This window comes from Mirounga leonina, unplaced genomic scaffold (assembly GCF_011800145.1).
Source record: "Mirounga leonina isolate KUSES-001 unplaced genomic scaffold, KU_Mleo_1.0 Mir_173, whole genome shotgun sequence".
In the NCBI taxonomy this organism is placed as follows: Eukaryota; Metazoa; Chordata; class Mammalia; order Carnivora; family Phocidae; genus Mirounga; species Mirounga leonina.
In genome coordinates, this window is record NW_023270447.1 from 23,891,424 (window position 1) to 23,958,715 (window position 67,292).

At 37.6% G+C, this 67,292-nt stretch overlaps 1 protein-coding gene across 5 annotated transcripts; it reads left to right on the top strand.

Moving 5' to 3' along the window:
* Nucleotides 1-1,760: 1,760 nt before the first annotated feature.
* On the top strand, nt 1,761-49,694 carry SYDE2 (synapse defective Rho GTPase homolog 2). Of its 5 annotated transcripts, none has more exons than XR_004681622.1 (8): nt 1,761-2,959; nt 11,979-12,650; nt 20,153-21,255; nt 25,545-25,671; nt 39,483-39,664; nt 42,428-42,659; nt 47,344-47,722; nt 48,280-48,366. XR_004681622.1 is itself a non-coding variant. In XM_035018144.1 (8 exons), the coding sequence occupies exons 1-7, from the start codon at nt 2,212-2,214 to the stop codon at nt 47,683-47,685; spliced, it is 3,075 nt and encodes a 1,024-aa protein (XP_034874035.1). In that variant the 5' UTR covers nt 1,761-2,211; the 3' UTR covers nt 47,686-47,722; nt 48,280-48,366. The 5 variants fall into 5 exon arrangements, 4 of the variants coding, with proteins under 4 accessions (XP_034874035.1, XP_034874033.1, XP_034874032.1 ...); XM_035018144.1 differs by having other exon boundaries at nt 47,675-47,722; XM_035018142.1 differs by lacking the exons at nt 47,344-47,722; nt 48,280-48,366 and adding an exon at nt 49,099-49,694.
* The last annotated feature ends 17,598 nt before the right edge of the window (nt 49,695-67,292 follow it).

The window sequence follows — 67,292 nt, forward strand, 5'->3', positions numbered from 1 at the left end:
CTCTCCCACTCCCCCTGCTTGTGTTCCTGCTCTCGCTGTGTCTCTCTCTGTCAAATAAATATATAAAATCTTTAAAAAAAAAAAAAAACTTCCATAAATATATTTGGAAATTGGATGTTAGGACCAAAAAAAAATTTTTTTTAAGTAATTTCTGTCCAAGGTGGGGCGTGTGGGGTTCCAACCTATCACCCCGAGGTCGAGTGGCATGCTCTACCGACTGGGCCAGCCAGATGCCCCAGGACTAAATTCTTTTATTTAGTTATGCAAGCATTCATTTATGCAACAAGTATTTCTCGAATTCTTATTACGTGCGAGTACTGTGCTGGGAGTTAGGAGTACATTCATAAGCTACGCAGACAAAGGCCCTTCCTAATATGTAAACATTAAAAAAATATATAACTGGGGGCATCTAGGTGGCTCAGTCAGTGAAGTGTCTGACTTGGGCTCAGGTCAGGATCTCAGGGTCCTGGGATGGAGTCCTGCGGGGCATGGGACTGCGGGCTCAGTGGGAAATCGGCTTCTCCCTCTCCCTCTGCCCCACACCACCTCGTGCTCTTCTAATTAATAAATAAATAAAATCTTTAAAAAAATGTAACTGAAATCAGAGGTGACAGTGACGATGATTCTTACCAATCAGGGATAGGTCCATTCACCTGTGGCAACTGTTAACACAGAATACGGGATTTCATGTTTTTGAGAGAGCTGATATTTCCAAAGAACACCGTTTCCCAATTTTAACCCAATTGTTTCTCAACCAAGTTTTCATTAAAATGACGTGTAAGCGGGGTGATGGGGGGCACTATTTCTGCGGCTCCATTTTACAAGGTTGATAATCAGAATTTTGTGGTAGCATGCATTCATTTAAAAAAGAAAAATAGACTTAGGGGGACAAGGTGGTGATTTTTTGGGCAAAAGGATTCCTCCTAACTGAAAAGGAATCGTTGCAAATTTCCTTTAAATAGCTAGCTCCCCGTGTCATTAAAATGATTAGGAACGTTGCTAGAACACATTGCACTAAGTGAGATACACCTGTACGCACACTGTGTCCGTCAAAAGGATCTTTGTTTTCTCTCAAGCTAGGACTTGTTAGACACGCCTCGTGCAATGGTGGCAACGGGGAGGGGGTGAAGGTGACGGGTGGCAGCCAGGAGGGCACTTTCCCTTTCTCCAAAACTTCGCAGCCTTCCAGCCGAGACACCTTCCCGCTCATTCTTTTCTCTGCCTCAACTCTCACTGTCCGCCTATTCCCCCGGCCCCCAGTCCTCACCACGCTCTGGGCGCTCCCTCTCGCGTCCCGGTGCCCACTTCAGCTCACTCGCCCTCCTCCCTCCCCGACCCTCCGCCGCGCTGCGCGCCCACCCGGGAAACGCAGCTCAGCCGCCGGCACCCTGCGCGCCCCGTCGCGGCCCGAGGCTCCGGGGCATGCGCTCTGCGGCGCCGCCGCCCTCCCCCACCCCTTCCCGCGGCAGAGTTATGCCAAGTATGTGAGGAGCCCGCGAGGGCCAGCGCCGGTCATGGGGAGCCGCCGCCGCCGCCGTCGCCGCCGCCTCCGCGAGCGCAGATTTCTCCCGAACTGGGCGCCGTCCTCTTCCCGCAGCAGGGGCGAGCCTGGCTGTTGAGGCGGAGGGGATGGCGGACCCTCTGAGGAGGACGCTGTCCAGGCTCCGGGGGAGGCGGGGTCCCCGCGCCGCCGGGGGGCTCGGGCTCCGGGCGGCGGCTGCAGCTACCGTGACGGCCTCCGCGGTTGCCGAGGGAGACGCTGGCCGTGCCCCGGACGCCTGCCCATGCGAGCACGCCCGCGGAGCCCGGCCGAGCGGGGAGCAGCCCCCTCCGTCGCCGCAGGCGTGGGGTCCCGAGGCGCGGGTCCCGGGAGGGCGCCCGGAGCAGTGGGGAGCGCTCGGGCCTCGTCAGCGCGGCGGGAAGGAGGCCCTCTCCTCGGGTCGCGGGCTCACTCGCCCCTGTCTGCACGCCCCGCCGGGCTCCGAAGGCAGCGGAGACGAGGAGGACGACCGGGAGGACGACGACGACGACTACTACGAGAACCTGCCCGGCGGCTCCCAGTCGGCGCCCAAGCCTGAGGGGGCGGAGGCGGAGCGGTGGCCCCCGCCTCCCCCGGCGGCGGGCTCCTCCCCGGGGGCGGAGGGCGGCCGCCTGGAGACAGGCAGGCTGCAGACCCAGTTGCGAGAGGCCTATTATCTGCTGATCCAGGCCATGCACGACCTGCCCCCTGACTCGGGCGCGCGGCGGGGCGACAGGGGTTGGGCGGATCGCGGCTGCCTTGTGGGAGCCCGGGCTCTGGGCCAGCCGCCTTCCCCCTGCGGCGCTGCGGACCGCCGAGCCTGCCCCCAAGACTGGCAGCGGGGAGGCGGTGGCCGCCCTCGGCAGCAGGTGTCCCCGCCCCGGTCGCCTCCAAGGGAGCCGGGGGGAGGTCGCCTGCGGACTCCTCGGATGCGGCTGTCCTGCAGCAGAAGCCTCGAGAGCCTCCGGGTGGGTGCCAAGCCTCCTCCCTTCCAGCGGTGGCCGAGCGACAGCTGGATCAGGTGCGGCGCGCGCGGAGACCTGGGCGAGCCCCCGCCACGTGGAGGCGGGATGGACGGCTGGAGCGGAGGCAGCGCTCCGGCCGCCGCGCCCTCCGGCCTCCTGACTCGGGGCTCCAAGGACCCCGGCCGCTCCTCGGGAAGCCCTTTCAGGGATCCTGCGGGGTCCGCTGTGGTACGCAGCGGCAAAGGAGACGGCCAGGAGGGGCTCCCCTTCCTCAAGCCTCCCGCGGTGACAGTCAAGAAGCTGCAAAAGTGGATGTACAAAGGACGTCTGCTGTCCTTGGGAATGAAGGGTCGCTCCCGGGGGACACCCCCCAAAGTCACGGGAGCGCAGGCAACCTCTCCAAATCTGGGCCCTTTGAAAGTGCGCGAGAGCCAACTCCTCTCCGTGCCTCCAGATCAAAGAATTACTCTAACAGGTAGGTTCCTTTGCAGTCAAAATGCTAACACTTTGCGTCTTAATGTTTACCAACTGGGCTTCGCTTAAGAGCCAAGAATAAGGTCTGTTTCTGCAGACAGGTACGTGCCGGTGCCAGGGTCACGTGAGGGGCAGCCGAAAGCACCCGGTCACTTAGTATAACGCATTCACTTGCTTTGCCTTTTTCTTTTCTTTCTCTTCTTTCCTTTCCTTTCCGACAGTGGCATGAGGAACTTGGGGTTTTTGTTTTTTCTTCTCCAAGAACCAGTGTGCCTACTCTTCAGCACAACAGTGAGTAAAGGTTAAGCTCACCACACGCTTTTGGTATAGAGTTGGGCGGTGCTGCCTTGGTTTTTATTCTTTGTGGCTCTAGGCAAGTCCGTAGACTTTGTGGGGTTTGTGAATTTGAATTTGATCCAAAGAAGACTTTATGGGCTTCATAAACTCATTTTACTCATTACACGTTTTTTTTTCCCCTCTCTCCCAGGCGCGCGTGCACACAACACAGACACACACAACCAAAACCCCAAAACAAACCAAACAAAAAAAACCACTGTCAACTAAAATTTCTTTTTAGTCACTTAGGATTTCACATACTTCTCTTCACCTTTCCTCCCTCCTCCCTCCCATAAAAAACTAACGAAGTGAGTAATCTTTTTATTGTGGAAAATCAAGGGCACTAGTATTTTAATCAAAAAAAGATGTCACATGTACTTCTAAGAAAGTGCAGACTTTTAAAGTCGTTTGTAAACTTAACTATATTTGCCCTTATAAATAGGATTTTCCTCCCAATTTTGTATGTACATGATTTTTAATTTTCACTGAAGGTTTAGAGTACCAATTCTAGAAATCTTTTAATTATGTTGTAAATAGTAATTCTTTCCTGAAAGAAGTAAAATACCTTCAAACTGAGTCCAAAACAACATGATCCTTTGAGCTACAATCTTAAATACAAAGACTTTTAATGAACATAAAGACTTACATGTCATTAATTGTTTAAAAAATATTAGATGGTGAAATGTAAAAAGTATTCAGAGTACTTGGCATTTTCTCTGCCTTCGGCTCAAGTCATGATCCCAGGGTGCTGGGATCGAGCCCCGCATCTGGCTCCTTGCTCAGCGGGAAGCCTGCTTCTCTCTCTCTCCCACTCCCCCTGCTTGTGTTCCCTCTCTCGCTGTGTCTCTCTCTGTCAAACAGATAAATAAAAAAATCTTAAAAAAAAAAAAGAATTACAAATCCTCTAGGACTGGGTTTATACACATTAACTTTGTTTAATCAATAAATGCAAAACAGTGGGGAGAAACAAAGTTCACAAAACTTCTAATCACACAGTGAAGACAAATCAAATGATTCATTTAAAGCTTATACAGACTTGGAAAGTTTTTTTGAATCTATAAATCTCTAATCCATACCTGTCAATTTTTTCCCTCAAATTTATTCCATTTCACTTGAATAAAAGGATGTAAATTTTTTTGTAAAGAGAGGTGTGCTTTATTAAGCTAAATTCATATTAAAATATGCATTTGCAGGGGTAAAGTATTTGTAATCATATTTTATTGCCACTATAGCTTTATTTCCCATGATCTTGCTTCAGTTAACTCTTTGTAAGATTGTTAAACTTCAGCCATAGCAAAAATCTGCATAAAACTTTAGTTAAATATTTTTTACCCTTTCGTGGCAAAGGTTAAACATTTACCATCTGATGGCTTTTAAGGCCCTCAGTTATAGAGTAAATAAACATTCAAGGATTTTAAAAGTAATAATAAATGTAGCAATGCTTAAGAATGAATTCATTGATTTTTTTTTCATTGAGAAACTAATTAAATGGAAGTAACTTTAAAAGAAATTAAAATGAAACATTAGAATTACTGTGTGGTAGTATTTTAGATATTTTACAAGAAATCTAAGCAAAAGCTTGGATAATTTCTGGTTTAAACACCTTTCTCAGATGTTATTTAATGTTTTGTAATCAGATGTTATTTCCTTTCAAATTTTTTAGGAAAGATAAAAATAGTTTGTGTAATGTTTACATATCTAGTATAGATTTGGGGAGTTAATCTTGTTTTTTAACTATTTTTCATGAAGTTAGTTTAACTCATTAAAACAATTCTGGATACTTTATGTGGTTCTCATATTTACCCCCCATGACACTTGTCATTTAACAACAACAACAAAATAAACGGGTTAAGTAGTTTGCCCAAGGTCACTCAAACTAGTATATGGTGTGTATATACTGGTATATGGATTCAAACAATTACACCGATTTAGACTTAGATCTCTATGACTCCAAAACCTATATTTATTTAAGGTTAAGCAGATGCTAAAGTTCTTTAGAGGTCTGATCCAACAAATTCTATTATGTTGCTTGGATTGAGGAGATGAATGGAATTTCAGCAAGGTTTAGAAGGGTAGGTAACAACCTCAAAGTTGCAAAGATGAAGGAGTTCTCATAGATTTTAAGACAATTTTTTAATCAATATGTTTTAAACCTTTACCTTTAAATAACTTTAGTTCAGATTGATGTTACTTGGATTCTACTTTTTTTTTTTTTAACATCTTTTCCGGATTCTACTTTACAGTCATGTTTTCTAAAAATTAATTGGGCAGTCCAAATGAAGCAGTACATTCTAGATTGTATAAAGATGTTAAATAGACTAAAAGGTTAATATCACACTTTTCTATACAGTATTATTTATGAGGATATTTTGTTTTAAAAAATGATACGGAATTTATAATATAGAATATATAATGGGATAGAGATACCTAATTTACCTAATATTTAGGTATTTTGGAAATTTTTGAGACTATATAACAAATGGATTTTCTATTTTGACTTCTGGCTCCTACTAAGAACCTCTAAAACTTGAGATAGTTTAATAGTGCCAGTGATTTGGTGCATTGGGTATGTAGTGTTCACAGATTGGCCAATTTGTTCTTAATTGAGATGATTATTTAAGAAATCTAAAGTCATTACACATGGTAAATATTGTCAAGTTTCTGCAAGCCTTAAGATTACAAAGGAATTTTAATCTATTTGCCAACTATACTTCATTAAAAGTCTTTATAAATAAGTTTAATTAGCATATAGTACTCAGAAGGAAATTCAAAAGCACTAGGTTGAGCTGTTTCAGCCTTTTATTGCTTTAAAAATAGCCTTTTTAAAAAGATTTTATTTATTCATTGAGACAAGAGATACAGAAAGAGAGCACGGGACCCGATGTGGGACTCTATCCCAGGACCCTGACATAATGACCTGAGCAGAAGACAGAGGCTTAACCATTTGAACCACCCAGGCGCCCCTAAAAATAGCCTATTTTGACTCTACTTTTGCTGCTACACTATCTGTGAAAGGAAAACTTTAGGGCATGTAACTTGTTAATATTTTTGTCTAAAAATATTATACAAAAGAATTGTAGGCAATTCTTTTAAAATAGTATAATTAACTGGTATAATCTTGTGTAATATACCTTAAAGTGAAGTTGACATTTATAATGTGGAGTCCCATCTGTTTCTTCTCTTTTCTCAAGTATTTGTAGCTCTGATTTCCTATCTTTATGAGCTACATGATCTTTATAGATTTTTTTCAACAAAATCTTTTATGCATTAGCCCTCTTCACAATTAGTAACAATATGCATATAATTTTTTTATTGTCTTCTAGCTTTATTTTTATTTATTTTATCTATTTTTTTAAAAAAGATTTTATTCATTAGAGAGAGAGAGTGGGCATGCTCAAGCAGGGGGAGGGGCAGAGGGAGAGGAAGAAGCAGGCTCCCAGCTGAGCAGGGAGCCCAATGTGGGGCTCAATCCCAGGAACCTGGGATCTTGACCTGAGCTGAAGCCAGATGCTTAACCGACTGAGCCACCCAGACGCTCCTGTCTTCTAGTTTTAAATCCTCCTCTGAGAAATTCTGCCATTGTGGCCCTAGAGGCAAGTCCAGTTGCTTTTTTTGGGGGGGGAGGGGGGACAATGCCGTAGAACACTAGAGTTGCTGGTGGCAGGAAAACTCTGAGAATTACAAATTCAGCAGAAAATAGTGTGTTGATTTGAAAGTCCTACATTTCTAAGTGGAGTTTATTTTTTGAGAATCTCCAAGGCTATTTTCTACACCATTGCCACTCAAAGTGTGGTTATGGAGCAGTGCTTTTTAAAGTAAATGTGCATATGAATTCCCTGAAAATCTTGTTAAAATGCAGATTTATAGGTGGGACCTGAGATTCTGCGTTTTAACAAACTCCCAGTGTAGATGCTACTGTTTGGTACATACTTTGAGTAGTTAGCTTCTAGAGTTCCCAGTACCCCCATCACCTATCTTGATACATTTGTTAAAGTTTTGAAAAAGCATTCTACTTTATTCTGATACCTGATTCTTAAACTAATCCCTATTAGAACAAAGCAGTTGAGCTCTTTCTGCTTCAATTTTGTTATGTATACATTTATATTTACTACTTGCCTGTGACAGGTTTAAGCAGTTCCCTCTATATGGGTCTCATCTTGCACCAATAAATGTGAGATTTTGGAATCTGCCAGAGAGGGGGCCATATAGTATACTGGTTAACAGAATAGGGCCTCTGGGTTTCTGATTAGACCCCACCACTTACCTTACCAGGCTTGTGACCTTGAACAGGTTATTCAACACTGCAGAGCCTCAGTCCTCAGGTTGCTGTGAGGATGAAAAAAGATAATCCATTTGGTACCATGCTTGATGCTTAGTTAGCTGTTATCAAGAGAAAGGCAAGCAGGCTTTGTGAGAGTACTACCTTGCCCAGATCATTAGGATTCTGGATGGAGAGTGAAATGATCAGAAGTTGAGGAGTACTGCCTTGAAGAACACTGGGAGTTGAGCTGGAACACACCCCTTTAGCGGCACTTACTTATTCTGCTCATCTTTTCTTTTGTGCATCTTTGTCTTGCTCCTCCCCCTTACTTTTGTGGAACTGAAAATAGTCTCAGGGTTTTCTTTTCTACTGTCCCAAAAGCTAGCACACAGCTTTTTTCTTAAGGGTTTTGTTGCTAGTCACAAGGGAGGAAACATAAAAGATAGAAAAATAACTTTCTTCCTTTCCATTGTACCCATTTCCTCATTTAGATTTATCTGGAAAAGAGAAAGACACTTATAAGTACACTCATGCATAAACCTAAGGTTTCAGTTTATTCTAGTCATTTCTTCTGGGCTGCCAGGTTTGACTCTAAGCAGGGCTGTTTGTATTTATTTAAACTCTAATACAGTATTTGTAAGAATACTTTTATTTAGGATTTTTAAAAGAGAAGTAAGCAAAAGCAACAGAGTTTGTTTCTGCAGTAGGACTTTTTTATTTTATTTATTTTTTTAAAGATTGTTTTTATTTATTTGACAGAGAGCACAAGCAGGGGGAGCAGCAGAGGGAGAGGGAGAAGCAGGCTCCCCCCTGAGCAGGGAGCCCGATGTGGGGCTCAATCCCAGGACCCTGGGATCATGACCTGAGCCGAAGACAGATGCTTAACTGACTGAGCCACCCAGGCACCCCTGCAGTAGGACTTTTTTAAATGATGAAAAGATGTCTTATATAGGTACATTTTCATTGAGGGTTGAAATACGTAATTTCTCAGAAAGTTTGCTGATGATTTTGAGCTGGGACACTAAATGTTTAGTAAGTCATTTTAATTTATTATGAAACCATTGAGAACACAAAATTGGCTTGAGTAGTTCACTACTATGTAGAATATTTTTCTGAGTGAAAAACTTAATTGCCACTTCTACATTCTCTTACAGATTTTCAAAGTAAAATGACTTTAATTAGTCATTTAATTAATTATATCACAATGTGTATAATTATAAGGGAATAAAGACTTTTTTGCCTTGCCACTTTGCATACTATTTTGAGATCTTTTTTACTTGTTTCTTCTTTCAGTGTGTGTGTGTGTGTGTGTTTATATATGAATATAGCTGTAGGTAAAGCTAACAGAAGCTAAAGGTAGTTCAAACTTATGCCAGTAGGGTTTAACATTGATTTTAGCATAAAAGGGAGTAAATAGAAGATTGCAAATAGTTTTCCATTTCTGTGTAATTAACATTCATATTCATCCCTTTAGTTAATGAAAATAAAAATGAAATGTTTTAGATTCTTTATAAATAATTGCTCAAATAAAATTTAGTGCCCTGTAGGCGTTTCTTATATTTCAGTTTTAATACATGAATACATTTGGCCTTTATCAGAAATCACCAGTAATGTACCTATTTATCTCTAAATTTTGCCTTCAGCATCATGTACTATTTTGAATTATTCAGCAATAACAGTCAGACTGGTTTCAAGTTTTTGTAGTTTATAGTTTCATGAAAAGTAGTTGCATAGTATCTTGTGTAATTATTCCTTTTAATATTATACATTAGGGGTGCCCGGGTGGCTCAGTCTTTAAGTGTCTGCCTTCGGCTCGGGTCGTGGTCCCAGGGTCCTGGGATCGAGCCCCGGGTTGGGCTCTCTGCTCCGCGGGAAGCCTGCTTCTCCCTCTCCCACTACCCCCGCTTGTGTTCCCTCTCTCGCTGTGTCTCTCTCTGTCAAATAAATAAAATCTTAAAAAAAATATATACATTAAATACTCATGTCAATAGATGTGTCAATTTGCATAAGTATGGGATGCCAGTAGCTTTGTTTTTGTCATTGCAATTCCTTGGAATGCAGTACAAGTAGAAGCATGTCTATTTCATTTAAAATGCATGTCAAAAAACTCTATAGGACTCAAAATAATTTATCTAACTATATAAAATGTTGGATATTTTGAGAGACATCTGAGAAAAAGATACAATAAGATGTGACTCCTAGCCATTCTGAGTTGTATAATTTAGTACTTTTGGCTTCAAATTTACAATTGTGTAAAGACTACAAATAATATCTCGTGAATGTCTGAAGTGCTATTAAATAATATGGGATTTGGGCTTAAATGTGAAATAGATTTAGTTTTTAGTACACTTGGACAAAGACGTGGCCACTAAAAACCCAGAGGCCCCAGTGATTCATGAGTATGTGTTGATTTTCACTTTTTAATTTCTTTAATTTTGAAGGAGACAGAACCAAGAGGACTCTTGAATCTTGACGTTTTTCATTAGTTAAACTAAATCAATTCAAGATACTTACTGAATATGTGTTACATATTTGCATGTTAAATCTTGGAGGGTAGAGGTGTGTAATCTCTTAGTTGTAGCCCAGGTCTACTGCTAACAAACTTTGGAGTCAGAAGAGTTGATTTTGAGTGCTGCCTCTCCCATTTATGAACTAGGTGGTCTTGGGCAAGTTACTTTATTTTTCTGAGTAGTACTACACAGTTTTCAAAATATTTCCAACATTATCTCACTTAATTCTTACCAGCAGCCACCCTGTAAGGTTAACTGGGTTGATATCATCACCATGTTCAGAAAGGGCTGCCTACTTCCCTACTTTTTGGTGGGTAGCATGGTATAGGAGAGCAGGTATAGGAGAGCATGGATGTTAGGGTTAGACTGGCTTAAATTTGAATACTATAGCTAGCACATTGACCGTATTCTTCATTTTTTTCTGGCTTATGGAAATAATCATACCTTTCCTAGCATTTTTGTGGAGGCTTAAACGACGTTAAAGGCTTTCTTACTGTTTTATCTCTCATTGCTGATATACAGTAGGCACTCAATAAATAAATGCATAGTAGGCATTCATGGGAGCTTCCTTCCCTTTTGGTCCTAGTCTATTCCTGCCTCTGGAACTAGTGGAACTTGAAGCCCAGTTGCTGTTTGAGGGATGTTGTTTTAATTTAATTAAAAAAATTTTTTTTAATTTTTAAATTAATTGGGTAAAATTTAGAATTTAAAAAAGACAAGTTTACATTTTTTAAGGGATTTTTGTTCAGTAGAGGGAGGTTACTGAAAGCCTTGATTATGCATGAACCTAGTTTTTTGGTTGTTATTAAATTCCTCATAATTTAATATGTTTTTATCACTCTGTTATTAGGGTATTATATTTTATTTGTTGTAATACTAAGATGAATCAACCATATACATACTTAAAGTAGCACAGACTATAATTCCATAATTTGTAAAGCTGGACATGATCTTAAGTTTTTACAAATGTGGTTTTGTCTATTTTTCTATGTCTAGTGAATTAGTATTATGGTATATATTTAGCTTATTGACTGTTATTGAAGCCTGCCTTATGCAATTCTTTGGATGTGTTCCTCTTTATATGGGATTAATGTTATGTATACATTTTCAGAGTCTTATCTCATTATATTAACACAAACACATCCCAACTATTTGATGACCCTCATTGGACTATGAATTCTTTAAGGGTAGAAACTATTTTGTTCATTCTTATGTTCTTGCTCCTTAAGTTTGTGCCTGGTCAGTAATAAGAGCTGGTTATATTTGCCGTGAGACAAGATAGCTGGTTCTAATCTAGAGCCTTCTAAAGGGATTTTTATTTTTATTTTTGTCCTAGATACTTAGAACTTAAACCCTGCATAAGGTGCAACTGCATAACTATGTGATTGGGAAATAGATGTTATGCTGAAATTTCAGTAATCAGGAAAGCATTTAGTAATAAGTAAGCCACACTTATTTTTAAAGATTCACTCAAAGTTAATCTTTGTGTGAGAAAGTAGAAATATTACTTATGTTTTCTAAAGATTTCTGGTCCTTGTAGTAGTAAGTTGGAAATTATTAAAAATATTAATTAAAGGCATACTGTGTACAAAGCATTCTATGTAAGCTTTTTATAAAGTATGTTTTGCTTGGGTTAAGTCTTTGTTAACCCTATCATGTCTATAAAGGCAATCTCAGAGTTTGTTTATTCTTTTTCTCAGAGTTCTTATGTCACTTATACTAGTAGTCTAATAGAAATTATTTTTAGGTGAAAAAGCCAAAATTTTTCTTATTTCATTTTAGTCTCCAAATGTAATACTACTTTTCTATCTTTTTAAAAATAATATTTCAATAAGTGATTTCAAGTGACCTGTCTTTCCTGGTATGCTAGGCGTTATATCATTACATTCTACTTTCTTTTCCCTTTGAAACAGATTTATTTGAAAACGTCTATGGGTCTTCAGTGAAGAGAAGAGAACTTGAAGATCTGAAGGATAATATTGGATTCAGAGGTCATAAGCCACTTAACAGCATCACTGTGTCAAAGAAACGCAATTGGCTATATCAGAGTACTCTGCGATCTTTTAATTTGGAAGAGGAAAATAAGAAATGCCAAGACATAAGTCACTTATCCATCTCACCCAAATATCAGCTATCACGGCCTTTCTTCAAGTCATCTGAGGAATACTGTACATATATGGTGTGTGATGCTACAAATTCTTCATTATCAAGAAACTGTTCTTTAGACTTTAATGAGGAAAATGATGCAGATGATGAAGGAGAAATATGGTACAACCCCATTCCTGAGGATGACGACTTTGGTTTATCAAATGCCTTGAGTTTTGGTGAGGCAGACCCTCCTGTTCTGAAGTTTCCTGCAGTTAGTTTGAGAGTATTGTCTGGTAGTGACCTAATGAAAACAGAGCAGTACACTGAAGACTTGCTGTGCTCTCCAGAACTCAGAACCACACAGTCCAATGAAACGAATCCTGTAGAGTCCATCCATTCCCCAGAGTTCATGCAGCAGTTCAAGCAAAGGCTTGGACACAAGACGCAAGAAGGTATCATGGTAGAGGAGAGTCTCATGTTGAAATCTCCTTTTGCAGGTAAAGATGATCATATGTTTGCCTTTTCTTTTTCCGTTGTTCAATTCTTTTTTTTTTTTTGTCCTTCACTTTTTTTTCATTCTTATGTTAATCCCCATCGTTGTTCAATTCTTTGACAGTAGCTAAAACTAAATATAGTTGTCTATTATAGCTATGTACTTTTTCTTACAGAGTGAGTGAATTTTCATAAAAATAAAACTCAAAAACCATTACAAACCTTTTTATATAAATGGTGGTTTAATCCTATCACAGACTTGGTTTTTTAAGGGGTGAAGATACTGGGGTAGTCCTACACCAACTCTTAGGATGTCTGTCCTTTGAGATAGTAATTATTTTTCTCTTAGTTGAAAGAATGGAATCACAAGGTGTGGAAGAGAAAGATATATTTTTCATGGAAATCTGATTTTACTTCATTCATTCATTTACACCTAGCCTGGGTACAGCTGAAAAGTTGTATATTCAGTGTACCAGTAGTTACTACTTTATGGTTTCATGCCTACATTTCCTCATGAAAGGAAAGGAAGAAGAGAAAAAGAAATGAGAGGGAGAAGTAAAGACCTTGGAAATAGGTGCTACAATAGTTATGGAACCTAGAAAGGAAATAATTGGAAGTTTGATGCATATTAGGTTGAACCATATGAAATTGCTGAGATTCTACAGTTTCTGATCTGCAGAACACAGCATTTCATACAGTTCAGCCTGATGGTTTTATTTTTCTTTGATTGCCTTGATTTTTTGATATGCCTCTTTTCAAATTTAGTCCCAGACACACTACACAGGAAACCGCATAAAGCATATTTAGTTGCAGATATCAAATGTTGGATAGAAAGCAGTTCTGGTTCATATCAAGTCATTTTAATTTATAAAATTTCAAATGAGGGGCACCTGGGTGGCTTAGTTGGTTAAGCATCTGACTTTGGCTCAGGTCATGATCTCAGGGTCCTGGGATCGAGCCCCACATCCAGTTCTGCACAAGCGGAGAGTCTGCTTGTCCCTCTCCCTTTCCCTTTGCCCCTTCCCCCACAAAAAAATCTAAAAAAAATTTCAAATGATACAGAATATTCAAAGATGTGGGGTATAGCAGATGCTATCAGTACCTTGTGTACATCCCTTGGATTTTATTACTTATTTAGAGGGAAGCAGCCTACTTCCAAACATCAGTATCCGCATCTCTGCTTGAGGACTCTGAGAAGGGTTAGGGAATTTCTCTGCAGGGCAGTCTGGGAGTGCCCCTCAGACAGTGACTGACAGGAGTTGGTGTAGGGTTACCTCAGCTCTCTCCCTCCTTGAGTGCCATAATTCTACATTGTTTCCCAGAGTTTTCTCCTGAGGTTAAGTACCAGTTGCCCATAGTAGCAGGCTTGATAATTTTTGGATTTTCCCCTGAATTTTCTCACTTCTTGCTAGTATTTCTATACTTTACAAATAAACTACTTGCATTTGAATCCGTTCCTCAGGGATATGAGGAGGTGGAGTGAATGTTATATTGATAAGAGAAAAAGTGAGTTAAAAAACAGTGTGTACTATATGATACTAGTTTTTTGAAAGAAACACTGAGAAGTTATGCTGGAAATATTAAGTAACCCCCCCGCCATGTTGGGATTGAACGTAATGAAAAATTTTGTGTGTGTGCGTTCCTAATTGTAGACTGACTTTTCAGCATGAATTTGTGGGGTTTTTTGTAATCTGGATGGAGAGAGAAATAAATGCTATATAATATAATAGTTAGGAACGCAGGTTGTGATTAGGGTGGAATGGTAGGGAAGGCTTAAAGGAGTATGGCAGAGTGGCGGGTTGGTATGGTGCAGAAAAGGCGAGAGGGTATAAGAATAACTGCAAAGTTAGAAAGCCAGTGTCTGTAAAATGATACATACTTTGATTTAAGTTATTGTCTTTAAACTTTATTATTTTATGTTTGTGGCAAATTGTGAACCTGGAAAGACTAACAGACATTACAAAAACAAAAAACAACAACCCCAAAACTTGAAAGTATGGTAGGGCTGATATTTAGGTCTCCTTTCTCACTGTTACTCTTCTCTTTAACATATTATTAAACTATAAGCACTATTAAATATGACCAAAGGAAATATTTATTTATTTATTTATAAATATTTATTTATTTTAGAGAGAGAGAGCGCTCATGCTCGGGTGGGGCGGTGGCAGTAGAGGGAAGGGGCAGAGGGAGAGGAAGACATGCAACAAGCAGACTTCCCACTGAGCAAGGAGCCCAACACGGGGCTTGATCCCAGGACCCTGAGATCATGACCTGAGCCAAAATCAAGAGTTGGACGCTTAACCAGCTGAACCACCCAGGCACCCACCAAAGGAAATATTTAGACAGTTTATTTACATGTCATCATTTTTTGTTTTAGTTTGATCAGAAAGGTCACCTAAAGTGATGTTTTCTTTTCTTTTTTAAAATATTTTATTTATTTATTTGACAGAGCACAAGCAGAGGGAGAAGCAGGCAGAGGGAGAGGGAGAGGCAGGCTCCCTACGGAGCAGGGAGCCTGATGCGGGGCTTGATCCCAGGACCCTGGGATCATGACCTGAGCCAAAGGCATATGCTTAACCGACTGAGCCACCCAGGTGCCCCTAAAGTGATGTTTTCTTTAGCAATATTAACAGAGAACTGTTGAGAAATACGCAAAGAGAATGGTTGAATTTTAAAATAATTTTCTGATTAAGAAATAGGAAAGCTGGAGTATATTTGATATGAATGACAATTTTTTAATCATCCTAACACAATTATGACTTGTCTCTCAAGTCCCATGTGTATATGTATCTTTTATTTAGCTGCAATCATAGCACTCTCCTTTTTGGATATTTTCACTTGGTATTTTCATCTTGTATTGTTACATACTGTAGAATAACATTATTGTTTACCAATTTCATAGTCTTTAATTGGGTTGATGGGTCCTAATCTATTTGACTCATTATGTTGGGTGTTAATAGATTGTTTCCACTCCTATTGGAGTGATCTTCATCATGTTCTATTTTACTTAATTAGGATTAATAACAAGTAGCATTACTGGGTTTTTCTGACTGGTAACTATTATATGTAATTCCTATATTACATTTCCTATAAGTTTTACCAGCTTACAGGCAACCAACAATTGGTTGGTCGATTCATTTATTCAGTAAACACTCAGTTTCTGCTGTGTACCAGTTACTGTTCTAGGTGCTGAAGGAATGTGCCAGTTTCACTTGATTCTAGCCTGGCCCATGAATTTATAAAGATTTTCATTTTGTACTTTCCCTTTATAACTAGTCTGTGATTTGATTAGTGTGATTTTGGTTTAATTTTAAGCAGTTATTGAATTTGGTAATAGTTCAGCTCTTGGATTTTATAAAAACAAAGCATTTTTATTTTAATAAATTATCTTGTCTGCAGTTAGAAATTGCTAATTTTTACAGTATTTCAATTTAATAATTAGTTAAGGACTTAAGTAAGAAATATTTAATGCATGATGTGTAGAAAAAGTCAATGTTAAATTAACTCCTTAATAATGTAAAAAAAACCTAGAGCAACTTAATATACTGGGTAGCTTTTTAAGCCATGACAAAAGAGATTGTAGACTACAGCAGGACTCCGATTACTATAGAATGTTTTAGGCCAGTAAACCAGTAGAATTGTACTACAATTTACAGTACAAGAGAATGCTTTGTCTAGTTTATCACACACTCCATTTCTTATTAGTTACTTACCAGAAAAGCCCAGCAGGCATACTTAAAATAGTCCTTTCTCTAGAAAGAAACCACTTCTTTGTCATTAGGACACACAAAGAGGGGTGGAGGGAGACTATATTAATACTTTAAAGAAAGGTCATTTAATCTATTGATTTTTGAAATGAATTAATACTTTTTTGGATCATTTTAATTGTGAAATGTATTACATAGAGTAGCCTCTGATATGAGGGTCACTAGAGATCTTTGTAAGGAATAGTTAGATGAAGTGTGAAAAATTGATTTAAATTTTAAATAGTTTAAAAAATGGATTATTTCTTTATTTCTTTTTTTTTTTTTAAAGTAAGCTCTAGGCCCCACCCTGAGATCAAGAGTCACATGCTCTACTGATTGAGCCAGCCAGGCACCCCTAGATTGTTTCTTTAAAGGAACAGTTTAAACTTATATTAGATTTTAGAAGATATTTTCATTTTGCTTTATTAGTTTGAACCCTTAAATAGGAACAGTTTCAAGTTTGTTTGTTTTTTTTAAGATTTTATTTATTTATTTGACAGAGAGAGAGAGATAGCGAGAGCAGGAACACAAGCAAGGGGAGTGGGAGAAGGAGAAGCAGGCTTCCCGCAGAGCAGGGAGCCCAATGTGGGGCTCAATCCCAGGACCCTGGGATCATGACCTGAGCTGAAGGCAGATGCCTAACAACTGAGCCACCCAGGTGCCCCAACAGTTTCAAGTTTTAAAATAAAATTTATTAGTCTGTACATTTTTAAAAAAATTTTATTTATTTATTTATTTATTTGAGAGAGCGAGAGACAGAGCACGAGCAGGGTGAAGGGCAGAGGGAGAGGGAGAAGTAGGCTTCCCACTGAGCAGGACCCTGAGATCATGACTTGAGCCAAAGGCAGATTCTTCACCAAATGAGCCACCCAGGCGCCCCTGACATTTTTTTTTTAACTGGGGGATTGAAAGTTTGAGGTTAAATAGAATATTTTAACTTCTTAATAGTTGAAAAATGGTCATTAAAAATCAATTTAATGTGTATGTATAGACAGAAAAATGTTTAGAAGGATGGAAAGGCTCTAAAGTATAGTATTTAAGAATATAGGCTTTGGGGCGCCTGAGTGGCTCAGTTAGTTAAGCAACTGCCTTCGGCTCAGGTCATGATCCTGGAGTCCCTGGATCGAGTCCCGCATCGGGCTCCCTGCTCAGCGAGGAGCCTGCTTCTCCCTCTAACCCTACCCCCTCTCATGTACTCTCTCTCTCTCCATTCTCGCTCTCTCAAATAAATAAATCTTTAAAAAAAAAAAAAAGAATATAGGCTTTGAAGGCCTATGCTTAGGTTTGAATCATTCCTGTTTCTTCCACTTACCAGCTTTGTGATCTTAAACAAATAGACAGCTCTGTGCATGAGGTCTTTATCTGGAGAATGGGATGCTAGTGGTATCTTAACTCATAGGGCTATTTCAAGAATTAAATGAGGATCCTTGCATACTTAAGTATTAATTTTTCATACTTTGTCTAAATAAATGTTGGCTGGTGTTATAAATATTAACAATTTAATATTAAACAACTTTTAATATTCTTTTCACCACAATATTTACAATGGCTAATCTCTTGATAGTGCAGTTTAGGCTATTTACTTTATTTGTATTTCTTTGTATCTTTTAAAAACTTTTTGCTTTTACATTCAGAAAAAAAATAAAGCTATTTTTGGGTGGAGAAGAATTAAGAAACATTTAAATGCTTTACTCTTCATGAAAACTGAGAATTATAAGAAAACTTATTTATGCCTCTGTACTGTCATTTAATACTTTGAAATTGCAAGGAAAGACCCTAATTTAGCTTTTGAAGTTCTAGGGAGTTACTGTATATAAATAATATAAGAAATGTCTTTATAGTTTTTAAAATCAATCAATTAGCTTTATGATATTGAATATTCAGTTATTCTTTTTAAAATTTATTTTAATTTTTTTTTAAAGATTTTATTTGAGAGAGAGAGAGCATGCACAAATGGGGGGAGGGAGAGGGACAAGCAGACTTTTTTGTTTTTTATTTTTTTGAATACACTTTATTTTTTTTAAAGCTTATTTATTTATTTGAGAGAGAGCAAAAGTGAGAGAAATAACAGGCAGAGGGAGAAGCAGACTTGCCGCCGAGTGGAGAGCCCAACATGGTGCTCAATCCCAGGACCCTGAGATCAAGACCTGAGCCAAAGGCAGTCACCTAATTTACTGAGCCACCCAGGCGCCCCTGTATATACACTCTTTTTTCTTTTCTTTTTTTTAAGACTTTATTTATTTGCGAGAGAGACAATGAGAGACAGAGAGCATGAGAGGGAGGAGGGTCAGAGGGAGAAGCAGACTCCCTGCGGAGCAGGGAGCCTGATGTGGGACTCGATCCCGGGACTCCAGGATCATGACCTGAGCCGAAGGCAGTCGCTTAACCAACTGAGCCACCCAGGCGCCCGCCCCTGTATATACACTCTTGAATCCATTCCTGCAACTCTTCCTTCATGTTTTAAGGGCTTTCAACTCATTGCTGTTGTATCGTGGGATATAAGTCGAGTCATCCAGACTGCTAAGTCTATAGAGCACTTGTAATTCATCCCTCCGTTCATTTCTCACTTTTCGTCCCAGGTCCCCACTTCCACTCCCATCCCTTGTCCTTCTGGACACCTGCTCTAGCGTCTTTAAGCTCAATGTGGAGCTCGATCTTATGACCCTGAGATCACAACCTGAACCGAAATCAAGAGTTGGACCCTCAACCAACGGAGCCACCCAGGCCCCCCTCGATATTCAGTTATTCTTGATTGACTGGAGTTGATTTTATATAATCTTCCATAGTATGTTCTAATAGAACATTAGAATGAAGAAGGGCTCTTAGTTGTCAAAATTATAAATTTTGTTTTGTTTTTAAATTTTTTAAAAAACCAGTCCTGCTACATGATAAAATTTAGTTTTTAGAGGATTGTAAATAGAAGAAATGTTCCTTTGGGGACCTGGGTGGCTCAGTTGGTTAGGCGGCTGCCTTCCGCCCAGGTTTTGATCTTGGGGTCCTGGGATCGAGCCAGCTTTGCGTCTGGCTTCCCTGCTTGGCAGGGAGCCTGCTTCTCCCTCTCCTTCTGCCCCTCCCCCTGCTTGTGCTCACTTCCTCTCTCTCTCAAGTAAATAAATTAAAAAATCTTAAAAATAAAGAAGAAATGTTCTTAGAGTAGGATTTCTTTTTTTAATTAGAGTAGGATTTCTGAATAAACATATTAAAATAGGAAATATGTTAAAATAAATGTGTATTAATATGCCAAAATAAACCTATTAAAATAGGAAGCTTTCCTAGTTTCCTCTGATATCCACTGCTTATGGTTATAAAATAACATACTCCCTGAATTATACTGCAGTGGGAAAGATTTAAAAGGAACCTATATTACCCTTCCTCCAAACCATTAGAATAGAAAAGCAGATGGAGAGGGAAATGCTTTTTTCCTCTGTAAGCTATTTAGAAATCCACCCCTTTTTTTTTTTTTTAAGATTTTGTTTTTAAGTAATCTCTACACCCAACGTGGGGCTCAAACTTAACAACACCGAGATCAAGAGTTACATGCTCAACCAACTGAGCCATCCAGGCACCCCTGGAAATCCTTGATATTCTATTTGAAGGGGGTAATGGAGATTTACCTAAACTTGTAACTAACTAAATCTCCCCAATGAGATGAAATGAGAAGAAAATCTGTCCACATGAGAGTTTGTTTAGTTGATGATTTATAAAGTAGGAATCAGAACATATCACCTTGTAATACCTTTTTTGTTTGTTTGTTTTTTAAGGTCCTGGGATCCTAGCTGCTACAAATAAGACTGAATTGGGAGTGCCAGAGCCATCTTCTCCAAGCCCTAGCCCTGTGAAAAAAAGTAGCTCAATTAACTGGTCTTTCCCAGATAAAATAAAATCTCCACGAACTGTGAGGAAACTTTCAATGAAAATGAAAAGGTTGCCAGAACTTAGCCGAAAGCTGAGCGTCAAAGGAACTTTGAATCATATGAACAGTCCAGATAATACTCCTTCCTTGTCTAAATGTAACTGTCAAGAAATGCATCATGCTGATATTCTACCTTCTGGGAACACAACCACAGCTGCTAAGAGGAATGTTATAAGTCGGTACCATCTGGATACCAGTGTATCTTCTCAGCACAACTACCAGAAAACGACGTTTATGAGTTCTAAGTATTCGTGCAAAGGTGGTTACCTCAGTGATGGAGATTCACCTGAACTTATAACTAAATCTAGCAAACATGGATCTGAAAGCAAATTTGGAAAGGGAAAAGAAATAATTCCAAATAGTTGTAACAAGAATGAAATAGACATTGATGCTTTTAGACATTACAGTTTTTCTGATCAACCTAAGTGTTCACAGTACATATCTGGGCTCATGAGTGTGCATTTCTATGGTGCTGAGGATTTAAAACCACCCCGGATAGACTCAAAAGATGTCTTCTGTGCGATTCAGGTAGATTCAGTAAACAAAGCAAGAACAGCTTTGCTCACATGTCGGACAACATTTTTAGACATGGATCATACTTTCAACATAGAAATTGAAAATGCACAGCATTTGAAATTAGTAGTGTTCAGTTGGGAACCGACTCCAAGAAAAAATCGAGTGTGTTGTCACGGAACTGTTGTTCTTCCCACTTTATTCAGAGTGACAAAGACACATCAGTTGGCTGTCAAACTTGAGCCTAGAGGTCTTATTTATGTGAAAGTGACTCTTCTGGAACAGTGGGAGAATTCTCTTCATGGACTGGATATAAACCGAGAACCAGTAATTTTTGGTGTTGATATTCGAAAAGTTGTAGAGAAAGAAAATATAGGACTGATGGTGCCACTCCTGATACAAAAATGTATTATGGAAATTGAAAAGAGAGGCTGTCAGGTATTATTTCACTGTTTCTCTACTACCTCCTTATCATATTTATCTACCTTAATTAACTAAATTTATAGTTAAGTCTTAGGGGAAGGAATTTAAGGTAAGGTTAAAAAAAGTCCAATTTAGACATTTTCTCATTCCTATTTTTTATTTTTATTCCATTACTGTTTAGGGTACTTTCACCTGTGTTGTCAGTGAGCAATTGAGAGCATGCTAGATGGTTCTACAATTTATGTTGTGATGCAGAGCTACATGGGCGTTATACCTACATATCAGGATTGTTTTACAATGGCATTCCTAGGAAAAGCCGGAGCTGATAAGATAGGCAGAGACTAATTCATTTAAGGAATGATTCTGCATGGTTTGACATTCTTATGGCACAGAATTCCAACAGTGAATCTTAAAACCCCACTTTACTCCTAAAACTAACTCCCTGCCCTTATTCCATACTCTCCCTCCTCCCATTCTTCAGGAAGCATAAGCTTATTTGTCTCTGAACTTTGGGATTGCATGGAGGATGAAGAGAGGTCCTACTAATAACATTTCTCATTCTCTTTTCCTTTCAAATAAGAAGGTTAAATAAATAAATAAGAAGGTAAAAGCAGCCCATTAAAACAAACAAAAACCCTGGTGTTGTATGTAATCAGATATGCAATATTAACCAGTTTATTAGACCTTATCTTTCTTTATTTTCTTTAATACATGTGGGCTATGACAATGAGAAACAGCCTATCACTGAGGATATTATTCTGAGGTACAAGTAATTGTTTAAATTTAAAAATTAAGCCTAACATCAGTATTTCTGAGGTATTTCTGCTTTAGTGCTATCAGAATTTATGACATTGATTAAAAACACCAGGGGTAAATATCACCAAGTCTGAACTATGATTTCTTTGTATATAGAAAAGATTTTAAAATAACTCACCTTGGACTTGATGAGGAAACTATGGAAACGGTGTTAAGTAAGTTAGTGGGGTTTTGTATTAAAGATGCAGGGAACAGGTACTGGTTTCTCCTCCATTATTAATTAGCTGTGTGATGTTGGGCTAGTCACTTAATCTCTGTGGGTCTTATTTGCTGATATCTATAAAAATAGATGAAGTAGCTCTCTGAAGGTGAGAGGTAGGAGGGACATCTGAACTTTTGAAACCTCAGATGTATTACTCAGATTGACTTTATGTTGTCTATATGAGATTGAAGCCTTTAGTTTCCAATCTAACTCTTGGTCCGGTTACTTTTTCTTAAGGTTCTCTGTCCCCCCACCCCTTTTTTTTTTGGCAACATGTGGAGAGGTCAGAGATTAGGCAGACTGTAAAGCTAATTATTAAACAGAAACTTTTACAATTGAATATTAAAATAAGTAACTCAAATAGCACTGTACTTTTACAGTCTCTTTTCTGAAATATTTTATAAAGAATGTATATATAAGATGTAACTTTTTTAAATACTAAGAAAACATTTTTAGCAATGCTTTTTATTTCTATACTTAAAGTTTAGAAATAGTTATTTTAATAAAGAATTATTTCCTGTGATGGGGTGCCTGGGTGTCTCAGTCGATTAAGCATCTTCCTTCAGCTCAGGTCATGATTCCAGGGTCCTGGGATCCAGTCCTGCATCTGGCTCCCTGCTCAGTGGAGAGTCTGCTTCGCCCTCTCCCTCTCCCTCCCCCTGCTTCTGCTCTCTCTCTCTCAGATAAATAAACTCTTAAAAAAAAAATGGTGTATTTTAAAAAAAAGAATTATTTCCTGTGAACTAAAAAGTAAAATTTACAGTAGTACATTTGGAACTGCAGTTTTTAAACACCTTTTTTGGTTTTGTTTCTTTTTTTTTTTTTAAAGATTTTATTTATTTATTTGAGAGAGAGAATGAGATAGAGAGAGCATGAGAGTGGGGAGGGTCAGAGGGAGAAGCAGACTCTCTGCTGAGCAGGGAGCCCGATGCGGGACTCGATCCCGGGACTCCAGGATCATGACCTGAGCTGAAGGCAGTCGCTTAACCAACTGAGCCACCCAGGTGCCCCTTGGTTTTGTTTCTTTTGCCTTTTCCCTCCCCCCCACCCCCCAGAGAAAGAAGCTTATTGTGTCTGTATTTTACAGACTTGTACACTACTTGGATTTTGTTTACCTTTTTAGTCCGTAATTATTCTTGTTTTTGTTACTGTGAACATGAGGTTTTAACAGTCCTACAAAAGTAGTTTGTCGCATCTTCCAAATGCTTTGAAGGCTACTACCACCTATCCCCTGCTTCCAATGGGAAAATTATGGTGGAAATCATACTCATGGTTAATCCAGTACAGATTTTGTCTCTGATAGAGGCATCAAGCATGTACTTCAAGTGTTTGATTCAAGAAATCAGCCTCTGAAGATAGGGATAATATCCTGAAGTGTCCTTTCCTTGAAATAATCTATATTAGATCTCTGTCTTCCTTTATTCACCTTTTGGGATAGCATGGTCCATTAATTTATTACTTACTACTGAAGTATTGCTTTCTTTAATTTATTCTAGGTTCATCTCCGTCTCAAGTTGAAGGGGATACATCTTTATGAGGGAATTTTGTGATACTTAAATGTGCCTACACCCGAAGGGTCTGCTTGAGTTAGTTTCTTCTAATGTGATAGCATTTTAATATTTTAGCTTTATTTTCTGGATCATCTATGGTTCTCCTATGTCTTGTGAGATGTGACCAGCGTAGGACACGCTATTCTCAATGTGAATTCACTATGAATGTGGATAAGAGTAGGAAATTTCCTTCTTAGTACATTCCTTAATTTCCCATATTATGTTGATCCTTGCATTACCTTCTCTTAAAAATAGTTGCAGGTTCCTGGGGCGCCTGGGTGGCCCAGTCAGTTAAGCGTCTGACCTTTGATTTAGGCTCAGGTCATAATCTCAAGGGTCATGAGATCAAGCTTCACGTTGGGCTCTGCACTCAGCAGGGAGTCTGCTTCTCTCCTCCCTTCCTCTGCCCCTTGCCTTGCTCACATGCACGCACTCTCTCTTAAATAAATAAATCTAAAAAAAAAAAAAAGAAAGAAATTGTTGTAGGTTTCTTACTATCTTCCAATTAATATTTAGTGCTTATCATCTCTAATATTTTACGTAACATTTCTCTGTATCTATTAGTAACACTTTCCTATATCAAGACCCACCTTCTATATTCTATTCTATATTCTATCAGTTATTTAATGACTTGGAGAAGTTTGTGTCATTAACTACACCTGGAAATTTCATTTGTGTACTCCTTCTCCTAGTTTATAAGATTTTAAAGTGATTCCTAGTTCAAATCCTTGGGGATATTCATTGTTTGTTTTTACTTTATTTCTGTCTTGAAATAATTTCTTTATAACTTTCTTCAATTCAAGGTAATTCAACTTCCTAAATCATGTTTGATGTGGAAGTACAGTTAACAATAACTTATTTTTCTTGGTTTTCTTGAAGGTTTATTTTTTTTTTAAAAAAACTGATTGCTTAATCAGACATGTTTTCCTTTTATAGCTATCATGTTGATTTCCTCTCAGTGAATTTATAATGAGCTTCCTAAGACTTAAATTTTATCTCCTGTATGAACTAACAATGTTTAAAATATAAATCTTTTTAGTGTAGGTTGAGGGGAAGGAGGGTGGTATCTGTGCATCTTATATATATTTTGAACTAAAGGTTTTATTTTACCTTTAATATATTATTTTAATTGAATTTCTTTATCACTTAATAATCAATTAATTTAGTAAGTTAAAAAAATTCCAGGTTTGCTTTTATTTCTTCCCTAGAATCTCTTTTTTTCCCTAAAAAGATAACACAAATAGTATACTGGAATCTTGTTTCAACTATATACTTTTTTTATGGAAAAATAAACTGAGATTTAAAGAGATTAAATAACTTGCCCAAATTCACTAAGCAAGGAGTAATAGAGTGGGGCTTTTGGAATCTAAAACTGTTATTTAACCACTCTGCTGCATTTCTTCAGTTTAGAGCAAAAGATGTGAAAGGGCACAATCTTGGGCATAGTGGTTGACCATATAAAACCAAAGTGAAGGGCTGGTATCTTAAGATAAGATAGATAGCACTACAGAAATCATAGAATATTGTTTGAATTTAAAAGAAAGAATAGAATATTTTTATTCTTGAAGACTGATGAATATAGTCTATGGTGAGATTTCAAAAGCTGTTTGAGGTATTTTTAATTAAATGTCATCAGAACATATTTGATTACCAATTTCATGTGACTTATACATTTTGTGCTACTATATTTTCTCTTTATCAAATTTACCATAATATAGCCATAATTTTATTTCTAGGTGGTAGGCCTGTACCGATTATGTGGTTCGGCAGCAGTCAAGAAAGAACTTCGAGAGGCTTTTGAGAGAGATAGCAAAGCTGTTGGTCTGTGTGAAAACCAGTACCCAGATATAAATGTAATAACAGGTAATAAATATTTTTTATTCTATGTACATATTCTGGAAAGACTACATCTGTAGGAAGAGGAATTGAAATACTATTTTGTAGCCCAAATTGAATTGGGTTTTATTCTGAAGTCTTGCTTTTTTTCCTTCACAAACATTACTGTGTTATTTTCTGTGGGGAGGTACCAAGATATGGTCCCTGCCCTCAAACAGCCAACAAATATTGAGGGGGTTAGGGGTGGGAGTAAGACCTACATTAAATTACCTATACTAGGTAGCAGAAGGGAAATGTAGCAGAGTACATTTTCTTCGTAGAGGGATAAATAAAACACCATTAGAGTTCAGTTTGATTGGAGCTTAGGTCATGTAAAGGGCATTGACTATCTGGGTAGAGAATTCAGATTTATTTAGTAGGCAGAGGGGACCCATCAAAGATTTTTGAGCAGGGGAGTGAAATCTTTAGAGATAATCTTCTAATCTGGCAACTCTGTGTGATGGATTGGAATTAGAAGAAATCAGAAGACAGAAAACCAGTTAGGAAGGCTTGGCAGTAGTCCCAGCTGAAGGAGTCTCATAGCAGTAACAACAGGAAGGAATAGAGCTGAAAGGATATGAAGAAAGAGAGGGCCCAGATAAGCATGACTTAGACACCTGGTTGATTGGGTACCATTTGGAGAAGCTAAAAAGCTGAGAGGAGAGCTACTGCTTTTGGTGGAGAAATGTAAAGAAAGATTATGAATTGGGTTTCTTTTCAAACATATATTGAATTTGAGGTACTAGTTTGAGATCTATGTAAGTATATCAGGCAAAGTAGAAAGTACAGCTAAGGAGAGGATGTAGTAAAATTTACCAAGTGGTGAATATAATCCAGTGTATAGCACTAATACTCCTGAGACATGGGGGTGGAAAATGGCAATGTGAGGGTCATTGACATGTAGTTGTAATTAATGCCTTGCGATTGTCCATAAAGTTTGAAAAGACAAGGGCTTTGAGGATCTCCAAACTTTGGAGGCATGCAAAGAAAGATCCAGCTAAAGAGGTTGAGAGGAAAGGAGTCAGAAAGTTTGGGAAACAAAAGACAACAGAGTTTAAGGAAAGGTGTGAGGCAGTGTCATTTGATGGAGGGATCATAGAAGATGAGAACAGAAATAAGGCCTTTGAATTTGGCCATTATAAGATTGTTCATAACTAATGGATATCTTCAGGGACTATTGGCTTATAATTCTATGTTTGTTTTTGTTGTTGTTTTACTTTTTATTAGCAAGGTTTTGAAGTATATACAAAAGTAGAGAGAATACTATGATAAACCCTCTTTATCCATCACCCGGCTTCCATAATCAACACATGACCAAACCTGTCTCTTTTATACCCTTCATTTGATTCTCCCCTAGACATGGATTATTTTGAAGTATATCTTGGATATCATATCCATTCACCTATAAATGCTTTGGTATGTATCTCCAGATCTTCTGTGTTATTTTGATAGTTCTCTCTACTGTTAACTACCATTTTTTTTTATGCTGTAATATTGTTTATTTATCTCTAAGGTTCACCTTGCACATATTAAAGAGATTTTTGTTGGTTGGAATCCTTTAAAACTTACTTTTAGGATTGAGGCTTTTCATATAGCTGAGGTTCTCAATCTCTGAACTCTGAATGACTGTATTTTCATAGTATTTAATATTTACTCTTAGATCATCAAAACTTTGATCCCAACCATTTTAAAAGAGACAACAAACCAAGGCACTTTTTCTTTCTTATAAATTTTAGCAAATCAGAAATATTGGATACCTTTATTTTTGTAAAGGAAGAAAGTTTATCCTTTCTTTCTATGAAAAAAAATGGATCACATCTACAAAAAAAGTAGAATTTTCCCCTTAATAATATGTAATTAAAATCAGCAAAGGACCCATTTTATGAATTCATTAAAGGAAATTTTATAAATAGCAATTCCCAGGAAATTACACTCTATAACCAAATGAAATGAGATTTTACCTTGGTGGGGCATTATCTTAGAAATAAAAGTAAAATAAATAAAAATAAAAATCGTGTCAAATATGTAAAAATTAAAAAGATGAATGATGTGGTTTAATTTGATTATTTGCTATGACAAGATCCTTAGAAATTTGTAGCATATGCAGATGATATGAATAATAGGCCATTGAATGAATATTAAATTTATAGCATTCTTTTCTAAAATTGAGAGTTTCCAGGGGCGCCTGGGTGGCTCAGTTGGGTAAGCGACTGCCTTCAGCTCAGGTCATGATCCCAGGGTCCTGGGATCGAGCCCCGCATCGGGCTCCCTGCTCAGCGGGGAGCCTGCTTCTCCCTCTCCCACTCCCCCTGCTTGTGTTCCCTCTCTCGCTGTCTCTCTCTGTCAATTAAATAAATAAATAAAATCTTAAAAAAAAATAAATAAAATTGAGAGTTTCCATAATTTATGAATTGGGTATTTTTTGGCTCTATTCATCGTACTCTTCCATTTCAGGAAAGCTGGTTTTTTTTTTTCTTGTTTTGTTTTTGTTTAAGATTTATTTATTTATTTTAGAGAGAGAGCGTGCAGATGGGGTGAAGAGAAAGTGAGAAAGGGGAGAGAGAATCCCAAGCCAACTCCACACTGGGCATGGATCCTGACGCAGGGCTCGGTCCCAGGACCCCAAGATCACTACCCGAGCCAAAACCAAGAGTCTGATGCTTAACCAACTATGCCGCCCAGGTGCCCCAGGAAAGCTGTTTTTAAAAGAATCTAGAACTATTTTCTTTCTTGATAAAGAACAAGTGAAATGATTTAAAATTGAGAAATGTCATTGAAATTACAATAAATTATACACAGGGCCTCATTATGTCTCAAAAGAAAGGATATTATTGATTTGGGGGATTGGCCAGTAATGATGTTGCCTCATGTGTTTGTTCCATGTGAACTCACATTTCTAAGTATACTTTGAAATATAATTAACAGTTCAGTAGTTCTAAAAAATGAGCTATTAATAAAGTGAATAGAGTTTACTCATAGTTTAATGTGTTCTTAGTAGTTGGTTTGTCTGGAACACAGAATGAAGTGCTCCAGACAAACCAGATTTTTCAATGAAGTGCAAAATTTAAGGTACGAAATCTATTCATAGTTGTTTATGGAGCTTATTTATCAAAGGAACAAGAAGAAATGAGAAAAGTAAAAATATTTATCATTTAGTGATTATTAGAAAAGAACAAGCCTCCTGCAGAGGAAAATTCAATTTGAATGTGTCTGCCTTATGTAAAATAGACTTCATATTTCAGTATTAAACCATCGATACCTAAGTTCAGTACTTAAACGTATATTTGACCATGACTTTTTCTGATTTTAATTCTTTTTAAATTATTCATTCTTTTATTTTCCCTCAAAAGAAAACTTGGTCGGAAATAAACCCAAAATTATCTTTAAAACATTAATAATTTTCTTCATTTATGCATATTAAATATACATTTTCCCTACCATATGTATTGTATGTTCTCTGATCTCTGGCACATTAACTTTCAAATTATTTCTGTTTTTCCTTACCTGGATTGAACATAGACATCTAAACTGTATAAACACTAAGGAATGCAAAACACTGAGGAATGGTTATAGAAGTAGCAATTGAAATATACTGAGGCAGTGAAAGCCATTTGATCTGAGTAACATCTGCGGAGTGTGACCAAAGCAAACAGGAAGTTCAGAAAGAGTAGGTGAGGTAGGGTGGGGTAGGTTAATGGACTTAAAAAATTAATTATGAGGAATTCTTAATCTCAGGAAACAAACTGAGGGTTGCTGGAGTGGTGGGGGGTGGGAGGGATGGGGTGGTTGGGTGATGGACATTGGGGATGGTATGTGCTAAGGTGAGCGCTGTGAATTGTGTAAGACTGTTGAATCACAGACCTGTACCTCTGAAACAAATAATATATTATATGTTGAAAAAAAAAAAAAGATAGTAGGAAGGGAAAAATGAAGGGGGGGAAATCGGAGGGGGAGACGAACCATGAGAGACTATGGACTCTGAGAAACAAACAGGGTTCTAGAGGGGAGGGGGTGGGGGGATGGGTTAACCTGGTGATAGGTATTAAAGAGGGTACGTATTGAATGGAGCACTGGGTGTTATATGCAAACAATGAATTGTGGAACACTATGTCAAAAACTAATGATGTAATGTATGGTGATTAACATAACATGATAAAATAAAATTTAAAAAATTAATTTATAGAATTAACTTCCAGAAATGTCAGTGATTCTATGTTCAAATCTATCTACTCTAATGTATCTTTATTATCTATAGAAGTTTCACCTGAGAAGGAATGATTCTCAGGGTCCTGTAGTTGTATTTTCAGTATTCTGGTTCTGGTGAGTTAATTTTTTGTTATAGTAGGTGCTGATAGAGGATAAGGGCACCTTCCCAGGGGACAGTGTCTCACTTGAAGAATGAGGTTATTTAGTATATTAATCTTCATAGTCCTGCAGTTGCTAGTAGAAAAATGGTATCCACTCATCTAACCATCATATACTGAATGCTTACTATACACTAGACACTTTGCTAAGGCATTTGGAATACAACAATGTGTAAGAGATAATCTCTGCCCTCAAGAATACTAGTCTAAGGGGGAAGACAGATAAGAGACAGCTGATTATAATATATGAGGAGGAACACCTAACTAAAATTGTGGGAAAATTAGGGAGAACTTGGTGGGGAAGGTGACTCCTCAGCTAACTTAAAAGGTGAACTGGACTTAGCCAGCAAGGGAGAGCAATCTATTAGCAAAAACTTGGAGATGGCAAGCCATATGACTTGCAGTACTTGCTAAAGAGGAAAGCATCAGGCAGGTGAATGGTGAGAGAGAGCTGGAATGCCCTCTCAGACTGAAACCCAGACCTGGCAATGAGGGTCATTTGGAAACAGCAGAGTTAGAACATGATCATTTTCATTTTTCTCTCTATTTCTTTCTATCTTTTTCTTCCCTCCCTCCCTCCCAAGTTAGTTGGATGAGTTTCCATGTACTAAGTTTTATAATAGCACTTCCACATTACAGACGTAGAGGTAGCTAGGAGGGCTAAAAGGAAGGTATGGAGATGGTGATCTACTAACTCTTTGAGGTGAATATGTGTAATTCTATAGTGACTTTTTTTAATTTTTTTTATTTTTTTTTTAAAGACTTTATTTATTTATTTGAGACAGAGAGAATGAGAGAGACAGAGAGCACATGAGAGGGGGGAGGGTCAGAGGGAGAAGCAGGCTCCCTGCCGAGCAGGGAGCCCGATGCGGGACTTGATCGTGGGACTCCAGGATCATGATCTGAGCCGAAGGCAGTCGCTTAACCAACTGAGCCACCCAGGCGCCCCTATAGTGACTTTTTAAATTATTATTCCCTTGTATTTAACAAAAAACAAAACTTAAAAAATCGTTCATTTGTGTTGCAGTGCTAAAGGGTAAATAAAAGATTATTTGTTTTGGTATTTTTCTCCAAAACCAGAGGTTTAAACTTAACACTGTACATTCCTGGGGTACTGGTGTGATGGTGGCTGTAGAAATCAAAGTAAGAAACCCAGAGGACAAGGGGAGTCTATGCGTAGGAATAACTAGAATCCACTTAGTCACTTATCCTTCTCTATCTAGAAATTAATTGGTTTATTTACTATTTATTGAACATTTACTATATGCCAGGCATTCTTCTAGGCACCAGGGACAAGTGAACAAGATGAACAGTATCTTAGTCCTTATGTATGTATTCTAGTGGGGGAAGAGAGAATCAGTAATCAATCAAATGAATAGTGAGATATAGTAACTTATGAGTGATAACTAGGACATTGGGAATGATACTGATTGAAAATAGTAGTCATCTTGGTGAATCCTGTGGCTAGGGGGTCAGGGAAGAAAGTTCATCTGAGAAGTGCCTTTTGAGCTAAGATCTGTATAATACAGAGTTAACCATTGGAAGGTCTGGGGCCAGAGTTCTAGGTAGAGAGAACAGAGTGATTTTGCTAAGTGAGATTAATAAAATACAGATACTACAAACCAGTCTTTGAGAGGTAGAAGTAGTTTTAGTTATTAGAATGCTTTTTTTTTTTTTTTTTTTTTAGTGTGATGATACCTGTTATTCTGGGGATGAGTAGAATTTTCCTGTGTAGTTGGTCCTTGTGCCTGAATGAAGGTGAGACGCATATGGTTTCACAGTAATCTAACTATTAGAGAGTAGCTTAAGAGATGTAGCCAGAACCAGTTCTTTATTTACCTATAATTGCCTGCATTTTCTTCAAGTACATGATAAAAGACTTACTGTGTTGCACTAAATAAATTTCTCCATGTAAGTTTTCCCCAAGTTTCCCTTTAGCCGTTCCTGTGGCAGTAAAGATTGTCACCACAAACTTATCTTAAAGTTTTTATGTCCTCAGAGTGTTTGAAAGATGTTAAGAAGGCAATATGGCTTAAGATACTCCAGTCTGTCACTAAGTTTTTGGGATAAGGTCATATAGCTAATGTCTAGATTGATGGGTAGTTAACATAGTATATGTCACAACATAGTATAAATACCTCTTCTCTGTATCATTTTATGAAATCTTTTGATTATTTTTCCAATGAACTCTTTGTCTACATATAGAAAAGGAGCTATAACTTTCACTTCATTGAACATAATGTACATTGAGCATTCTTAACTGCTTAGTATTTGTTAGTAATAATTCTCCCTTATTTGCCCTCAAATTATAGTGAAGTAAGTAATCTTGAACTTGGATTAATATAAAATTCCATTTATATTAATTGTTTAGTATATTATATAAAGGATAATGATATTTGAAATAAGTATTTTACTAAGCTATAAAGTTATCTTTTCTGGAGATCTTTTAGGTTTTAATTTAATTTAATTGCTTTATAGGGCAAGTCGCAAACTACCAGGGCATATTAAATTTTGTTAGAACTAACAAGTCGTGCTTTGTTAAGGAACACATATGGAATCTTTTTTTTTTTTTTTAATCATGCCCTAGAGGGTTGGTAGTGTCTTTATTTGGCAACTACAGGAAATTGCATTTTCACTTTCTAAATCTAACTCAATGGTCCTCTTTACACCAAATGTTCCTATTCATTGTAGATAGGTTTAGACTGCAAAACTAATGATGGTAGTAAAAAAAAAAAAATCACATAATATAACTTAAGAAATGGGAATTTCTCATGTCTACTGTGTATAAAATGCTTTATTATCATCAGTATACATTTAACATGTATTGATTGTTATGATATGCCAAGCTCTTTATATATATCGTATTTCTTTATGTATATCAAAGAAGAAGTTTGGTCAGTAATCTCTTGGTTTACCAATGCTATTTCCAGATTATCTTTTCACTGTTGAGTGGAAACTTATGCTCTCCTGAGGAATAAAGCTCTCTTGAGGCTCATGGCACCACCACCTCTATCTTTCCTATTTAACATCTGCAGAACTCTTGGGCATTCCCATTTATTCAGTGAACACTGGGATATCTCACCAATGGTTGTATTTCCAACTGAAGTCCTGCCTTTGTCCTAAGTGATTTTACTATGCAAATGACCCATCCAGAATCTGTTAAAAAACAATTCTCTTTCCATTGAACTGTATAGAAATACAGTTGATTTTTATATATTGATCTTGTACTTTGCTAAACTCATTTATTAGTTCTATTATTTTAGTGGATTCCTTAGGATTTTCTATATATAAGATTATGTTATCTTCAAATAGAGATACTTTTACTTCTCTTTTTCCAAGATGGATCCTTCTTATTTCTTTTTCTTGCCTAGTTGCCCTGGCTAGAACCTCCAGTATATGTTGAACAGCAGTGGCAAGAGTGAACATCCTTGTCTTGTTCTTGATTTTAGGAGAAAAGCATTTAGTTTTGACCATTAGTTATGATGTTAACTGAATTTTTCATAGATTCCCTTTAGCAAGTTGAGGAAGTTCCTTCCTATTCCAAGTTTGTTTGGTATTTTTATCATGAAAGTGTGTTCAGTGACTTTTATGAGTCTATTGAAATGATCATGTGGTTTATGTTCTTTATTTTATTGATACAGTATATTACATTAATTGGTTTTCAGATGTTAAGCCAACCCTTGCATTCCTGAGATTAATCCCACTTAGTCATGATGTTGTTTCTTCTTCTCCTCCTCCTTCTTCTATTGCTGGATTTAGTGTGCTAGCATTTGTTGAGGAATTTTGTGTCTGTATTCCTAAAAGATATTGGTCTGTAGTTTTCTTGTGATGTCTTTATCTGGTTTTGGTATCACGGTAATACTGGCCTTTCTACTCTGATCTTTATAGTTTCCTTTCTTCTACTCACTTTGAGTATAATTTGCTCCTTTTTTTTTTTTCCTATTTTCTATTTTCTATTTTCTTTTTTTTTTTTAAAGATTTTATTTATTTATTTGAGAGAGAGAGAGAATGAGAGACAGAGAGCACGAGAGGGAAGAGGGTCAGAGGGAGAAGCAAACTCCCCACCAAGCAGGGAGTCCGATGTGGGACTCGATCCCGGGACTCCAGAATCATGACCTGAGCCGAAGGCAGTCGCTTAACCAACTGAGCCACCAAGGCGCCCTATTTTCTATTTTCTTAAGATAGAAACCCAAGCCATTGATTTGGGACCTTCCTTCTTTTCTAATGTAGACACTTAGTCCTATAGATTTCCCTCTAAACTCTGCTTTAACCTCATCCCACAAATTTTGATGTGTTGTGTTTTCATTTTCACTTAATTCAAACACGTTCTGATTCTCCTTTTTCTTGTTTGATTCATGAGTTATTTAGAAGTATCTTGGTTTGTGTCAAAATATTTAGGGAATTTTCCAGATATTTAAAATTATTAATTTCTCATTTAATTCCATTATAATTATAGCACATACTTCGTGTGACTTGAATCTTGTTTGTTTTTTTTTAAGATTTTATTTATTTATTATGAGAGAGAGGGAGAGAGTGAGTGAGTGAGAGAGAGAGCACGAACGGGGCAGGGAGGGGCAGATGGAAAGGGATAAGCAGACTCCTTGCTGAGCAGGGAGCCCGATGTGGGGCTCAATCTTAGGACCCTGGGATCATGACCTAAGACGAAGGTAGACGCTTAACCAACTGAGCCACCCAGGTGCCCCATCTTTTTGTATTTATTTAAACTTACTTTAACATCAAGGACATGCTCTTCTGTGGTGAATGTTTTCATTTGAACCTTTGCGAAGAATGTGTTCTGGTGTTTTGGAATGTAATATGCTATAATTACCAATGCACTCAGGTTGATTAATAATGTTTCAGTCCTCCATGTCTTTATGTGTATTCTTTCTTCTTGTTAAGAGAGGCATGTTGAAATCTTCAGCTATGATTGTGGTTTTGACTCACCCATCTCCTACCTCCCCCTTTCCTTTAAAGACTTCAATTACACATGTATTAGGTCACTTGTGTTTGTTTTACAGCTCACCTATATTCTGTTCGTTTTTTCCAGTCTTTTTCTTTTTCAAACTCTTTGTTTAATTTTAGATTATTTCTATTGCTGTGTCTTCAAGTCATTAATCTTCTCTGCTAATATTAATTTCATCCATTATATTTTTAATCTCTGATATTTTAGTTTTCACTATTAGAAGTTTGACCGTTTTTTCATACCTTCTGTCTCTACCTAGCATGTTCAGTCTTTCTTCTAGCTTCATGAATATATGAAATACCATATAATAACTGTTTCAATGTCCTATCATCTATGTCATTTATGGGTTGGTTCACGATTGATTTTCCTCCTCATTATAGATCATATTTGCCTGCTTCTTTATATACATTGTAACTTTTTGTTAGATGTCAGATGTTGTGAATTTTATCTTCTTTGGTGCTGGGTATTTTTTTTTTTTATCCTTTTAGACACTTCTGGGCTTTGTTCTGGTATGCAGTTAGGTTACTTGGGAACAGTTTATTTTTAGTTGTGCTTGTAAGTAGAATGAGAGCAGCTTTTAAACAAGGCATCTCTTTTTCTATTTCTTTTTCTTTCTTTCTTTTTTTTTTTTTACTTATTTATTTGAGACAGAGAGAATGAGAGAGAGAGCACATGAGAGGGGGGAGGGTCAGAGGGAGAAGCAGGTTCCTTGCTGAGCAGGGAGCCCGATGCGGGACTCGATCCAGGGACTCCAGGATCATGACCTGAGCCAAAGGCAGTTGCTTAACCAACTGAGCCACCCAGGCGCCCCTCTTTTTCTACTTCTTTGATCCACTACTGAAGCAAAACCCTTCTGTGTACTCGTATTAGTTTCCTATGGCTGCCATAACAAAGTTCCATAAGCTAGATGGTTAAAACAACAGGAATTTATTGCCTCATGATTCTGGAGGCTGGAAGTCTGAAATCAAGATGTCAGCAGGGCCCTGCTCCCTCTGAAACCTGTAGAGAAATTCTTCCCTGCTTCATCATAGCTTTTGGTGATTTGCTGGCAATCTTTGGCATTCCTTAACTTTATAGATACATCACTGCAATCCTCTGTCTTCACAAGGTGTTCTTTACATCCTCTTCCATTTTTGTATATCTATCTCTGTGTCCAGATTCCCCTTTTATAAGAACACCAGTCATATTATATTAGGACCCACCCTAATGACCTCATTTTAATTTGATTATCTCTGTAAATATCCAAACAAGACCACATTCTGAGGTACTGGGGACTAAGACTTAAATATATTTAAGATTTAAATATATTTTCTTTGTGGGAGACATAATTCAACCTATAACAGTACTCTACCCAAATCTCATGAGTTACGAAGTTTTTCCACTCTGGTTGCTTAGGACAGGATTTACTGCCTGCCAGTGTAAGCTCCTGAAATTGTTCCCTCTAATCTTTTTGGGCAGTTCTTTCTCCAGCTTTCGTTCGTTTCCTCACCTGCACATGCTGATCAGTGCCAGATAGAAACTCAGGGGGGTTTGGCAGTATCCAGCCTTTTTTCTGGACAGCTGTCTACTCTCTAATACTGTCCTTCAAGCTCTAGCTGCTTTGCTCTCCTTAGACTTCTGGCTTCCTCTCCTCAACTTAGCTAGACTTACTAGCTACCTGTATTTGCACCTCCTCACTGTGACCTAGAAAGGCTTTCAGGCAGTAAGCTGAGGCAGTTATGGGCACACTGCATTAGTTTTCCATCCCTTAGGGATATCCTTCGTTGCCTGATGTCCAGTGTGTTGAACATAGTTTTGTTTTGTTTCTAGATATTTTATCTGGTGTTGCCAGTTGTTTCAGGCAGGAAGTTAAATTTTGTCCACATTACTCCATGTTGGCTGGAACAACTGGTCTGTTTTTCTAGCCTGTATCTGAGTTCCTGATTGCTACTAGAAAAAAATCACACAAGGGTATATCTTGATACTAGTATAAATTCATGGACTTCAGAATTAACTGGGCTTTCAGTGGTGTCTGCTAATAAATATGTTCTTATCTCTCCAACCCCCCTTCTCTCATTCTCCAGAGTGTCTTTACTATTTTCTCACTCCTCAAATCTCACTTTTACCCGTATCACTCTTAGCTGATGACCCTGCCTCCTAACTTCATGGAGGAAATAGAAGCCATCAGAGAGGAACCTCATCTACGTGTGACCCAGCCTGCCAACATGCTTTCTTTGGCATACATCCTTGCCACTTTTCCACTCCCTTTTCTGTAAGAGTGTAGAAATTATCTTCCTCACATTTTGGACTAATTTTAATTCCCTCATGTGTTCTCAGGAGTCTCTTCTTCTTTCCTTTTTGGGAATTTTGCTCAACTTATTCCTGTCTCTTGGACCTTGAAAACCATTTTAATATCTTCTTTATATTAGCATTTAAATGTTCAAGTCTCTTTCATCTTAAAAAAAAAAAAATCCCTACTTTGATCCTGCTTCTCCCCTTCCCACTCATCTATAGTTATCACCTTCTCTCAAAGACAGATTTCTGAAGCAGATTGCCTACCTTTCTTCTCTTTCTCTAATTCTTTAACATCCATTTACTTCCTAACCAAATGCAACCTGACTTCTGTGTCCTTTATTCCCCTGAAGCTGTGCTTACCAAGGTTGCTGACTTCTTTGTCTGGTGGACATTTTTTGATCCTTGTCTTAAATTATCTCATGTTTCTTATACCTAGTTACAAAAACTGCAACCTTAGAATCACAACAGGAATTTGTTAAAAATACAAGGACATGAGCCCTGACCCCTGGGGATTATGATTTAGTAGGGCTGGCATGGGGCTCTGGAATGTTTTTTTTTTTTTTTTTAAGTTCTACAGGTTATTTCAGTGTGCAGCCAAGTTTGAGAAACACTGTGCTCCATAGTACTTAACATGGTTCTTATCTAACCTGCTTATTGTTGGCTATCAGTTGATACTGTAAACCTTTTCTTTTTTTTTTTTATTTAAAGATTTTTATTTATTTATTTGAGAGAGAGAGAGAATGAGAGACAGCATGAGAGGGAGGAGGGCCAGAGGGAGAAGCAGACTCCCTGCCAAGCAGGGAGCCCGATGCGGGACTCGATCCCGGGACTCCAGGATCATGACCTGAGCCGAAGGCAGTCGCTTAACCGACTGAGCCACCCAGGCGCCCTGTAAACCTTTTCTTGAAACATTCTTTTCTTGACTTCCTTGGCAGTGTACTCGCCAGTCTTCCCTTAGCCTCTTCTTACCACCCATACTTCTTTAGTCCTCTTTGGAAAGTCCTCTTCCTGATGACCCCTTAAAAGCTGGTGTTCTTCAGGGCCTTCTCACATCATCTGCCTCCCTGATCATCTCAGCTATTCCTAAGCTCTGTTATCATCTTTAATCATTTTTAAGTTGATCATTCTCAGGGTCTCCAACCATTTCTTTCCTGAGCCTCAGATATTTATATCCAGCAACCTTGAATGTCCCATAGATACTTTATGCTGAATATATTCAAAATGAAACTTCTTTCTATCCCCTATTCCCCCCTTTTAAAAGTATAGCACTATCCACCTAGATGCTCAAGCTCCAAACCTAGGAAACATCCTTACCCCTCCTTTTCCCTCGAAATCACAAATGCATTTTAGATTTAGTGATCCTGTTTTGGGAGTTTATTCTATAGACATACCTGCATACATACAAGTAATAGTATGCAAGGCTATTCATTGTAGCATGTTTTAGAATAACAAAAGATTAGAAACAACCGAAGTATTCCATCTGTAGTGACTGCCTAGATAAAATTCTAGAACATTCATACTTTGGAATACTGTGATGTACTCCACTTTTAAAAATCTTATGGCATAGTAGGAAGATGTGATTCTAGTTTATTCAAACAGATACTTTAATCCAGGCTTCTCTTTGGATACAACACCGAAAATCTACAAAGCAATATAAGGAAGAATACTCAGTTTCTCATCAGTAAATAAACAAATGACAAAACAAGGTCTGCTCTCTTAACAACTTCCAAATATACAATACAGTATTTTTAATTATAGTCACCATGCTGTACATGGGCCATTGTATTCTTTAACTTTCAAAAGTCTAGAAAATCAAGATTCATGTAATTGGAATAATTTATAATTAATATTAGTGTGCCTTGTTTTCTCAACTTTTGTTTCACATGTATTTAAGGAGGGCCAGAATCAATAGAGTATATGTACCATGAATTGCTTACTTTATGAATAACAAACCTAATATGTATGATCATTGGAAATTATGTGTGTGCATTTTTAGCATGCTTTCAAAACAAGAAGTCAATTACTGAAGCAATTTATAAGATTACAAAATGCTAGTGTTTTGTTCTAATAAGTTTTTGTTGTTATTTTTATTATTTTCAGAATATTAAAGTTTGGCTATAACAATACTTTAAAAAAATTCAGTTTTTTAATTTTATTCTGAAGACCAACTGCTGTCTCTCTGTCTTTGTTTTCTAAAGGCGTTCTTAAGGACTATCTAAGAGAACTTCCTTCTCCCCTGATAACAAAGCAGCTTTATGAGGCTGTATTAGACGCAATGGCAAAAAATCCTTTGAAAATGTCGTCAAGAGGATGTGAGAATGACCCAAGTGACTCTAAGGACACTGTTGACCTGCTTGATTGTCTTCCTGATGTTGAGAAGGTAAACATATGTGGTATACCTTTTTCCCTAAAAGCCAGCTAATGAATATATACTTAGCTCCAGTGCTACAAATAATTGTACAGGTATTTCGTATTTGTGGCACTACGACTTTAAGCTCTGCCTTTACTAAAGTCTCCTTAAACAACATACATTTAAAAACTGCTTCTTAAACAGAATAAATCTAGATAACAGTTTTATCTTTTCTGTGTATAATTTTAGTTTAGGCACAGGTATCTCCCATACATTTTTTAAAAAGTATGATTACCTTATTATTAAAATAATACATGTTTATTATAGAAAAATTGGGAAGATATAGAAAAGAATGGAAAATTGCAATTATCAATATCCAAAGGCAACAATTAACATATTAGTTTATTTCCTTTTAGTATTTAAAGAATATGGTAACTGTTTCATGTATGTGGCTTAGCCTCAAGACTTAAACAACCCTCACCACCACCATTTCTTTCCTTCTTGCCTCTTCCCATTTGCCGCCTCCTCACAGTCTAAATCTTGAGATCAGTATCTTCAGGCATGCCTGCAGAGCAGATAGTAGGATAGCTGGGTCTGCAGAACAGTCTTAGCCTAACTTTAGCTGTTGTTCCTTAGAACAAAAGGGAGAATAAGGGTGATATGGCTGGGCTTGTCCAGATGAGGCCGACTTTACCTGTATTTTTTATCATGTGAGGGTAGAAAGGGCATATATAGAAATTTTTAAAAAAATATTTTATTTGAGAGAAAGAGAGAGAGAGGGAGAGAGCACAAGGGGGGGAGGGGCAGAGGGAGAGAGAGAAGCAGACTCCCTGCTTAGCAGGGAGCCAAACTTGGGGCTTGAACCTGGGACCCTGGGATCATGACCTCAGCCAAAGGCAGACGCTTAACGACTGAGCCACCCAGGCACCCAAACATATAGAAATGCTAAGCCCCAAAACTTCATTCACCAGTTTACTGTAGTCTTTTGAACATCCTGTGCTCACTCCAATTAGATTAGCAATTACTACTCCTTTGGGTGGGAAGAGGGGAACAGCTACAAAGAGGTAGGCAGCAGCAGAAGGGTGGGGTGAAGGGATAGAGATATTCCTTCTTTGATAAAAAGTAAAATTGTGTCATTTTACTTAATAAGTGAAGAAATGAGTATCCAGGTATTTAAACACTTATCCAAATTATATAGCTTTTTATGAGTGTTGTAGTCTGTTATCTGAATTTAGGCCTTTCAGGCCCTAAAGCTCATACGATTGGCGTCCTTTTTAAAAGGCTTCATAATATCCCATTGAGTGAACTTGACATAATTTGTCACTATTCTCTTTTGTATAATATTTAGGTTTTGAACCTATTTGTATATATTTGTATGCAGAGATTTCTTTTCAGTTAGAATTACGTATTTAGAATAGAATCTCAGAGTGGAATTGTTGATTTAAATGATGTGAACATTTAAAGGTTCTTAATACATCTTCATGTTACTTTTCAAGAGGGGCACAACAATTACATTTTTTAGCTCGTCTTTGTAGACAAAAAAATATTTTTTTATTTTAAGTTGTATTTCTTGGCTTGCAATTGAGATTAAACCTACGATATTTAATCGGAGATGGTTGTGTGTGTGTGTGTGTGTGTGTGTTTTCACAGCACAATATGCTGAAACTAGCCTTAAGATGTCAATGAATGTAGGGTCCCACTTATGTTAGGAAATGCATAGTGAATGGAGAAAAGGGACAGATACTTATTACTTACATTGTTTTTATGATTCATATATTTGATTTTTTAATTTCAAAATATCAATTATAGTCTCTGGCTTTCCTTCTCTCTTCATTCCTTTCTTTCACAGCCAAACATTGAAGGAATGTTTATTTCGGCTGTCCTTCTTCACCACACTTGACTACTCAACACATGGTAATCTGGCTTCCCACCCTGCCTCTCTGGACTTGTTTTTGCCAAGGTTTCTAATGACCTTCTGATCACTGAATCCAGTTGTCACTTTTGCTCTAGAAATATGTCATTTTGATTTTTTTTTTAATTTTTAGAATTACAGTTTTATTTATCATTCATTTCTTTAATTATGAAGAAATTATATACTCATTTTATTTGTTAAATGATCATATACCAGTACTTCAAAAACATTTTTTTCCATAATTGCTTGAACCTAAATAACCTTCCACTTCTTGAGCAAACTCCCCTTATTAGTTCCTTCAAGTATTAAAAAGTATTCTTTTTCAACAAATTTTTCTGTTATTTCTAGCCATACTATTCATCGTTTGTCTACTTGAAGTATTTATTAATTAAGTGCATTGGCCTTTTTCCTAATCTGAATCATGATAGACCGGGTCATGTTTGAAATCGTTAGCTTCCTAGATTTAAGGATGGTAGTCCCCTACTTATGATTACAGGATTTATCTGTGCTTATGAACACTCTTACCTACCATCACAGCCTTTGTGGTTGTCATTTTAGAGGAGGAAAGAGAGGAAAATGTTGATGTATATTTTCACAAGGACTCCAGTTGAAATTTGGAATGCATTCATGAGCCTTTTATAAAGAGTATATATTTTAACCATTTAATGGATCAAATTATGTCATTGGAACCTAAGTGTCCTATGTAATGTTTTTATAAAATATGTTTCAGAGTTCCAAATATCCAACTTGGAAGCAAATCTTTGAAACTACTTTTTAAAAAGTGACAGGATGCCTATCTATATTTTCTGCTATAAATTGTGTCCTTGAATTTGCCCCTGTGTTTAACTCTATTAAGTGAAATGTAATTTAATTTAATTTAGGCAACCCTAAAGATGTTGCTGGATCATTTGAAATTGGTGGCTTCTTATCATGAAGTGAATAAGATGACTTGCCAGAATTTGGCCGTGTGCTTTGGACCAGTATTGTTAAATCAGAGGCAAGAGACTTCCACCCATAACAACAGAGTCTTTACTGATTCAGAGGAACTTGCAAGTGCTTTGGATTTTAAAAAACATATTGAAGTTCTTCATTACTTACTTCAACTCTGGCCAGGTAAATGATTCTATGGAAGTATTTTCCTCTTTCAATGATAGGGTGTTTGAATTAGCTAATCATTAAATATGCCCATATATGATTCAAGAAAATCTTTTCTAGATTTTGCTTTTTCAAATAGTTATGAATTGATACCTTTAAATTTCTCCATTTAAATTTTTTGCTTTTGCTGATAATATTGTAGACATATAGATCAATGTACACATTTTGGTCAGATCTGGATTTGTATCCTGGTTGTGTTACTTATTAGCAGTCTGATCTTGGGCGAGTTCTTTAACATCTTAGAGCCTCAATATCATCTTTTGTCATATGGATTTAATAATATGTTTATAGAATTTATAGGAGAATTAAATAAAAAGTTATGTTTGTAAGGTGCTCAGCACAGCTCTTGTCACATAATAGGTAATCTGTAAATATTAATTTCTTTACCCTTCTCATTTTTAGTTCAACTGGTATGAAGCAGAATTCATTTTTTGCCTTCATTCAATTCTTCTTCCTGACATCTTTACTGTATTCATGGTTGTTCTTCAAATTATCCAGGCTTAACTTGACGGTCATCTTTGATCTTTCCATCTTACTTATCCATCCCTTGTTCCAGTCAATAACAAAAAGCTGACGGTTATTTTCCTAATATCTCTCTTATATAGTTTCAGAGCTAAAAGGAATATGTATTTAACTAGATGTTCTATATAGGATGCTGTATTTAAGTTTCAAAATTTCCTTATTCTTTAGTAACTCCCACTCCCCTTCCCTACCCTGCATAATACCAAACATGAAAGTACTTAGGGGCTTTGTGTAGCACACAGTGGTCAAAGTGCTTGGGCCCTGGAGTCAGTATGGATTCGGGTCCAGATTGTGGCCCAGGCACATATTTAATTCCCCTAAGCCTCAGTATGCTTCTCTATAAATAGTGCCTACCTCAGAGTTGTGAAGATTCTGTAGACAAAGCATCTAAGGCATTGAGCAAAGTGTTTTGCATAAAGTTAGCTCTTTGTTAGTTACTCTTTTAAGGATACATATGAGGATAGACGAAAGTACAAAGAAATGCTTCATTTAGTCTTTTAAAATACATCTAATTAATTAAAGAAAGTGAATAAAATTTTCAACTTTTAAATTTATAAAGTTAAAAATTTTTGCTTTCTTTCAAACACAGGCTTAAAAACCATTTCTAATTTATATTTTAATTGAATTGGTATATATTATTAATTATTTAAAAATCCTGAATCAAGATGCTCTAATAATTGGTTTGATTTCTGCATTTGGTACCCAACATAAGGGAGCTCTCAGGTTAAAGTTTTAAATGTGTGTTTCCTATAGTTTTTCCTACAACTGCCTTAATTCTAATAAGCATCAGGAATTGGGAAAGGAACCATCTTAATCATTCTAATCACAAATGAAAACTTGCTTACCTGGAGTTTACTATCAGTACTTGATTTCTTTATTATTAATTCTGTATCAGAGGTTAATGTTATTTAAAAATAACTGCCCCGGAGGACCTGAATAGACATTTTTCCAAAGAAGACATCCAGATGGCCAATAGACACATGAAAAGATGCTCAACATCACTGATCATCAGGGAAATACAATCAAAATCACAGTGATAGATCACTTCATACCTGTCAGAATGACTAATATAAAAAAGATAAGAAATAACAAGCGTTGGTGAAGACGTGGGAAAAAGAGAACCCTTGTGCAGTGTTGGTGGGAATGTAAATGGTGTAGCCACTATGGAAAACAGTATGGAGGATCCTCAAAAAATTAGAAATAGCGTACAATCCAGTAATTCTACTGTGGGGTATTTACCCAAAGAAAATGAACACATGAATTTGAAAAGATATATGCACCCCTGTGTTTATTGCAGCTTTACAGTAGCCAAGATGTAGAAGCAGCCTAAGTGCCCATCAGTAGATGAAAGGATAAAGAAGATGTGAAACACACACACACACACACACACTATGGAATATTAACTCAGCTATTTAAAAAAGGAGATCTTGCCATTCACAACAACATGGATGGACCAAGAGGGTATCATGTTAAGTGAAATAAGTCAAAGACAAATACCATATAATTTTACTTACATATGGAATCTAAAAAACCAAATGAACCAAACAAAAGCTGGAAATACACTCATAAGTACAAGAGAACAAACTGGTGGTTGCCAGAGAGGAGGTGGGTAGAGGGAAGAGTGAAATAGGTTGAGAGGACTAAGAGATACAGACTTCCAGTTATCAAATCAAATCAAGTCCAGCAGATGAAAAGGACAGCATAGGGAATATAGTGAATGTTATTGTAATAATGTCGGTGACAGATGGTACCTACGCCTATTGTGGTGAGCATTGTGTAATGTGGAGAGTTGTTGATTCACTGTGTTTACACCTGAAAGTGATACAACCATATGTCAGCTGTACTTCAATCAAAAAAAAAAAAAAAAAAAACAACCTGCCCCCTTTTCTAATAACCTGTATTTTTCTTTAGGTATAGTACCTCAGATAAAGGGCAGAAAGATAGGGAGAATAAATACCAGTTAATTTGGCCCTCTAAATCATTTGCTTTTGGATTCAGGGAAAGGCAGACATCAAGCAGAAGCAGTGCAGTTACCATGACTGAGAAAATTGGTAGTGATACAGAGAACGGGCCACAGCATATGAACTTGGTGAATGCCCGTCTCTGTGCATCAGGTAGAAGGGTTTGACCCTCCTTGCTATATGCATATCTTACTTATTTTTCTTTTTGTGGAATTTCCCCTACTCCGGAGATAAAAAGACTTGGTTCCACCCTTCCCGCTACCGCCTTTGTTTTTTACTTTAATTTTTGTATTATTATTATTATTTTTTTTTTAATTTGGGGCAATGATAACATTTGCTTTAAGCTTTCCATTTGAAAAATCGTATCTGCAAAGTGATCAGTTGGAGTCCTAGCATATTGGAACTGGAAGGTAAAAATCATCCTGCCAGTGGCATTTCAGGTTGTCCTCTGCCAAGCCCTAAGGTTCTTTGGAAGCAGCTTTGGAGCCAGACTGGCAACAGGTGAGGGAACAAAATGTCAACACACTTCCCTTTGATCAAAATAGTCTTCATCTTTTTTATGTATTGGATTTTTACAAAATTGTTGCTTTTTAAAAATGGTTTTGCTGTTTTAAGAAGAATATTGAAATTTACTTTCTCTTTACAGATGGGGAAATAGCTTTAGAGAGAGTGTAACTCCTAGACCAGCTGTTTGCTGTATCACATTTTCTGTGATGAGTAAATTTGGGGCAGATTTCTTGGGGAAAAGCTATAATTTTTTTCTTATTTCTTTTTGTTTCATTTTTCTCACTAGACTAAGCCTTATGAGGTCAGGGATTATATTTTGCTTACCCTTATGCACCCAAGTTCTAAGACAGTGCTTGGCATTAACTAGGCACTTGATATATTCTGTTAAATAAGGCAATTATACTATATATAAAAGGCTAATAAAGTGGTGATTAAAATATAAATCCATCAGTAGAACAAGATAAGAAAGTTAAGTTTCTTAGTACTTATCATTACATATTGAAACATTTTCAGCAAACAGATTGCATTTTAAATTTTATTCTGTTGCAGTTGGCCAGTCATAGTGCTGGGAAAACCAGAACTTTCCTTTTGGGGTTAAAATTAGCCATTTTCTCTGCATTTTTTATAGGAAACAACCCCACCATCAGTAGTTTAAAAAGTCAGTGAAGTTGATTTTTCACGAATTGAATTTTTAGTCTAAAAGATATAAAATATTATAATTGCTTTCTTAAATATTTTCCAAGAAAATATACAAAAATCATGTTTGAATAGGGATTTAGTTAAACAACTTTAAGTAATTGTCAACAAAATAAATCTGGGTTTTGCAGGTGAATGTCAGGGCACAACAAGATAAGCTCAACCCACAGTCAGAAATGTTTTACTTTGGGGTGCCTGGCTGGCTTAGTTGGTAAAACATGCAACTCTTGGGGTTATGAGTTTAAGTCCCATGTTGCCAAGCGTAGAGCTTACTTAAAAAAAAAAAAAAAGTTTTACTTTGGACCACAAACCAGATGACTTCAAGGTTAGCAAAGTCCTGTAATGAAAACAACAGTCATGACACTTAAGCACTAAGAACAGGAATAGCACAGAAAATGAGGGAGAAAGACAAGGAGACTTATTGGGTATTAGCAGGTAGAGGAGAAAAAGGAGTTTGAATAATTAAACAGCGGAAAAAATTCAGATATTCATTCTGTAATTGCATCAATTAAATAATAAAACAGTGGAAAAAATTCAGATATTCATTCTGTAATTGCATCAATTAATGGCATGGGGCATTCTATATTAATACTGCTATTAAAGACCAATTTAAATATCAGACCTTTATTTTCCAGAAAATTTTTGATCAAGAGATTTTAGCTATTCATAATTATATATACTGGTCATCATAAAAATATGGACAAATGGAAATGTTAAAAACATACCTATATATAGTTATCAAGTATTTTAATAAAATCTAAGTAAAAAAAATTATGTGATCTGGAAAATGTTAAGATCACTGTAAGTCTGGAAAACTAGAACTATATACATGTTTGTATTACTTTTCAATTATCTTATTTTCTATAGTAGGAAACAAGCATTCATTATATGCTGGAGTGTGAAAAGTGGGTGTGTTACTACTGATAATATATTCACACTGATAATATGTATCATAGTGAAAGAAAGCGTAAATGGAGAGGCATTTATTAATGGAGACTGAACAAGCAGAAAGAGAAAGGTATTATGGACAGTTTTTAAAAGCTATGCCCCAACGTTTAAGTCCATTTTATATACAGAAGGAACCTTAGACAAATGTTTTGTCCAATATTCACAAAAAAGGTAAGCAGTAAAGCCTTGGTTTGTCATGATGTGTGTATATCATAGTAATCTGTATGGCCAGCACAATGTATACTCTTAGAAGAAATTAATCTTAATATGAAGAATGTTATTTGAGATTGTTAGATACCTAACCAGAACGGGAAAATAAAATATCTGTACTGTTTTCAGGCAATAAATGAAGACTATTAGTAGCTAATGCTGTGTAATCAAACTCAGGTAACAAATGGTCAAGTCTAGTATTTGTGCATTTTATCAAAGTGAAATTTGGGCTGCTTAGTAAAAAAAATTATGACACTGCTGCTAATAGAATTGCAAAAAAAGCACAAAGGTTAGAGTGAGCACTTTAGATGCCTTTGCCTCATTTACACGTTTGCAGAAAAAGGAACTTTTTGTTTTGTTTGTACACCAACATGCCTTGCCTGCTTTTTTACTGTAGCTTTTAATTTAGAAGAAGCTACCAGCTTAGCTACTCTTTGAATTATAGCTAGATAATAATTAACTTGCACCGAAAGTTAATCAACATCAGAAATTTGTTTGGGGATGTTATGATATGGCATGAATTAGCACCATTGAACATTCTACTGGCTTCTGTCCCTAATCTTGATTATTTCTGGTGATAGAAAAAAGTAATTATGAATGCTTTATTTTTTAATAGTGTGCATGTTTTGTTTTAATGCATGTTTGTAGTTGATTATTAAACGGCTTATCTTTGCTCTGGTTTTTTAAGGCCAGTTGGATGGCCGTGACTAAGCAAATTTATTGTTTGTTTCTAGTGCAACGTTTAACTGTCAAAGAATCAACAGACAACTTGTTTCCAGAGCAGAAGTCTTCTCTAAATTATTTGAGGAGGAAGAAAGAACGACCTTGCATGTTAAATTTGAGTGGTACTGATTCATCAAGAATACTTAGACCAAGGCAAACCAGATTAGACAGTCCAGTTAGCAATCGTTATGCAGGAGACTGGAGCAGCTGTGGAGAAAACTACTTTTTAAAGACAAAAGAAAATTTTAATGATGTAGATTATGATGATGTCCCCTCAGAAGATAGAGACAATGGAGAAAATTGTAGCAAAATGTATGGACCAGATATAATGATTGAACAGCCAGTACCCATGTCCAAAGAGTACACATTTCAGACATACTTGACAATGCAGACAATTGAGTCTACAGTGGATCGAAAAGTCAATCTTAAAGACCTGCAAGAAAGCATTGATAATTTGATTGGAAATCTGGAGCGTGAACTCAACAAAAACAAGCTTAATATGAGTGTTTGAGATTGAGAGTTTTAATTTGCTTTTTTGTCATATTTTAAATTTCACATCAGTCTTTCGCTTTCTTATACCGCTCACAGTGATGGTTTTATTTTTTTACTCTTGAAAATTCCATTAATTTCTAGTAAGTTCATGTGATTCAATTAAAAACACTATTCATTAAGTTTTTACGTATCTTCATTAGAAAATTTTTCTTGGGGCACAGATAACTTCGACTTGTGGATCTTTTAACAAATACGGCCCATTCTATGGAGATAACTTCTAAATGCACTTATAAGGTTCAGATAAGTTATTAGCCCCTCATGGTTTTTGTACATTACAGGAACTGCTCTTTTGGAGCTGGAACAGATGTTTCTTACAGAAGAACGTGGCAGCTGCTCTGTCCGGTTTGCAGTGAGTCCACATACTCTGCAACATCATTTGATCATATTTCATTTGCAATGCAAATGCTGCTATAAAAACCTTTTTATAAATAAAAGTAAAATTATACAGATATTAATGTATTCTGTATTAACATTCAGTAATTATTTAAGCTTATAAAAATTAAGTATTTTTATAATCCTGAAAATGTGTCTATTTATAAGTGCATATATGGATAGATATTAGAATGGGGGAGGCATTGGCTGCAGAATCACATGTATCTTTAAAGCATATATGTCGTGAGGCCAAAATTATTAGCTTAAAATGTCTTTTTCAGGGAAAGAACATTTAAGTTAAAGGAGTTCTGTAGAAACACTTGAACCAAAACACTAGAAGCATCTGAATAGAAATAATAGACTTTCTTTTTTTTGATTCATAGAAAGTCACAATATCCCTAGTGAGAAGTCATCTTTTAAATTGAAATCCTCTAATTTCTTAAGGGATTAAGAGCCCAGATTTCTGTACTAGTGATTTACATTAAAAAAAAATCTTCACCTGTTCTATGCATTTTTATGTTCTGCTTTTTAAAACAAAGTAATTATACTTTAAACGTATTTATTTGTAGTAGTACATTGATAACATTGACTTTATAATTACCTTCATTTGTTTCTAAAGAAATCTTGCCAACATACTCCATGTTACTGATTTTGAAAAATTAACTCATTTTGGCTAAGTATATCTACAAGATAGTCACTATAGCAATCATAGCAGTGTTTGAAAAATGTAAATTTAGAAGACTTTTTTATTAAATTGGAATGTATTTTTTTTAATTTTTATACCCACAGAACATGTAATTTTAAAATTATAAAATTTGAATCAACAACTTAAAGATGTAGCAAGCCATTAGAAAACGGACTTCTTGATGTTTTTCTAAATATTGAAGTATTTAACTATTTCTACGTAATATACATTGATAAACAGAACACCTTGTTATTTAATTTGAAAACTCAATTGTTAAAAAGCCAGATAAATAACTATTTTTATATGAAAATTTAATTTTTTAAAGCTTTGTATAACAATTCCGAAGAATACCAAAAGAATATGTGACAGAGATATATATTGAGTAAACAGTCAAAAGAAATGTGCTTTAAATGTTTTTGTTTGGGGCGCCTGGGTGGCTCAGTTGTTAAGCATCTGCCTTCGGCTCAGGTCATGATCCCAGGGTCCTGGGATCGAGCCCTGCATCGGGCTCCCTGCTCAGCGGGAAACCTGCTTCTCCCTCTCCCACTCCCTCTGCTTGTGTTGCCTCTCTCTCTGTGTCTCTGTCAAAATAAATAAATAAAATCTTTTCAAAAAATGTTTTTGTTTGCTATATCATGTATATTGTATGAATTGAATAAGTTGTTTCAGAAATGTAAAAGTTTTATTAAAGTATTATAACCTTGGTGTCATGCTTTTAATTATCATAATGATTTTAAGGATTACTTAATGTCATTCTTTGTCTTCTCAAACAAAAGTGTTAGAGTATTGGACAATCGAATGTTATCCATAAATAGATGTAACGATATTTTTTGGTCCAGAATTGAATTATCCAGAATCTGAAATACTTTCAAGGCCAGAGGTATTTTGTTATATAATTTTGGATGGAAATAGTTTAATCTCTGCCATCTTAAATAGAAAATACTAAACATCTATGTTGTCTGAATCACTGAGTCCTAACTACAAATCTCTTTTATTGACTCTTCTGTATTTAGTAGTGCTCAGTAAGTTTATGCCTTTACTTTAAATGATCTTTAACTTCAAACCTTTTTTGAGTTTTTATACCTGCTTTTTCTGCACTAGTAGACTGTCGGCTATCATTCTCTTCTAAGTCTACCAGCCCCAGTGTCTTAGGATTAAAAACAATTTTAATTTTAGTGCATGTACCTGAATAAAGTTTCAAGCAATTCAGATGGATAGAGAATAAAAAGTGTGCCATTCACACCGCTTCTCAGAGGTAACAGCTGCTTTTTATTCTTCGGGTAAGTACTACCTACCTCCATCACTGGGTCTAGGTTTACTGCTGCTATTTCTTGATTTGTCATTTAAGTATGAATGATAAAGAATGTCCATTCCTCCTCCCCATTTAATATTTTTAGTTCTTCTTTCAGTGTCTTTTATAACTTTTAGTAATCTTTGTTTCTTGATCCATCTGTTTTAAACAGTGTCTCTTGACTTGCTACCATTGTGGAGATGACCAACGCTATACTTCCCTTCAGCCCATTACTGCCCTTTACCTCTTAATTTCTCTAAGTTACACAATTAGTTGATATAATCAACATTAATAGGTTATATTATTTGGGGGGACTATATTTGACTTGTCTTTTCCTTTATATTTTTTTCCTAAAAACTACAAACCAGTAACTAGCCATTATGCGCTGGATTATGCAAAAGTGTTTAAAGGTTAGCCAGGTGGTTTTGTCTCCTACATATCCAATCTTATGCCCTGAAGTCTATGCTGATTTAAGCAGAATATTCCAAGCTAAAGGTCAAAAGGATTATTTTATCGTATAGCTATCAACTTCTCCAAATCATGCTGTGTGTTATTTGCTTCATAATTGGGTCATGGCTTTTGCAGATTTTCATTTTCTTTTATCTTGCTATTGAATTACCAAATTTGTTCAGAGTGCTTTTAGCTCTCATCCTGGGATTCATGAGGTACATTCTTGCCTTTATTTTTTTTTTGACAGGAGAAAAATATCTTCTTCAGTATAAGCCTGAGATCATCCTAAGCTTTTAACTAACTTAATCAAACGTGGACAATGTGGTTTTTTAGCTGTCATCCTGGGATATATTTTCCTTGCACTCCTATATTCGGTTTTGTTTTATATCTCACCTTTCTAAAATGTAGGGGTGTTTTTTGTTGTTTGCTGAAGTATATAAGTAGTTCCCTCCACCACATATACCTCTTTCCATCCCTTGTACCCCCCCACACATGCCCCCCACAAGAAGGGTGCTTGAGAGAGGTTTGAGTCCTTGCATTTCTGACAAGGCCTTTATTTTTTCCCTGTACTTCATTTTGATTGGACCTGCAGTTCTAGATTCAAACTCATTTCCCTTTAGAACTGTGATGGCATTTCTCTATTATCTTCCTGCATCCAGTTTTGCAGTAATCCAGGCAAGAAAGATGGTGGTTTGGACCAGGGAAGAAGCAATAGAGGTGGTGAGAACTGGATGTATTCTGGATATGTTTTGGAAGTAGGAGCCAAAAGAATCTACCAGTGGACTGTGAGAGGAAGGGGTAAGGCCTGAGCAACTAAAGGATGGAGTTACCATCAGATGAGATTGAGGTGACTCCATTATATTTTTTAAATGAGCTCCTTGTAGTGGAAGTTGCTATTACCAATGTAGTATTTATCAAAATACTTGTAATGTCCTGTTAACTCTAAGTATTAATGCTTCTGTACCTGGTAATGATGCCAGTAGTCACTGCAAGAATAAGAAAGCAGGAAGACTAAATATCAAAGCCAAGTTCACATCCTAACTCTCTGGAAAACTTCAGATTGTGTGGCTTTGAAACAGGTTGGGGTAGTGGTATGGTTTCTGAAAAGAATGTTTCCAGACATAAGGACTTTAAGGCTTAGGATTTTATAATTTAAAGACACCAACTTTTAGGTACTTGGAAAGTGATCAAATTGTATTATGTTTAATAATAAGTTTCTTTTTGAATCTTACAGACTTGAGGACTTTGGTATGAAGAAGAATGCTCTTTTCCCAGCCCAAGGCTCATTTTTAATTCAGTAAGGCTCATGTTTGATAAACATTGAAGTGCCAGAAATCAGAGTTCTTGGTTGCTTTCTGACTCAGCCAAAAACTGGCTAATTAAGGCAGAAATGGAATTCATTAAAAAATAATAATGATAATGTTTCAGATAAAAGAGTTACCCAAGCACCCCTGTTCAGTTAATTATTAATGAATGAATGCAAAGGTATTCTCAGAGAATGGTTATCTTTTTGTCAGGAAAAGACTAAGGACCAAGAGAAGCAACGTCTATGTAATTATTCCAATATTCACTCCTGGGCGCCTGGGTGGCTCAGTCGGTTAAGCGTCTGCCTTTGGCTCAGGTCATGATCCCAGAGTCCTGGGATCGAGCCCCACATCAGGCTCTTTCCTGGGTGGGGAGCCCGCTGCTCCCCATGTTTCCCTTGCTTGTGCTCTCTCTTGCTGACAAATAAATAGATAAAATCCTAAAAAAAAAAAAAAATTTACTCCTGAGTAGTAATTCTTTGTAGTTAACAAAGTGTTCTCTCTCTGTCTCTCTCTCATTTTTTTTAATGACTTGTGTTTTTTTTTGGAACTAGAACGGCCTTGGGAATATTCTTGACTTAAAAAGTGAGTTCATAAATTTTGGGTATTTTTTTTTTCTGTAAAATAGCAATTGTTTCAGTGGAAACAATTATTTAAATAATATGTGTATGAAAAAGTGTCTCTCACCATAAGAAAGGAAAGTCTCTGGGGGAGCTTTTGTTAAAATGCGGCATTTATTTCTTCACAGAAATCATGAGCAAAAAAATCCCGATTCATTCTAGTGTGCACTTTTTGCTAGAACTGAAAAAAAACCTATTTTTCATTTTATTAAAAGAAAATATCTTCATAAAGTTGAATGAACCCTACAAGTAGAACTCCTATTAGAAAGAGTAGCAGAGACCACTTTGGGGAACAGGCACTACATTTAATGTTTTTTTGTTTCTTTGTTTGTTTTGTTTATTTATTTGACAGAGAGATAGAGAGCACAAGTAAACAGAGAGGCAGGCAGACGGAGGGGGAGAAGCAGACTCTCCACTGAGCAGGGAGCCTGATGTGGGACTCCATCCCAGGACCCTGGGATCATGACCTGAGCCGAAGGCAGCCGCTTAACCGACTGAGCCACCCAGGCGCCCCACATTTAATGTTTTTTAATCTTTCTCAATGTCAAGTGTTTGTTTTAAGCAAGGGAGAAAAATGCCTAGATATTGCCCCTGGGTTGGGTTAAATTAATCCTTATCTGTTTGATAAGGCCCCTGGCATGCTTTTAAGTCATTTGAGTTAATCTTTCTTTTTTTGTTGTTGTTTTGCTTACTGGAGGTATTTATAAACTGAAAACTTGGTGTTGGCCTCAACATTCTACATATTTCGTTGACTAAAAACTCCTCTAGGGAGAGTTTAAAATTCCAACTTTAGAAAAATACAGTGAATATTAAATCAAGAAAAGGGAAAGTCTTGCATTCAAGACATTTTTGTGAAAGAGCAAGCCTGCAGCTCATATTTTTTCATAGCTGCAGATATTGAACAGCGACCCCTTGTTCTTGACCTTTGTTCAAGAAAAGGGATGCAGTTTGCCAGCATTTGGTTCTCTTTTTTGACTGACTTTCCCCTGTAGCCATTGTAAAACTCACGTTTTAACCTAAGGGCAAATTTGAATCATTAGGTAAGTGAAAATAGCTCCTCTAAACTGGTTGATAAGAAATGTCAGAGAATAAAGGGCCATCTGTCCAAGGTTATGAATCTATGTTTGCTCTGTACTCAATGTCAAAATTCACCTGTAAAGTCAACTAAACTATACGTAAAAGAAGGCACGTTATTATCTTCTTCCACTGACAGTTCATTACGTTTTCAAATATAAAGAAAAGTTGAAAATTATACAGTGAACACCCATGTATCTACCAGCTAGATTCTATAACTGTAAGCATTTTGTTATATTAGTTTGATATCCATCATTATCTGTCTTAATTTTTGGTACATTTTTAAAGTAAGTCACAGACTTCAGTACTTCATAGTAAGTGTCAATTTGGAAGTCAAAAAAAAAAAGAATTGGAGATGAACTTTGTGCGATTATAATTAACTCCTAAAAGAGTCACAGAATATGTGAATTCACTACAAATCCTAGATTTCATCACAGTTAGAAAGATCTAACTTTGCTATTAATAGCCTCTAAAAAATAATGCATATTTTGGGTATCTTGTGATCCTTTCCACATAACTTTTAGCTTCCCAGACTTCTCTCATTCACAGATAACCTTCACAATTTCTACCATATTCAAATACCATGTGTAATATTGTTTACTTATTTTCTCTAAAAAATTTTTATTTTCAATTAAATTTATTTTTAGAGTACAACTTTATATCACCACCATAAATGGAAAATTGGTATCATTTGTCATAAATAAGTTGACCATATTTTTTTTTTCTATACACAAAAGTAAATTCATAATGTATACCTTGGCATGCATACTAAGGGAAATACTGAGTTATATAGCCTCCATCCTTCCCCCTTTTCCTTTCACAAACACTGGGGCACAAGGAAAGTCAAATCTGCATTGGAAGTGGACACATAGATGATACCAGGCTGTTCTCTTTTTAAGGGACAAAAGCACCACATCCAGACTTGCCTGAATCTCACTTGAGCTGGCAATGGAGAGAGGAGGAAGGGTGAGAAAGCATCTGTCTGCAGCCTGTCTGAGATTGTGTCCCAAGTGGGGCACATTCCTCATGAGCCCTGTTTTGTCAACCCCAGCTGCTCTGGAGTTGCAGACTCCACACTGGCCACAGCCCAATCTTTGCAGCCTGAGGTTTGAGGACCTCTCAGAGCAATGGCTCTGACCATATTTTTTTTTTTTTTACATCATTAGTTTTTTTTTTATTATGTTATGTTAATCACCATACATTACATCATTAGTTTTTGATGTAGTGTTCCATCTTTTTCATTTTGTTTCCCCTTATAGCTTTTTTTTTTTTTATTCATTTGAGACACAGAGATACAGAGAGAGAGAGAGCATGAGCAGGGGGAGAGACAGAGGGAGAGGGAGAAGCAAGCTCCCAGCTGATCAAGGAGCCCAGTGCGGGGCTTGATCCCAGGATCCTGGGATCATGACCTGAGCTGAAGGCAGAGGCTTAACCATCTGAGCCACCCAGGCGTCCCTCCCCTTATAGTTTTAACCTTCTCCTACCAACCTATCTTCTTCCAAGCTCCCTCTGTGTTAATGTAGGTGTGGTAGGAGACTAACAGCACAGCTATCTTTCCCTCCTGAAATTATAACCAAGACCTAGGAGCCAGACATATGGAGATCGAAATACCAGATTTACTACTGATGAAGGTAAGCTGAAGAAAAGGGCTACGGTCTATGGCCAAGTAGGCTTATTCCTATATTCCCTGTGATCTGATCATTCCCACCCAGTCACTGGCACATTTAGTTAAAAACAGGCCTCTCCTGGCAGGGGTACAGCCTGTCAGCACTACAAAGAAGAAAGAAAAGTGAATACTACAGACAGGCCAGCTCTGTAGGTAAGAACACAGAAGGCTCCCAGGCAAGCACGCTCAAGTCCTGCTCAATTCACCAGATGAGTCAGTCTTTGTGACTTGGAGAACAGTTAAGTGAGGGAGTCAGAGAGAAGCTGGAAGTGATCCTCCCATATTCCTTCCTCTTGAGAAGTCAAGTTCCCGCTTTTTGATGGAAACATGAGAAGTACAGGATGTTATCCCCTAACAATTACCTCCTATTGCTTCCTCCTATAGTGACCAAATGTCACAAGATGAACTTTGGGACCCTTCATCAAATGGAGCAGGAAACGGAAGTGTGTACTGGCAGCCAAAACCAACATGCAAAGATTTTCCAGGTAATTGCTGCCATTGGGCATCCTGTTAACCAGCAAAGTGGCCAAAATTGGGCATATTCTTGCCTCCCTTGATAAAATATTTCCTCCTTTAGCCCCTGTGGCCATGTGCCAGTTCTGCTGCCTTGAGCCTCAGATACCCCAACCAATCTTCCCTTTCCCCACTGTGCCCCACAGAGTCTGCCTCCTCCTCTGCCTATAAGTAAAACTTACCTTCCATTCGGGTCTGTGGTCTCACCTGGAAGTATGCAGTCCCATCATCTGAGTAAAACGCTAGAGTGTTAATGATGGTAGGGTTTATTTATATATTTTAAAATAGGAGTTTATTAAACCTCATAAAGAATATGCATAAGAAAATATCAGAGGAGGGCACCTGAGTGGCTCAGTTGGTTAAGCGACTGCCTTCAGCTCAGGTCATGATCCTGGAGTCCCGGGATCGAGTCCCGCATCGGGCTCCCTGCTCAGCAGGGAGTCTGCTTCTCCCTCTGACCCTATCCCCTCTCATGCTCTCTGTCTCTCGTTCTCTCTCTCGCAAATAAATAAAATCTTAAAAAAAATAAATAAAAAAAATAAAAGAAAATATCAGAGGAACTCCTTTTGGTTTCTCTCTGTTCTTCCTGTTAACTCTCTGCTCCCTGGATGATGTTGTTACAGTTGCATGTCATGTTTGCTTCTGAAAGACAGCTTTTTTATTAGCCATCTGAACCTCCCATAGGATCACTTAAGCCATTCTCAGCTATACCCTCAGTGCATTTACACAGGGCCTGAGTCTCAGTGGGATTGGACCTCTAGCAAATCACCGAGTGGAAATTTTACAAAAGTCAGAATTGCAATATGTAAATTAGCATAAATATACATACGAAGGCCAAAACAACCTTGAATAAAACAAAAGAACGACTATGGAAGACCAATACTATCTGATTTTAAGATGACTTTTAAAGTGACAGTCATCAAGACAGTATGGTATTAGTATCGGGATAGATATGGAACATAGTAGAGTTCAGAAATAGGCCCTACATATATGGACAACTGACTTTTTTTTTTTTTTTAATTCTTACGTTAATCCCCATACATTACATCATTAGTTTTAGATGAAGTGTTCCATGATTCATTGTTTGTGCATAACACCCAGTGCTCCATGCAGAATGTGCCCTCCTCAATACCCACCACCAGGCCAACCCATCCTCCCACCCCCCTCCCCTCTAGAACCCTGTTTGTTTTTCAGAGTCCAGCAATTGCACTACTGGGTATTTACCCCAAAGATACAAAAGTAGGGATCCAAAGGGGTACGTGCACCCCAGTGTTTATAGCAGCAATGTCCACAATAGCCAAACTGTGGAAAGAGCCAAGATGTCCATCGACAGATGAATGGATAAAGAAGATGTGGTATATATATACAATGGAATATTATGCAGCCATCAAAAGGACTGAGATCTTGCCATTTGCAACGACGTGGATGGAACTGGAGGGTATTATGTTGAGTGAAATAAGTCAAACAGAGAAAGACATGTATCATATGGACAACTGACTTTTAAAAAAATTTATTTTTTATTTTTATTTTTATTATTATTATTTTTTTAAAGATTTTATTTATTTATTTGACAGACAGAGACACAGCGAGAGAGGGAACACAAGCAGGGGGAGTAGGAGAGGGAGAAGCAGGCCTCCCGCCGAGCAGGGAGCCTGATGTGGGGCTCGATCCCAGGACCCTGGGGTCATGCCCTGAGCCAAAGGCAGACGCTTAATGACTGAGCCACCCAGGCGCCCCTAAAAAAATTTAGTATTGACGTATAATTGAAATGGAGTGTTACATTAGTTGCAGGTGTACAACATACTGGTTAGACAATTTTTTTTTTTTTAAGATTTTATCTATTTATTTGTCAGAGAGAGAGAGCACAAGCAGGGGAAATGGGGAGTGGCAGGCAGAGAGAGAAGCAGACTCCCCACTGAGCAGGGAGCCCGATGCAGGGCTCAATCCCAGGACCCTGGGATCATGACCTGAGCCGAAGGCAGACGCTTAACCGACTGAGCCACCCATGTGCCCCGATTCGACAAGTACTCAGTACTCACCACAGTAAGTGTAGTCACCATCTGTCACCAATGTTATTACAGTATTATTGACTATATTTCCCTATGCTGTACTTTACATCTCTGTGATTTACTTATTTTATAACTAGAAGTTTGTACCTCTTCAACACTGTCTTCTGTTGTGCCCATTCCTGCCCACCCACATCACCTCTGTAACCGCCAGTTTGTTCCCAGTATTTGAATCATTTATTTCTTAGTTTGTTGTGATTTTTTAGATTCCACATATAAGTGAAATCATATGATATTTGTCTTTCCCTGATGCACAACTGATTTTTGACAACAGCAATCCAGTGGAGAAAGGATAGTCTTTTCAATAAATAGTGCTGGAATAATTGGATATTTATATGCAAGCCCCCTCCCCCTGAAACCAAAAGAACACTTTGATCTACACTTCATACCATATGTAAAAATCAACTTGAAATGGATCACAGATCTAAACGTAAAGCCTAAAAGTATAAAACTTCTAGAAGAAAACCTTGGTTATGCAAAGATGTCTTAGCTAAATCAACAAAAACATAATCTATAAAAAACAAATTGATTAATTGAACTTCATCAAAATTAAAAATTTTCTGCCATTTGAAAGACACTGTTAAGAGAATGAGAAGATAAACCACAGACTGAAAGTAAATATTTGCATATATCTGGTAAAAGACTTGTATCCAGAATATATAAGGAACTCTCAAATCTCAATAATTAAAAAAAAGCCCTCTAAGAATAATGAGCAAAATATGTAAATAAACACTTCATGAAAGAAGAAGTGGATAAAAAGTAAACACATGAAAGTAAGCTCAGCAGCATTAATTATCAGGAAAATGCTAATGAAAACTGCAATGAGATACCACTACACACTAATTAGAATGGCTAAATTTTAAAAGCTGACCATACTAGCAAAAATATGGAGGAACTAGAACTTTCTTACACGTTGGTGGGAATGTAAAATAGCACAACTACTTTGGAAATATTTGGCAATATCTTAAAAAGTTGAATATATACACACCATATGAGTCAGACATTCTACTTCTAGATATTTATCCAAGAGAAATGAAAACATATGCCCATAAAACAACTTGCACAGAAATGATCATGGAAGAGTAATTTGTAATAACCCCAAACTGGAAACCATGAACCCAAATGTCTATCAAACAAATCATGGTGTATCCATGCAATGAAATACTACTTAGCAATAAAAAATAATGAACCATTAATATACACAACAAAAATGGATCTCAAAAGTGAAAGAATAAGACAAAAATAAGTACATACCATATGATTCCACTTATATAAAATTCTATAAAATGTAAACTAATCTATAGTAATAGAGTTCTTTGTGAACTAATGTATGCTTGGGTGATGGTTATATGGGTAAATACACAATTAAAAATTAAGTTAGCTGCACACTTACAATTTGTACACTTCACTGTTTATAAGTAATAGTTCAGTAAGAAGGATAATAAAGAAATGCATGTTTCCTGTAGTAATTCCAACAATGCAGAAGAGTATGTAGTTGAAAGCCCATTCTTCTATGCTCCTCTTGTCTTTTCCTTATCTCCTACTTAAATGCAATCCCACTCCCCAGAGGTTTCCACTATTCATAGTTTGATATTTGTTAAAGAACTTTTTCAAATTTTAAGATACGTAGCACTAACTTTCTTCTGTTTTCTACTATAACTATTTGAGTACATAGCTGATTGTCTTACTGGATTATATGTATTAAAAGCAGAAACTTATAATATGTCTCTTTATAATTCTTAAATAAGGAAGGGATAGAAATAAATATGCTATTTTGAGGCAATTGCCATAGTTATGGACACATTACAGATAACTCACATTTACTGTGTTTCAGACACTGTACCAGGTATTTTCTATGTTCTATTTCATTTAATCCTCACAAGAACCAAAAAAGGTGCTTTTCCCAGTTATCTACTGCTACATAACAAACCATACCAAAACTTAATGGCTTAAAATAATGGTAGGATTTACTCTGCTCACTTGTTCACAAACCTTGTGAGTTTGGGCAGGTCTTGGTAGGGATTGATCATCTCGGCTACAATCAGCAAAGGCTCTGGTAGCTCCATAGCTCAGGCCTGGAATTATCTGAAGGCTTGTTCCTTCCACATGTATGGTGGTTGATGCTGGTCGCTGGCTGAAATCTTACTTGGGCTTGTCAACCAGAACACCTCCATGTGCCCTGTCCATGTAGCCTGGGTTTCCTCACAACATGGCGGCTGGCTTCCCAGGGTGAGTTTTCAATGAGAGGGCCAGGTGGGACCTGTATCTGCATCACCCTTTATGATCTGGCCTTAGTATCATTTCTGCTGCATTCTATGCTTTGAGGCAACCACAAAGTCACACTCCATTTCAAGGAGAGGGGAAATAGAGTCTATCTCTGGTTGGGGGTGTGGCAATGGTTTTGAAGCGCATGTGGAATGGGAAATACTGCTGTGGCCACTTTTTTTTTTTTAAGATTTTATTTATTTGAGAGAGAGAGAATGAGAGACAGATAGCAAGAGAGGGAAGAGGGTCAGAGGGAGAAGCAGACCCCCTGCTGAGCAGGGAGCCCGATGTGGGACTCGACCCCGGGACTCCAGGATCATGACCTGAGCCGAAGGCAGTCGCTTAACCAACTGAGCCACCCAGGCGCCCATGCTGTGGCCACTTTTGAGAATTTATTTTGCCACAGCAGAAACTTGTCATGGTTAAATTACTAAAACCTGTAAGTGATTGAGTACTCAGAATTGTCTCTGACTCCAAAGCTCTGATTATGATCCAGATAGTTGTCTTACTTTGTGACTTTGAAAACTGTTAATATCACATTGTCAATTCCTGTTATAGTCTCTAAGACAAATTTTTTTTTTTTTTAAGATTTTATTTATTTGAGAGAGAGAGAGCACGAGCAGGGTGGGAGGGGCAGAAGGAGAAGCAGATTCCCCACTGAGCAGGGAGCCCAATGCCGGGCTCAACCTGGGTTTGACATGGGGCTCGAGGTGAGGCTCCATTCCAGGACCCTGAGATCATGACCTGAGCCAAAGGCAGATGCTTAACTGATTGAGCCACCAGGCGCCCCTCTAAAACAAATTCTCATTAGCACTGTTCATTTCCCGTAGAAGGACTGAATATGAATCATTTTTTAAATGTATGTTGTACTGCATTAGATATTAATTCATTTTAGGCCATTTTTAAAAATTCTTGGTAGCTTTTTACCCATGCAAAGGGAATCGCATTTTCCAGGAAGCAGAGGTGAGGGAGAGCACAGCAGGTGTGGAGAACAGCATGGACTGCACCATCTGAAGGAGAAGCAGGTAAGCTGTACAAAATGGGCTCAAAAAGCACGCAGGGCTGTGTCATAAGCAGGTGAAGAACTTAGACCCTATCCTGAGTCCAACAAGGGCCACTGAAAGGTTTTAAGGAGGGAAGTGATGGGGTTCAGATTTTATTTTTAAATGATCACTTTGGCTTCAGTGTTGAGTATTTAAAAGCATGGGATTTGGAGTGATATGCCAACCCCAGTTCACCCACTTACTGAATAAGCTAGGATTTGCTTGGAATATAGTGTACTCTTTTCAACCTGAAGATAGAGGTATTTTCTAATATGAGAAAGTTGCTTTTTCTTATATCTTCAGCTATCGCTTTTTAAATATTTCTAGTATCTTAGTGAATGTGCACAGATTTGAGTCCAGTTCCTGATTTCCAACTAACAGTTGTGCACATATGTTCTAATGAGACTGAGTATTCTCTAATCCACCTGATGGGCAAGGCTATGGAGTGGTGACAAATAAACCCTGACGTATCCATGGTTTAATACAATAAAGGTTTATTTCCTCAATGTTAATCATTGAAAGTCTGAAACAGGTTGAGAAACTTTATTTCATAAACATGTCATCTGAAACACATAGCAGTTGGAGGATATCACAAGGTGAGTTAAAGCCAGGTCCGGAAGTGGCTTCTATCATTTCTACCCACATCCTGTTGGCTAGAATTCAGTCACAGGCTCCAATCTAGCTGCCAAAGAGGCTGGAAAATGTAGGGGTGCACACAGATATTTGATAAGCATTGGTGGTTTCTGTCATCTCCTTCCTTGCCCAGATTTTCTGATACTCTCAATCAATTGAAATTAAGATCCTCATAATGAACTGAAGCAAAATCTTTTTATTTCAAATTCTGTCTATAGTGTATTATTTCTGAGGACTAGATCTCTCTGGATACACAACCCCATTACCAGGATGACCCCTACTTAGATTTTGTATAACTGGGAGTTCATTCTGGTTTTTTGTTAGATTTAGATCCATAGAGTCTGGAAACTTCATTAAAAGTGAAAAATCAGTGTCAATTTTAATTGTTAGCTTGTTTACTAAGGTCAAAATAAAGCAGAAACTCACCATATTTTAGATTTGATTTAGTGTTGTTTTCTTTTTTTTTAGAAAACTTTTTAAAGAGAATTATTCTTCTTAAAAATACAGCTTCAGGCTGGAAGAACTATCTTTAGTTGACAGGGTAGAATGTGAAATCCGGTATTTTACATCTTCTTTCCTTCTCCTCTTTAAGGAAAAAAAATAAAAACAGCCCAGAATATTACCTGTACAGGTGACTTAGAGAAATCTTATTTTCTGTCCTTTGAAGTTCAGAACATTGTCACAACTGTGGGGAAACACAACCTAAATTATTTACTCTACTCACTGCATATATTTTTAATGTCGTATTTGTGAACAGAGAGCATTTGGAAGCAATTACACTTAACTTTTTTTTTTTTTAACCATCATTTCCCCCAATACATTTTTGAGGTTGGTTTTTTGGTGTTTGGGATTCTACTTTGATTGTGTGCAGTTGTTTTTACATGGCCTGTGACCCTTAAATAGCTCATCAGCCATGGAACGAGTGGATTCATCACACAGGGTTTAATTTGCCCTTCACTGAGATATTTAATTTCCACCCCGGGAGCCTTGCTCAGTTACATGGTATCTGACCTGGCGATGGCATCCTAGCAACTGGGTGGAAGATCGCCTACCCCAAGCAATGCTCAGGGGTAGAGGGCACAGGGAAATGTTAATCATTGACAGTCGTGGATTAGTGAAGCTGTGGATGTGTACCCAGGCCACTGACCACCATTGACTCTACTGGAGTCAATTGCCGTTTCATCTGAAGTGCACCCAGATGATATGGTTATCTGAGGACCTGAAAATAGGCTCGTTGAATTATGCAACATTTCTGGTTGGGTTAAAAAAAAAGTTTATAAAGCTGAATGATAATTAAATTTAACCTAAATAAATCAAGTATTATTAGAATGGTTAATTTTCTAGGTAGCCATAGCATTTTAAGTTCTGCAAAAAATAGAGCTACTCTTTAAATTTTAAATGCTAGGGCCAACATATCTGGTCTCATATTAAAATGATCAAGGCTAAAGTTAAACTAGGTGTGCAGAGCCACTGCTTAAGTCATATTTGAGAGAGACATTCGCATTATTGATAATAATAACAAAAATGTTAAAATCAGAGATTATTACATAGAACAAAGAGGAAACACTATATTTTCTCTGGGGTGTGTGTGGGTTGCCGGGAGTGGGGGGCGAGTACCTGAGGCTAAGCAAGAAGGCAAAACTTACTAAGCATCCACTAAGTGCCACGTATTTTACATGCATTACCTTCGGGTGAGGTAGGTATAATTATCATCCCCAATATACAGATGGTGTAACTAAGACCTAGGAGACAGTATGGCTTACCCAAGGGGATGAAGCTGGGATTCAGACTCAGGTCTGCCTGGATCCCAAAGCCCTCTTTCTTTTCACTACATGCCAGATCAAAAGACTGAAGGGAAGAAAAAGAAGCCTGAATTGGCCCACGGGGCAGCTGGGAAGGAATGGGCAGTGGGAGAAAATGCTGGAGCTATGGGAACCGGAAGAAGGCACACCAGCTGACTCCATTTTCGTTCATGCCCAGTATTCCCCCATCTTCCATTATTGGAAGTCAGCTTCTCAGCTGGAGTCTCCCAGTGTGAGTTGAAGAGCCTCAGAGAGAACTCATCCCAGAGAAGGGGGAAGCAGCGCAGTGCATTTGCCTGAGCTCCAAAGCCTTGGGGTCCAAGAAAGGTGAGCATTCTGAGTGGTCTGAATCATCCCACCCCAACCTTTTTCCTTCCCTCTCTCCTTCCATACGCACCAGAATTGCACTGAGGTCTAAAGGCCCTCCCTGGCTTCTTCTGCTCTCTCTCCCAATAAATCTCTAGTACATCTAGTGTTGCCTTGGCGTTAGCTTCATGCGGAACCTAAACTGACACAAAGGCATTGTCCCAGCACCTTCTGCCATGTTACAGTCCATTAGGTAGCTCTAGCATATTGAGAGAAAGGAGCCTCGAGGGCCTGATGGTTGTAGGCTTGTTTTTTTTTTTTTTTAAAGATTTTATTTATTTATTTGACAGAGAGAGACACAGCGAGAGAGGGAACACAAGCAGGGGGAGTGGGGGAGGGAGAAGCAGGCCTCCCGCGGAGCAGGGAGCCCAATGTGGGGCTCGATCCCAGGACCCTGAGATCACGACCTGAGCCGAAGGCAGACGCTTAATGATTGAGCCACCCAGGCGCCCTGTAGGCTTGTTTTTAAACATATGTGAGTCAACCTTCATCCCAGGAGCAACAGGACACACCTGGGGGTGCTTTGCAGAAGGATGAGATACCAGATAAGCAGGTGGGCCAAGATCCCATGAAACTTGGGCTGTGGCTGTTTATGTGACCCCACTGGTGGCCATAGGCTGGTGAGATGATGAGGAAAACTAAGATTATAAATACACGATACAAATATCATACTGAACTGATAATAACTGCTCTCATAAGGCAGAGGAACCCCATGTTTAGTTTCTACAGCAAGAATATTAAAATTGTGTTGTATTTGTAAATTAGGTAACATAGAAGCCAAAATTTACTGCTTGCCAAATGCCAGGCACGATACTAAGCTCTTTATTTGATAACCAACATCCATTACTCCCTTCTTCTATGCTAAGAGAACCCTGCTTTTGTTTGAGACAACAATGAGCCAGCCCCAGGTGATGGCTTCTGTCACGCAATCATGACATTCCTGTTCTCCATGGTCCCAGCTGCTTCTGCACTAAGAGGTGTCCACACAATGCAGTTCTGTCCAGGAGACCTAAGCAGAAGTCTGTTGAGGTGGGAACGGAAGACTGAGTTATGAAAATGCTTCTCCTAGAAGACTGACTACAGGTCACCCTCTTCAGGTCTTTGCTCAAATGTCGCCTTCCCGGTAACACCAACCCTGAACACCCTGTTTAAAATTGTAGAGCCAGGCAGAGTGTAGGCACTCAAAACTTTTTTTTTTTTCCTTTGGGGGAATACATGAAGACAAAATAGGGAAAGTTACTGGACAAAGTGCAGAATAGCAAACACAAATGTCCTGGGACAGGAATATGCCTGGTATGTTTGGTGAATTGCAAGAGGCTGACATGACTGAGGTGGCGTGATGTGGGGGAGGAGAGAGAGATGAAACCAGAGTGACAATGACAGCCTGATCACATGAGGGCTTGCAGGTCCCAGTAAAGTTTTTGGCTCATACTCTGAGTGAGCTGGGAAGCCAAGGAGGAGCTCTGAGGAGGATAGCCTCTGCCTTCCATTTAAAAGCATTGTCTGGGGGCACCTGGGTGGCTCAGTTGGTTGAGCGTGGGATTCTGGATTTCAGCTCAGGTCATGATCTTAGGGTTGTGAGATTGAGCCCTGCATGAGGCTCTGTGCTCAGCATGGCGTCTGCTTGAGATTCTTCCTCTCCCTCTGCCCCTCCCCCTGTCTCTAAAGTATTTAAAAAAATATAAAAGTACTGTCTGGCTGCTGCTGAGAGAGAGACTGAAGGGGGCCAGGCGGAAGCCCAGAGAACAATTAGGAGGCTACTGCAAGAGTCCAAGCTGGTGATGGTGGTAGCTTGGACTAAGGCGGTAGCAGTGAGGAAGGAGAGAAGTGATCAGGTCCTGGATGTATTTTGAAGCTGTAGTCAACAGGATTTGCTCACAGAGAGAGTATGGATTGTGAAAGAAAGAGACAAATGATGGATCACATCAGGTTTTTGCCTGAGCAACTAACTGAAAGCAAGGTGATTGGGAGGACTGCAGTGAGAATGGGTTTGGAGGGAAATCCAGGCACTCAGTTTTGGATATGTTTAAATTTGAGATGCCTACCATATATCCAAGTGGAGATATTAAGCCGTCAAATGGATGTACAGCTCTTGATTTTGTAGGAGAAGTTCATGCTAGGGATATATGTAGTATTTAAAGCTATGAGACTGTATGTATTTACATAAGCCATAAGTGTGGGGAAAGAGAGAGAGAGAAAGAAAGAAGGAAAGAAAGAATAGAAAAGAAAGGGAAAGAAAGGATGGATGGAGGGAGGAAAGAATGAAAGAAGGAAGGAGAAAGAAAAAGAAAGAAGGAAATAAGGAAGGGAGGGAAGGAAGGG

What these genes read in the sequence shown, in the direction of transcription:
- SYDE2 (XM_035018141.1), top strand. Translation starts at nt 2,212, where the DNA reads ATGCACGACCTGCCCCCTGACTCGGGCGCGCGGCGGGGCGACAGGGGT. An exon ending in AGATATAAATGTAATAACAG is followed by an intron (nt 25,672 to 39,482) that starts GTAATAAATATT and finishes TGTTTTCTAAAG; the next exon opens with GCGTTCTTAAGGACTATCTA. An exon ending in GTCTTCCTGATGTTGAGAAG is followed by an intron (nt 39,665 to 42,427) that starts GTAAACATATGT and finishes AATTTAATTTAG; the next exon opens with GCAACCCTAAAGATGTTGCT.